Source organism: Pelobates fuscus, chromosome 2, assembly GCF_036172605.1.
Source record: "Pelobates fuscus isolate aPelFus1 chromosome 2, aPelFus1.pri, whole genome shotgun sequence".
NCBI lineage: Eukaryota > Metazoa > Chordata > Amphibia > Anura > Pelobatidae > Pelobates > Pelobates fuscus.
The window spans coordinates 49,173,555-49,245,643 of record NC_086318.1 but is presented as its reverse complement, the minus strand read 5'-3'; positions in this window follow the sequence as shown (position 1 = coordinate 49,245,643).

Here is a 72,089-nt window from a genome sequence, read left to right as displayed (position 1 = left end):
TGACACGGCAGGGATAAACCTACAAGAATATGGCATTCAGACTGCACTTTATTGAAACAAAGTGATCTGGATGCATATAGTGTCGAACGCCAGCTATCTGAAAAAAATTCCATCTACGCCTTTCACCCAGTAACCACTAACTCATTTTTGTTTTGTATAAACGTCCCACAAATTCAAGAGCACCGATTCAGAACACAATGCAACCATGGTCTTGAGATCTTCCAGTTGGATTAAACAAGCATCGGTAAACAAGAAAGTAACTATATTCAGAAGAAATATGTAATTTGCTGTAGGCTTTAGGGTTACTGCAATGAAGTCTTTATAATCTAGGCCTACGATTTACTAGTTTAATGATCACAATTGTGTGTTTCCCAATGTAATTCCCTTCTGTTTTCATTATTATCTATATCATCATGCTTCACTGCTGCTCTTTCCTATGACAGTCTGGGTATTTTCAGAGTGCTTTGCATTATTTAATGCTTCTAACTTACTGAACCTTGTCATTAGAGTTTAGAAAATATCAATTCATTGAGTTTAGGCCCACAGAGAGGAAACAACACATCTCAATTCAGTCACACAGAGAATATTTTCATTTTCTGTGCCGGCAGACTGGGCACATACAGAATAAAAATAAGACAGTTTAATGTAATCATATTTTTAGATAAATAAACTTAGAAACCAAAGTACTCTCTTTCTATGCTGGCATTCACACACAAATAAATAAATATATAAAATCATCTCTTATATTTGCAGTTATGTCATCTCGGCAAAATAATGATGGTCATTAAGGACGATGAAAGAGAACAACACCAGCTAACTACCGACCAAATCAACTGCCTCCCCTCAACATGAAAGGTCCTGTCAGGTATCATAGCCTTTAAGATCAATGGGCATGTGAGTCAGTACATGAGCAATATTTAGAAGGGGATTGGAAACAACACCAGAGGCTCAAAACACCAGCTGCTGGTAGATTACACTGCTGGTAGTCACGGGGTTTCCAAGACCAGACAGATCAATCTGTGCATATGGATTGACTGCAAGAGAGCATATGACACAATACCCAATACCCAGAGTCCCATCTATTGTTACCATCCGTGCATGGTTGTAATTGTGAGTAGCGTTTGTACATTTACATGTAAGCATGTTTTTGCATAGAGTATGTGTGTGCATGTAGGGTGGTATTTGTATGTACTGTTACCATTGGAAACCAGTAGTGTGCTTGTGTGTAGTATTTGCATTTGAAAGTATGGTTGTGTTTGTATGTAGTGTTAGCTTTTACATGTAGATGTGCTTTTGTGTGTAGTGTTGGTGTTTCAACAAAGGGGTGTTTGTACACAATTGTAGCGTTTTAATACAGGGATTTGTTTGTATGTAATGTTTGCGTGCATGATGAGTTGGTGTTTGATTGCTGGGATGTATACATGTACACACTTATACTGCCACATACATACATACCCAGATTACATGCACATTAACACACACATAGATACACATATATAAACCTCGTAATGATAAATATACAATTGAAAACAGACCAATTGGTCTAGGTGATAATTAGTCTCACTAAAATAACAGTGTAGTTCTCAGGATAAAAATATTTGTATAAAAAGTCTCACAATATAACAGGATAACAGGATTAAATAGGGGTTCCTCAGGAGTTGATCCGTCTGGATGGTTAAAATATCTGTATATGTGAAGAGACAAGGGGAGACACGACAGACTGATAGTGTAATATGTCAAAATCCAAGGATAAAATGAATAAAAGCAGGTAGTTAACTCACATTTAAAAGAGCTTTAAACCAGCTCTGAGGTGAAGGGCGTTAAGCGGTGGAGAGGTATGTCCGTCAATCTGGTCTGGATATCCAAAGCTCCGAGATATATAAAAGAAAACAATAGTGCTCCTAATTTGTAAAAAATGTGGTATAAAATATATAAAATATTACTCACAAGTGTAGAGCTGAAGATACTGCTCTATTGTAGTAGCGTTGGTGGAATGATCCCCACCTAGGATTTCTTTGAGTACAGGATACGTTAAAATGCCAGCGATAAAAAGTAAGGAGGGTGTATATAAATTACAATAAAAAGAGAATTGGTATAACTAAAAGTAACCAAAAAACTTTAATTGTTAAGATACACAAGTAAAAAACATTACCGCGTTTTGCCAACACAGGGCTTCATCAAAATGGGGTCAAAGAGCGATCCCAGCCAATCAGAAAGGTAAAACAGGTATAGAAACCTAGAGTTACTTTTCCTCATTGCCCTGTCGTGGTTTCCCTAGTGGTTGTCTGAGAGTGCGTTCCTTATTCAAGTTTATTCTGATTTTTGACTTTGGCTTTGATTTTGACTTGCCTGTATTCTGGTATCCCTGACCTCTGGCTTTCTTTTATCGTTATGTCCCTTTCTGTGTTCCCTGACCTCAGCTATTATTCGTACTATTCTTTGGTACGTTAGTCCGACCATTCTAAGGCCCGGTAACACGTTACCTATTAGTCACCTGCGTTACACACTTCTATGTGCTGGATCATACAGTAATCCTGACACTCTCCTGTCAGCCTAAGCCCATGGGAGTTGCGGTGGGGCCACTAGCTCATGGTGCTACCAGGCAACTGAGACGGATCTGTTCAATCCCCTTAGCTAAATCATCATGAAGAGTAGAAATGGATACAGGTTCAATAGTGGATGTACCATCAGCCACCTGCTCCAGATAGACAACATCAAGCTTTATGCCAAAAGTGAGCATGACATCGACTTATTGATCCTTCTTACTAGGCTTTACAGCAAGGACATCAGAATGTCATTCAGACTAAAGTGTGGGTGGATGATAGCAAAAAGAGGGAAGATGATCTGAATTTAGGCAGTTAAGGTACCAGAAGATCATTTAGGATACATAGAGGACAGCTATAAGTACCTGGGGATACCACACAAACATGGCAGCCATAAGGGAGAGGTAAAGAGAACAGCAACATCCAGTTACCTCCAGAGAGCCATACAGGCCACAGACATATGTCCCAGCTCAGTGGCAAGAACAAGATCCACAACATCACAACATCAACAAACATGTCCTACCTCTCATCAAGTACCTGGCTGAAATATTAACCTGGCCAAGAAGGAACATGAGAAGGTGGATAAATATCAAGATGAGCAAGAAACAATGTGGAAAGAGAAGTAGTTGTCCCAATTGTGATAGCAGCACTCGGGTCTGTAACACCCAAGCTGAGAGAGAAATGTCAGCAGATTTCTTCATGAAATACAGAACATGTTGAATCCGTTAAAAAAAGTTACATGTGGAACATCTGAAATTTCTGTTTAGAAGAGTGCAGTTCTAGGAATAGCTAAGAAACTGTGCAGAATCCTCAGACTGCTAGAGGATCTGAAAATAAGAAATACATTAAGTAACAGCCCGAGGAGTGAGAAAATCACCAGCCATTAACCATGTGATGGCTGTAAAATGTGAAAACTGTGCTGCAATAAAAATAAATAAATAAATAAATAAAATGGTAGGCTCGCAAATGAAGCAGCAGAATCTTTAAAGATCCCTAATAATTTTAAATAAATTTAAGAAAAATCATTAGGCCATTGAAATGAGATGTGTGTATTAATTATTGAGGATCAGAAGGGAGACATTGTAAAATATATTTTCCATGAGAAAATAAGAACATAGAGTGTGTTAAATCTTACAAGATTTCTTTCTTTTAGGAATTATACCAAGTAATAGGCAAAAAGAGCTTGGAACCAGATCTTAATATCAACTGATGGGCGATTATCTTAAGAGTTATTATGGAATAATCAGGTAGGGATCAGCATGGTTTTACAAAGATAGATATATGCAAAAATAGGGTAGTCTACAATATAAAAGATAAATCATTTATAGTGAAGTACTGTATACAAATGGTAGCACTCACAAGATGTAAATTCAAGAAGCACCGTAGTAGTCTCTCCACACTGGGTCAGGATGGATACTCAGTAGGCACAGGAACGTACGGAGTCAGGGATCAAGTAAAAAATTATATCTTTAATTGAGCTAAAAAAATTAGATAAAAATATAATCAACAAAAGTATAAAATATATCTAACGCGTTTCGTCCAGTTAGTATGATATAAATAAACAGCAATGAAAAGCATGCATGATCCAATCCCTCCCCAGGTCCCATTAAATAGTGCTGATTCAAAAAAGTTGATTGATGAATCCTCCAGGTGCATTTGATTGTGTGTTAATCTCATTGGTTGTAGAGATAGCAGGTTCTTCCCGTAGGTTGTCGTGGTTCTTTCTGCGGGTGATTTCAATAATGGTTTAAATTCCTTGTTTAGACGCCGGCTATAATAGGCTTGCATTCCAAATAACGGCATTTGCATTCCATGATGAATTTCCTGTTCCGGTCTGTAGGTCCGGATATCGTTTGCGTCCTATCTCCATGACGATATGCATTCCACATATATTAAAGCTGTATATACATCTGAGTGGACGAAACGATAAATCTTAAATATAAGGAAAGAAATATATATACAAGTATTTGCCAAGCTTTATGAGCATTGACATCATTATAAATAAATTCTTGACAAAGGTGTATCCTTATGCCGAAACGCGCGTTGAGCGCTTTTGTGCAGATGTTCTACATTTGATTTTAGTTTCTGGGATAGTTAGTCTGCAAGAGTTTGTTTTATTTGACGTGGAAGTGGGGTTTACTAGGCAGGCTGCCTTGAAGCAGCTACAGGAGATAGGGGCTTTGGGTATCGACCTAGCAGGTTGCCTTACAGTAGCATCAGGAGATAGGGTTTTTTGGAATCACCAACGGGTTAATGACAGCCAGCGACTGTGTGACCGGATATTGGTATTTAACAAACTCCTATAACTTTGGTAATTTAACGATTTGGCAGTTAGTACTTTGAAGCATTTGATGCTTACGTAACAGCTACAATATACAACAAGCTGGATAGTCACTTGTGTGTAGCGATCCTAACACTTCAGCCCATTTTGGAGGTACTGCCCCTAAATGCACCGTTTTTAGACAAGCCTCCCCCCCCTTTTTTTTCTCTACTTTGTTTGGAGCCGGGTACATCGTGTCTACGCCATAGTGAACCCTTTGATTAATATGGTCTAATTAAGGGTAGGAACAAGAATACCTATACTTTGTAAACTGTGTATAAAGTCCACTTAGGAACACTATCTAATTAGGACAACTATGTATCCATTAGTGTGCGGTGGCTAACAGACTCTGTTTTACTGGAAGTTAAGTATCAATTCAAACGTGATACAGTGTATATCACTTGTTATTGTTGATTTGTCTGTCTCACCATTCAGTTTATTCCTTAGTTTTGGTTCAATTTTTTACAACCTCTATACACTATAGCCACTAATTATTTGTACCTTGATACTCTGGAGGTATCGATCTACTGAACTATTCAATTACTCAAATTTGAGAAAACTTATAATAGCTATTAAAATCCTCTTACTACTTGAAGTGGCCTTTGAGACTACTCTACCCAGAATTTTAAAGGTGTATTATCACTCTGTTTATTCACAATGTCACATTTGTATGGGTTTTGGTTTTTCACATAGAACCTACTGTTCTAGTTAGGATCTTCATATTTTAATATCCTAATAGTTGGCTTTAATATAGGTTTATACCACTTATACAAATTTTTACTTTTTTTTTTTTTTGAATTCTTTATTTTTGCGTGCATGGAGGATAACAAACAGCTTACCTCGCCACAACAGCGTTTGGAAGCCGAAACATGACACAGTTATTATACAGTTATGGCTTTGAAACAGTGCACAATTTTTAAAGGAAAACAAGCTTATACATTGTGAGGCAATATAGGAACAGTATAATAGTAAAGACATGTAAGTTGCCGATTTTTTATGCTAAAAGTATGTAAAAGTAAACATGCTGAGCCTATGCTAGTCTTAGTCTAATGTTGGTACCGATCCCGCTGGGTATGGAGTCGAGATAGGGTAAGCTAAAATAAAGGGACAACACAGGTAGCCTACAGCTCTGCCCATATCACAGGAACTGTTAAATGGTAAAAGGCAAAAACAGGTGCCGAGTGGTTTCCATGCAGAGAGAAAGCAGACTGTAATATAAGTATGGTAGATCTAGTGCTAGCTTATGCCCACGCATTGAATACAAAAGATTTGCTGGTATCACATTATGCCAGAGCTGTAAAAAAAAAATTGAAAGCTTAATAAAACATGAACATTTTAGTGGGGCACATCATTACATCTTTTTTTTACTCTTTCCCCTGAGCCGAGAGAGGGACCTCCGTCCGCTTCTCCCGCGTGTGGTAGCGCCTTGCTTGGTAAAGGTGTTCAATGCCGCTGAGGGAGATGCCGTACGTGCTTGTCGGTAAGTCCCATTCTGATTCTGTCGGGTGTGAGTATTGGCGCCTATTAACTGTGGCGTTATCACCCTCCATGTGAGTCTCCGCTTTATGTTCCGCCTAAGGGCTGCTTTGGGGGTGCGAGGGAGAGTCCGGCCTATTTGACGCCGGGTTGCCGGGCGGATCCATGCCGCCACTTCTTTAATCGCCACCTTGAAAGCTTGTCTTCGGGCATAAAGTCGAGTCCACAGGTTGGCATAGAGCTTGTCATAAAGCTCCTCCGTGTTCTCGGGCGGAAGGTGGAGCGTGCGGTTCATCACAGGCCGTGTCTTTCCCTCTTGTCTGAGTGGTAGGGCTGAGGTGTGCTCATCCGCCATTTTGGAGGCCCCTACCCCCTTGCTGCTGGTGAGGGCCGCAGGCTTGTTCGGAGAGTGCCGGGTGCTGGGTTCTCCGACTGGCGGGGACCGGGATGTCCCCCACCGGTCCAAAGGGGGGGGGGAGGTATCGTTTCCAGCTTACTCATGTATGAGTGCGTCTGGCGGGAAAGCGGCCGCCTTTCTCCGCCTCCTCCTTCAGTAGGCCTCAATCCGCTGATGCGGTATCCGATTGTCCCTGACATCGTATTCAGCGTCTCCGGGTTCGGGTCAGCTGCCCCGGTCCAGTGAGCCCACTTACAGGAGGGTGAGCGCACTGTATCTCGATTTTTTATGCTTTTCAAGCTGATTTTCCAGGAGCTGTTGCAGAGCATGTCTGCTCTGCTCGCTGGTCAAGCTCCGCCCCCCAAATTTTTACTTTTAAAGGTACTTCTTTTGGTGGAGTGGGAGTCCGCACACTTTAAGTGGGCGGTCTTCCCATCCCGCTTTATTTTTCGTCTACACCAAAGGCTTATACCATATTTATGGATACTTAATTTGTTTAGAGGTTCTCGTTTATGGAGGAGGGACTCCCCCCCCCCCCCACATATTTGTGAGGAGTTATCCTGACTCCATTTAGTAGTTTCTGATAAATCAATTCTTAGATATCTCATAACAGGTTATATCGATCTCACATCATAAAACACCGGGATAATGCAATAACTAAATTAAATGAATTAGAAAAAAATAAAAAATGTATTATGTATATAAAAATTTAATATATACAAAATATGGAAAAAGGGGTACATATATGCGGTCATGTGTGAAATATAATGGAAGGTCAAGATCCCCTATCTCGAGAATGAACATACATAAACATATAATATGGGGGCTTCATATCTTAACGTGTATAAGACATAGTATCATTGGTTTTACAAAGGACAGATCCTGTTTATTAGCAGGATTGTCCAAAGAACAAATGTTATCCACCCAGACCTGAAAAAAATAAAGGTCACTTACAGGAGAAAAAAAAAAGCTTAGTAAGAGTAAGAACAGTAAACATGTGGGATTTTCTCTCTAAAGAGGAAGATTTATCGACCCTGTAGCGAATTTAACTAGATATATACTAACTTAGAAAGCCAGTTCATTTAGAACAAAAGGCTAATGTGCATGGTGACATCTTGTTTATCCAGGGATTATATTTCCCATTTTGTGGCTCACCCAGAAATAGCTTCACTCAGAGGTTTTTCACATTTGTTTTGCGCAACAGTAGATAGAGATATGTTTAACTTTGGTGGATGAACTTGATGGACCCGAGTCTTTTTGTAACCTAGATTAATATGTAGCTAAAGCAGAATATGGGCATTATATTTGAACATGCAGCTGAGAAAATAAATTAACCCCTTAAGGACACACGACATGTGTGACATGTCATGATTCCCTTTTATTCCAGAAGTTTGGTCCCTAAGGGGTTAAAGAATTTGACACATCTTCTTTTTATTTTTTTTTTATTTTTTTTTAAAGTTTGCCTTATAGACTTCTCCTATGTTTGCTATTGCTGCTCGATTTAAAAATATAGCCTAACTGGTTGCAATCCTTTAGATGTAAAAAGACTCTGTTCCTCTGTAGCAAATTTTAATTATAATTTGTTTTGCCTCCTATGTAACAACTATTGCTGAAATATTTAAAACAAAATAAGTAAAAAATGCAAGTTTCATTTATTATGTCTCCTGCAGATCAGCTATAAAATTGACTAAAGCATGACAGTTTCATTTTTGAACAAGTTGTTTTCTTAGGCACTACTTGGTGCAAACCCTAGCTGTAACAATAAACCTTGTTTAAAATATGCAATAGTCTTCCCTTTATCTCATAACTCAAGAAAAACAATCCAAGGAGAAAACTCTGCACAGTATATGATGGCAATAGTTGAGTTGGTTGTCCTTGTTGCCACAACGGATGTATGGTTTTTCAGCCACAAGTCTTCCATGAAGACCACTTCTGCTCAGACTTTTCCAGACAGTAGATGGGTGTGCCAGGCCCCCACTGATTTCTGCCTGGTGGCAATGCTGGAGGTCTGACTGAAAAGGGAAGTAAGCATGACGTATATTTCATCTACTGCACTAAGTTTACTTGGCTGACTGATGCGGCTATGGTCCTCAACGTTGCCTCAAAAGATGTGGACAGCACATCTGAGAATCCCTGTCTGCCTTGATATTTCTACCTGGGAGAGACTTTTGTGAAACATTATTGCTACCGTGTGTCTTCTTGCTTTGCTCAGTCTTACCATGGTGTATGACTTTTAAAGGGAATCTCCAGTGCCAGGAAAACAATCCATTTTCCTGGCACTAGAGGGTCACTCTCCCTCCAACCCACCAATCCCGGTTACTGAAGGGGTAAAAACTCCTTCAGTCACTTACCTGAGGCAGGGACGATGTCCCATGTCGCTGTCTCCTCCTCCGCACCGCTCCTCCTTTGCATTGCGTCGGCTGGTGGACGAGACTGATCCCGCCCACCTGCCGAGGAGACCTAATGCGCATTAGCGTTCCCCATAGGAAAGCATTGAAAAATAATTTCAATGCTTTCCTATGGGGAAATGAGCGACGCTGGAGGTCCTCACACAGCGTGAGGACGTCCAGCGACGCTCTAGCACAGGTTTCCCGTGCTAGGAACGAGGAAGTGCCCTCTAGTGGCTGTCTAGTAGACAGCCACTAGAGGTGGAGTTAACCCTGCAAAGTAATTATTGCTGTTTATAAAAAAACAATAATTACACTTGCAGGGTTAGGAGTAGTGGGAGTTGGCACCCAGACCACTCCAATGGGCAGAAGTGGTCTGGGTGCCTGGAGTGTCCCTTTAACATTAACCTGTCTTCCGAAATGTCATCTTGTTAGCAGAGACAGTTCCTCCCCCACTTGTATTCATCCTACACAACTCATTAGCGTTCACTTAATGATTGCGTTTCAACCTACAAATCGCATTGGTGATTATTTAGCACCTGTTTGGTATAATTTGTTTAATTGTGCACCTATCTTCATGCCTTCAAAATCCCAGACTCTATGTACGTATGCCTAGAAAAAAGTGATGCTGTTTTGAAGGCAAAGGGTGGACACACAGAATATTTATTTAATTTTGAGTTTAATTCTGTTCACTCACTTTGCATTTTGTTAACTGATAAAAAAAACAAAACCTTTTTTAGCATTCTTATTTTTAAAAGCAAATAGATTGTTTTAAAACAAATCTGGACTGAAGTTTGGAAAGTAAATGTGCTGGATATTTGTAGGAAAGCCTATAAAAGATCTGGCCTGAGGGCAAGTAGTTTGCAGATAAGGAAAAACTACAAATTGTGACATCTGGTCTTGCAGCTGCCAGTAAAATATTTACCCTTCACTACTGTGTCCCTCTGTTGCTCATTGAAATTTGATTTATATTTTAAGTTCTAGTTGATAATCAATCTAGTGTTGAATAACGTTATCAATGTTAGTAAAAATTGTACACAATACAAACCACTAGCAAGGAGCAAACTTAAAGTGCTGTGTTTTTTCTTCTGTTTTACAAAATGCAGACTTTAATAGAAATTGGCACTCTTATAAATTAACCTTGTTACACCCCCCCAGCTGTCAATAAGGCAAGTGGTTCTCTTACTTCCTGGTTCAGTTCAGTAGAGCTAAATGCTCAGAGCATCTGCCTTGCAAAGACTTCTCATCGAGCTACATTGGGAAGTATGTGATTGGACAACCACAGCAAGTCTGGGCTGGGGAAGAAGGGGAGGTCTTGCAACAGATTCAGACAAGAGATCTGCAGTTGTTGAAAACTGTTTTTAGATATATCTCCAATGAAAAAAATAATTTTTAAATGAATGCATGTTTTTTTCTATTGGGGCTATATCTACTAAACATTATTTTCTATTCTAATGTATTTGGGAAGTGGAGTGTCCCTTTAATATCCAACTATCCAACCTCGCAGCGTACAATCTTTTCCAGTTTTTATTTCATGTAATTTGACGTTCCGGGACTTTTTCTGGTTTACTGAGGAAGGCAAAAAAAAATTACATAAACAGGATATGTTATATCAAATGTAATTGAAACATTAGGAAATAGCTGTTAAACAGAAACAATTCCATCTGAGCTCCTAAACCGCATGGTATAGGAGCTCAGCTCTGGTTAGAATGAAGAACCCAATTCTTCCATCCCTTTCAGACAATCTCACCAGTAAGTGTATTTAGGCAAGACACTTAACAATATATACCTACCTGAAATCCTTTTAGACTGCAAGCTAAATTTAGCAGGGCCCTTTTCACCACGGGGCCGGACCGCCAAGCGGAGCAGTCGCATGGTACTATGGCTCCTGCTATTTTTCCTGCAATACGATTGAAAAACGCAATTTCTGGCGCTGGCACACAGCAGACAACCGCACTGTGAGGTGCTAAATCGGGAGATCGGTCAGCAACCTGATTCCGGGCCACTTTTGGTGAGAAAACGGAGCTCTGTGACCGAGGCCTAGTCAAGCCTAGCCGGGCGGTGAGTAGGGCGGGCGGCCGCCGCCCTTTTATCCTGCCTGACCGCAACATGGTGGTCCCCTAACGCAATGGGGTTATGGCCCCGCTTCCCCCCCTCTGGGCCAGTGGGGGTTATCCCGGCCTACCCTGGGGCTCTACCCCGGTCGGAGACCTCGCTTACCACCTAAGATGGCGTCGGAGTCTGACCGGCAAGCTGTGGAATGGCGCCCCCTATCCCCCTCGGGGCTCTTGCCGCTCATCACGGGAAACTCAGGGAGATAGCAAGCGAGACACTTACCTATCCCGAGACCCGACCGGGAGTGCTTCAATCGACACTGATGAGCTTGAGCAGTGGCAATCTGACCGACACAGCGGCTATAAAGGCAATCCGGCAGCGAGCTGGTGAGATCCCACGACGTTACACACAAGATGGCTGCGGATCAATCGGAGGACGCGGCACATACCAAGCTCCCAACCGCATACCCGTCACTGCCTGACAAGCCACACAACAGCATCGGAGAATCATTCGCTGATGGAACTGTGAAGCAAAACATCGTTGCCTGCCAGTGATGGGAGTCGCTCTCTGCACAGGGACTGGGGCTGCCTACTCTCTGCCACCTGAACAACAAACTTGGCATACTGTTCTCTAGACCTAACCTATGGGACTCATTTCTCACAGCCCCAAGTGGCAATCTCGTAATAATCATAGAATCTTAAACCTGTTTATCTAAAACAATGCGCAATGCCTAATCTTACACTGTTTTACTATATATAAACTTGTACCATACCTCTTATGATAAGCTAAATCTCTTGGAAAAGCGCAGTTAAACTAAATCTGTTGAGCATTGGTTTTACTCAATTGTATACTCACTAGTACTCTGAAGCATAATTATCTAAGTAAGCTTGTTGAACCTATAAATATGCTTGAATTTCCTGTAATTACCTATTTTGAGCGAGCTAACAATATATTGTGTTGAGACATACATGTCGCACAACATACAAGCTACATATCCTTAATCAAAAACATGACTAGCTTTGTTAAAGGCATTTTTATTGTAGCATGTTATATAAGCGTCAGCTACTAGCCTGTTAATTTTAAAATATAAAAATGTGCCGACTAAACTGCCACAATGTGAAATGCTTTGAATATGCTTGTGGATGCTGTTGTGGCTCTACTTGCCTGTTGTCATCATCTGCACAAGAAAAAATAAAGAATTAAAAAAAAAAATACATAAAACCATTGATTTTATTGTAATATGCAGAGATCAATGGGAAGTAAATTTCTAACACTACCCTCAATCCGCTACTATTAATAAGGGAATTTCTTGGGGATTAATTAAGACTAATCACCATTGCTCCAGCCCCAACCCTTAAAAAATAAAAATAAATAACTCATCGATCACTACATGATACAAGGACCCCCCCCCCCCCCCCAAATCTTACTTACTCAATGATTAAGAGTGACCAAGAGACTTAGGGTAAGTGTAACCACTCAACCTCACATCTCCACTGCTCTTAATAATCATAGCGAAATGCAACCGCTTGATTCCCAAAGCAGATTATTTTTTTTCCTCTGAACATATATCACTTCTGCATGTTATCTGATTGGCGTATGAACAATACTTCCTAGCAATATACAGAATTTATATGCTGCATTAGTAATAAGTATTACATTCTCAAGGGACTTTTCAAAGGATCTGCTATTACCAAACTGCTAGTTTCATTATCATATATATGAATGTACAATGTACTGAAAGCACTATGCAATGCTCTTGGCCAGACAGGGTATGGAAATCTCCCAACTGATCCAGCACTGCGCCCATCAGAAACATACTGCCATGTTGCTCACATACATTTACAATATTTCCTGGGCTCTGACGTTTGTTAGGTATGTCCAGTGCTGAGGCAGAATGGAACACATGATTATGTAGTGAAATCATCTTCTAGATTTAGATTTCCTAAGAACAAAAAGGAGCTTTTGCTAATTATTGCTTCTATTTTATAACTATGCATTATTCTTCATGTTTGAAATACAGATACATTATTTATGGAAGTGAATCATCTCAGTAGTAATGCTAGGAGCTTAATTTAACTTCAACCAGTTCTTGGTTCCGTGTGGAACACATTTCTAAGAAGGCATGCAGAAGTATACACCAAGCTTTATTATTTATTTATGAATATATAAAAACAGCAAACAATAACGATATGTTATGCAATACCTGGCTTGAAATCAGATTTGGGATATAAATATATCCTTTCCCCTTTCCAATTTTATGTCCTTTCAAAACATGACATAACCATTCAAATTAACAGCAAAATCGACTTTCAGTTGAACCAGTTATAGAACTCAGTAGATAGTAAGCTATTCATTATTAGCCAATAGGTATGAGTCCGCCATTTTATTATCTGTGCTTCTGCATTTGCAAGCAGTTACCCAAAAACACCTCCAAGACGACCTTGCTAAAGAAGCTGAAGGTAAAGGTGATGGACTAGCCAAGCATGTATCCAGACCTAAACCCTATTCATTAAATAGAGTATACCAAGTTGCATCTGTGGGGCATCCTCAAACAGAAGGTGCGGGCGCACAAGGTCTCTAACATCCACCAGCTCTGTGATTTTGTCATGGAGGAGTGGAAGAGGACTCCAGTGCACTCCATGCCCATGAGGGTTAAGGCAGTGCTGGAAAATAATGGTGGCCACACAAAATATTGGCACTTTAGGCCCAATTTTGACATTTTCACTTAGGGGTGTACTCACTTTTGTTGCCAACGGTTTAGACATTAATGGCTGTGTGTTGAGTTATTTTGAGAGGGCAGCAAATTTACACTATTATACAGGCTGTACACTTACTACTTTACATTGTGGCAGAGTGTCATTTCTTCAGTGTTGTCACATAAAAAGATATAATAAAAATGTGAGGGGTGTACTCACTTTTGTGAGATACTGTATATCGTTACATCTGCCCATAGGCTTCATTCCTACTCCAAGACTTCAACCACACCTTCCCAGCAAGTGCCAGAGACTGTATTCCAAAACATACTACCCTTGAGCATGTCCTTATTTTGCATTACTTTACTTCATTAAATAGAGTATACCAAGTTGAATCCAAAGGATTAAGTGAAATTAACACAGAAATTATTATTATTTTTTTGCTTGTGTGGTTATATGTATCTATATGTATTATATGTATCTCTTTCTGATAATTAACACATGGAATATTAATAAAATTGCTCTATACTACTCTAAATTATCGAGGTGCTACACCCCACCACCTGCTCCCTAGATCCAATTCCCTCGCATCTCATCTGTACTCTGTCTTCTTCTCTTTCTCCACCTCTCACTAAAATTCTCAATCTCTCTCTCTCCTCTGGTATATTTCCATCACCCTTCAAACATGCAACTGTAACCCCAATTCTAAAGAAGCCCAATCTTGACCCTAACTCCCCATCCAACTATCGTCCTATCTCTCTACTGCCTTTTGCATCCAAGATCCTTGAAAGAATTGTGTATGCGAGATTGACAGACTTCCTCGAATCAAACTCTCTACTAGACCCAGCTTCTTCTCATCCTTAGCAATATCGGTCTACAAGATATTGCTCTCTCCTGGTGCTCCTCCTACCTCTCCCAGCGCTCTTTCAGTGTTTCTTTCTCTGGCTCTGCTTCTTCTCCCCAACTCCTCTCTTTTGGTGTCCCTCAAGGTTCAGTCCTTGGTCCCTTACTGTTCTCCATCTATACTGCCTCCCTTGGTAAACTCATTAGCTCCTTTGGCACCCAATATCATTTCTATGCAGATGACACACAAATCTACCTGTCCTCTCCTGATCTCTCCCCGTCCCTCTTGACTAGTGTCTCTGACTGCCTCTCTGCTGTTTCTAACTGGATGGCTGCCCACTTCCTTAAACTAAACTTGACCAAAACTGAAATTCTGGTCTTTCCTCCCTCAAGTGTTGTTACTCCTGTGTCTGTCTCCCTCCAAGTCAATGGTGCTACCATCAGCTCCACCACGAAGGCTCGTTGCCTAGGTGTTCTCTTTGACTCCGACCTCTCCTTCAAGCCTCATGTTCACTCTATCGCCAAATCCTGTCATTTCCATTTCAAAAACATTGCGCGCATCCGCCCCTACTTAACGCCAGATGCGACTAAGGTGTTGGTCCATTCCACTTTACTTTCTCGCCTTGACTACTGTAATCCGCTTCTCAGTGGTCTTACGTGCTCCCAACTTGCGCCGTTACAGTCCATAATGAATGCGGCGGCGAGGCTCATCTTCCTGTCCGCCTGCACCTCCCATGCCTCACCCTTCTGTCAGTCCCTACATTGGCTTCCTATAAAATATAGAGCTCAATTTAAAATTCTGGTTCTTGCTTTCAAATGTCTACATGCTGCTCCCAACTATCTATCCTCCCTTATACACAAGTATGTCCCGTCTAGGCCCTTACGATCTGCTGAAGACTTACGTCTATCTTCTGTCCGTACTCCCACCTCTGATGCTCGCCTTCAAGACTTCTCGAGGGCTGCACCGTTCCTGTGGACTCTAATAAATTTCATTTTTTAGCACTAAACCTTTTGTTGGTGTATAGTGTATATTGCAAATATAGGATCTACTAACTAAATTTGTTTCTGTTATTTCTTTTCCATGAATTGGAGCTATACTATGGCATAACAGCATTCAGGGAGATCTCCTGGATCTAACCAACAATACAGACTTATTACTGGACTTTATTTGCTTTAAAGTCTGTTTCATTCAGTTTTTATATTCCATTTTTTTTGTATGACCATTTTATTTTTTTCTCATTTACATACATATGCATACTGTCTCCTAATTAGAGTATATTCCACTATGTGATATGATCTTCTAGATAGATATTTTGTATATTGACAGAGATTAAGGGTATTTTTCTATATCTTTTATGTATTCCATTTAATAGGTGGTTAGGTTTCCTATTTGTCTTACCCTTTCTCTCATCTGCTATATATAGAGCAGTTTTATTTGGTGCTCCACTTACACAGATTTTATGTGAGAACTTTAGCACTACAGTTATTCATGAACTACATGCAGACGGGGGTAAAATATGCAAGCATAGTGAAATGTAGCATGCTGGTGTAAATGGTGAAGTACATAACGTTGGCAATTAACTATTTCGAGGCCATGTTACTTAGGAGTTAACATGTATCATAGTAGCTCCAGGTATTTAAAATAATATGCTGGCTACGTGATACAAATATTTAAGAAATGGCATTAAAGTAAAACTCTTATAAGACTTTGATCAAAACTCAGGAACTATCCCGAGGGCACTTTATCTGGAACACAATGTTATCAGAAAATGGCTTTATAAGATATGGATATATTTTGGATTAAGCTGGGGGTATTTCAGTTCTCCACCCGGGAGGTATTTTCCCAAGACAGATAAATGACAGGCCTTGTGCCACTGTTCACGGGAGCTGCCTATATTAATATTTGAAATATTCTGCTGCTATATTTTAACATAAATCACTATGGATTTATAAATGAGCTCTGGGTTGTACAACTCTGTAAATCTTTGCAATAGATTTATGTAAAAACGGTATTAGTATCAAAATGAAACTCATCACAGATAACCTGCATATCTAGCTATTTCAAATAGGCACTAATATGCCAATCTACTTACTTTGGCATACATAATGATAAATTCAATCTAAATAGCTAATGATTTATATTGTGTTTTATTTTTGTTGTTAAGCATTTCATTAAGCTGTGTCCCCAATCTATCTTCTAGCGCTTCAAAATTATTACAAAATTGAATTCATTGTAATTCATAAATTATTACATTACAATTTATTTATATTACAAACAGAAGACACTGGAATATTTGAAGAAGACAATATTTAATACTAACCATGGATTTAATTTTACAGAAATAAAGGTAAATATTACATATTACTTGCATTTGCATGCCCTACTACTTTTCAGATATACACTTATTAGCCACAGCAGTAGCTCTTCTGTGTGATCGGACCAGATGGGCCAGTCTTCGATCCCCACATGCATCATTGAGCCTTGGGTGCCCATGACCCTGACGCTGATTTACCACTTTTGGTAGGTACTACAGGGAACACCCCACAAGAATTACATTTTTGGAAATGACCAGACCTAGTTATCCTGCCATCAGTATATGGCCCTTATCAAATACACTCAGATCTTTTCACTTACCCATTTTCCCTGCTTCCAACACATTAAATTCAAGAACTGATTGTTCATTTGCTGCCCAAAATATCCTGCCCCTTGCGGTGCCAATGTAACGATATCATAATTGTTACTCACATCACCTGTCAGTGGTTTTAATGTTGTGGCTGATCAGTGTATGTCTTCCACATAAAACTCTTAAAGGATCACTATAGGTTCAGGAACACAAACATGTATTCCTGACCCTATAGTGTTAAAACCACAATCTAGCCCCCCTGGGCCTCTCATGCCTCCATAAATATAGCAACATCTAACTGTATTCAAGCCAGAAGCTGTAGATCTGCATGCTATTTGCCTAAAAAAAAAAAAAAAAGCAGTCTGCTGACATCATCAGAAGTGGTAGCCTGATCCAATCACAATGCTTCCCCATAGGACTGGCTGAGACTGACAAAGAGGCAGATCGGGGGCAGAGCCAGCATGATTCAAACACAGTCCTGGCCAATCAGCATCTCCTCATAGAGATGAATTGAATCAATGAATCTCTATGAGGAAAGTTCGGTGTCTGCATGCAGAGGGAGGAGATACTGAATGTTTGGATGCATTTTAGGCAGCCATGACCCAGGAAGGATCTCTAACAGCCATCTGAGGAGTGGCCAGGGAAGTTATCACTAGGCTGTAATGTAAACACTGCATTTTCTCTGAAAAGACAGTGTTTACAGCAAAAAGCCCAAAAGTAATGATTCTACTCACCAGAACAAATTCAATAAGCTGTAGTTCTGGTGACTATAGTGTCCCTTTAAACTAAATTGTAAAATTGAGGCTATAATAGCCAGGCTGTGACTATGGCTGAATTTTTCCAGATTACCTAATGTTGCCAATACTTGGCTATTTGGATTTGAATTCTTTTGAATGAATACATGAATAAATCCATGGATGTAGCATTACAATAAATCTTTCACATATGTAAAATTATAATAAATATTTCACATGTGCAGTTATCCCACCTTCCTAACTTCCAGGCTTTTTCACTAAAGTCTGAATGTCCCTATATTGAATAGGGCAAAACCATCCAGTTGCATATAGGCCCATTCGGTCTGCAAAATTGTTCACACTTTTTAACAATATTTTGCAAATAGCCCTCACCTAACTGCATCAGGTGTGGCAGAGGGTGGACAGTAATCTGTGCACTCAACATTACTTATATAAAAGTTCCCTCATCTGATACCCACAGGTGGGGACACAGGGGTAATATGCCCCCCCCCCCCTCTTTAATTCACAATGGCTGCCCAGTCTATAGTTTTAAAACTTTAGTAGATTTTCCTGGCCGGTGGGGGCATAGGGAGGCGTTAAACCTACCTTACAGTAATATTTTTATTACGCTGTAATAAAAATAGTTTTTTATTTATTATTTCAACTATCTAATGTGGAGGCTGCAGTGGTGGAACTACCTGTTAAACTCCAATATTATACACAAAAACACCCCTAAATTCAAGCTCTAATACATCACAGAAAAGTTGAGACGCTTCAATACCAAAAACGAGTATGAAACTTTTTGTTTTCATATATTTTGCAGTACAAAATATAGTCCATAAAGCCTCACTTACCCTCATTCGTACTCTACCATCCTATAGACAAACTAAATTGCAACTGTATTTGGCTTTAGTAAAAATGTAATTTACTGTTGCATTTCGGTAATTTTATCACATGACAGGAGGCTTCGTATTTTGCATAATCTTTCTTTACTAACTCCATAGCAGCAAAGAAAAGAGTGACAAAACTTAGAACCAATCACAATGTAGTATAGGGTATAAGAGGTGTGACATATGACATCATTGCCTCTTTCTTTGCTGCTCCATCACAAGCTAAGTACAAATTTTGACTTCTCAGTATTCAGCTTATATATTTCAATATTCTCTTTAATTTCTATAACTGTGTCTTTGTATACTTACTCTGGTACTTCTCTTTCCCCTATCTGTATACCCCTGGGACTTTGCCTCTGGCTTCCAAGGTGTTTTTCACGGCTCCCCGCCGTCTGAACTCCCTCTCCATACCTCTCTGTCTTCTGTCATGTATGACACGTTTTTTTCTACCGAACGCTTTTCGTTCGGTAGTTTGGCGCGATCGCCTTTGGGCGTGAATGCCCGCGGTCGTTTTCTGTGCGACCGCACATAGACTATTCGGTTTTTCTACCGAACGCTTCTCATTCGGCAGTTGGGCCCGATCGCCTAAAACGCCTTTTAGGCGTTCGCGACCATTTTTACTATACGCACGTTCGGCAGTTTTAATTACACGAACGGCAGGCGTCTATTTTTGCCACCCAAACTGGGGGGAGGTACTATCCTCCCCATACTAACGGCTGTCAGTCCGGCAGCCATCTTAAAGAGATAAACACTGTCAATTATCTGCTCCAGCTATTCCACTGCAATCAACTGGAAACCCTTCTTTCATCCTGCCTTTTCACTCAGTGGGACCAAGTCAGGTAAGTGCCTTGCACTTGGGGTTGGTTTTAGCCAGTTGGTCTGTACCTTATTCTGGCCGGGGTGAGACCCTTATTTTGTGCTGCTAAGCGGACCTGTTCATGCAGGATTCTGATTACCTGGGTGAGCCCCAGTGACACAGCCCTCCTCATCCTACAACGACTTACCGGTCTCTAGTCTCAGGTTAATCATTCCTGATACCATACCACCCCTGGTCCCCAGGCCTCTCCACTAATTGTGCCTAAGTGCCCTCACGCAATTTATCGGGTGAGCCCCGAATACCTATTCCAGATCATGGAGGAATCACAAACCTCCTCAGACCTCCAGGCCATGATAACAGCAGCTGTGGCCGCTTCTAAGTCGCTCCCGACAGATTCTGAGGCCCCTAAACCCATCTCTAAACGGGTTCACTATAGAGCGGTCAATATATTTACGTCCCTTAATAAGGCACAAACTTCGATGCGGAAAGTCTTCCGTGGTTCTCACACCCGAGGTGTTTTTGGAAGGGCTGAACGGCAGAGGGGCCGTGCCGCCAGCCGCTTTTGGCCATCCGGCCCCCGTACAACAAGGACTCAACCGTTCTACCCAGATTCATCAACCCGACATAGATTCCACCAATTCAGGGGATCTGATCGTGGCCGAGGCAGCCGAGGACGCTTCCGGGCAAGATTCTCCAACGGTAAGTCGAAATCATACCCTGCCTCTAACCTCCTGTCATATCGCAGGTCGTGTTTCTCTTTTTTTCCAGAACTGGGCAGACCTATCTTCAGACGCGAGGATCCTCCAAACGGTGCGGGGCTATCGAAGAGAGTTCGACTCGACCCCGCTCCAGCAGGCCCCTCTACGTCCGATCCAGACTACACGGGCAGATGCCCGCCTCATAGATGCAGAGCTACGAGAACTGCACTGCAAGGGTGCCATCCAACCAGCTGCGGACTCCACCGGTTTCTACAGCAATATCTTCCTGGTCAGGAAGAAAACCGAATTTCGCCCCGTTATCAATCTCAGGGAGCTCAATTCTCACGTGGTATACCGACATTTCAAAATGGAAGGTATCCACCTTCTCCGGGACTTACTTCGACGCGACAACTGGTTCACTCGTCTGGACCTCAAAGACGCGTACCTTCCCATTCCGGTACACAGAAGCAGCCGTCCCTACCTCTGCTTCTTCTGGCACGGGACTCCCTGGCAATTCACCTGCCTCCCGTTTGGCCTCAGTTCGGCCCCATGGTGCTTCACCAAGATTATGAAGCCAGTAGTGGTGAACCTCAGGGCTCAAGGCATAAGATGCATCATCTACCTCGATGACATCCTGATCTTCGACGAGGATGCAGGGACTCTGCGGTTACACACGAATCACACAGTACACCTTTTGGAGTCTCTAGGTTTCGTTGTCAATTTTCCCAAGTCCGCAATGATCCCGGCTCAATCAATTCAATTCCTCGGATTCGTAATAGACTCCACATCATGCACTCTTCACCTCCCGGCTACCAAAATTACGGCCATCCGCAGGGAGATACGGAAAGTCCTTTGTCGGACAACCATACCCCTATGATTACTGGCACGGATTGTAGTTCTTCTCTCCGCATCCATCCAGGCCATTTTCCCCGGACCCCTGCACTACAGGGCCATGCAGTGCCTCAAGGCAAGATTCCTTCGCAGACAACCTACATACGACCAACCGGTTCCAATGTCGGCCGAAGTTCGGGAGGAGCTACACTGGTGGCTGAACTGCATGCAGGCTTGGAATGACAGGGCCATATTCAGGAACCAGCCAGACTTCGTGCTGGAATCGGATGCCAGTCGTTCAGGCTGGTGAGCAACGGACGGAACCACCTCCACAGAAGGAGTCTGGACTTCCGAAGAGCTCTCAATGCACATCAATTGCCTGGAACTCTTGGCTGGATCATTCGCCATTCGCTGCCTGGCAAAGGAGCGATCCAACTGCTGCATCTTACTCCGCATGGAAAACGTCTCCGCGGTAAGATACATCAACCGCCTTGGAGGCACTCGTTCTCAAGCACTGGTGGATCTCACAAAAGAGATCTTCGATTTCTGCCTACCACGCAACATCACCTTGCTGGCAGAGCACTTACCAGGAGACTCCAACACGACGGCGGATTGGTATTCACGCCATTGGCGGGACGCCAGCGATTGGCAACTAGACCCTTATATTTTCGCAATACTGGATGTACAGAGGGGACCTCTCTCCATAGATCTATTCGCGTCCCGCAACAATCGACAGACAGAGGTTTTCTTCAGCTGGCTCCCAGACCCGGAGAGCCTTGCAACGGATGCTTTCCTACAACAATGGCCACGAGACGGTGCTTACGCATTCCCACCTTTCGCAATGATAACGAGGGTCCTTCACCGGATCCGCCTACAGAGAGTGAGAATAATTCTCATCATGCCTCTCTGGCAGAGCCAGCCATGGTTCACGGACCTTCTGGAACTTTCAATCAGGGATCCCCTCCTCCTACCAGATGCCCCAACCATCCTCAGGAACCCGTTGGGTCTACCTCACCCGCTAGTCGTGCAGGAACGCCTGCCCCTTGTGGCCTGGACTCTTTCCGGGGCTCCTGGCGAACCGAGGACTTATCGCAGGAAACTAAGGACCTTCTATGAGACTCATGGGCACCAGGAACAAGGAGGTGCTACTTATCAGCATGGCACTCCTGGACAAGTTGTTGTGTGGGACGGGACCTCAATCCCTTTACTGCACCTCCTCACTCCATCATGAATTTCCTGACCTCACTTTTCACTGCTGGAAAGTCATATCCATGAACGTGGTACGGTCAGCCATCTCAGCGGCCCATACTCCGACCCAGGGGACACCTGTTGGTAAGGACCCGCTCATCTGCAGACTTCTCCGCGGCATGCGCCTGCGGTGACCCCCGGAACCCAAATACTCTAGACTTTGGGATGTTGGCGTGGTCCTACAATTCTTACGAAATTGGCCTCCTAACGATCATTTGTCACTCCGCCAACTTACCGCAAAATTCACCTTCCTGCTCTGTCTGGTTTCTTTTCGACGGGTATCGGACGTACGCGCCTTCGACGCCGACGCGTTTACCTTCTGCCCGGCGGGTGTTACCTTTTCGGGTCTCACGTCCAACTCTCACTCGGTCTTCTACCCTTTCTTCCCTTCTGACCCTCAACTCTGCGTGGTCTCTACTCTCCGTCAATACGTGGAAGCCACCGCGACGTTGCGGCAATCTTTCACTCATCAACTTCTCATCTCTTACATCCGCCCTTACGGTCCAGTTTCGGTTACTACGCTGGCCACATGGGTTAGATGGCTAATATCCCTTGCTGGTATTGACCAAACGTATGGAGCACATTCCGTACGTGGGACATCTTACGAGCGGCCGACTGGACCAGAGAATCCACTTTTAGGACATTCTACTTTCGTCCTCTTGATAATCCGGCGTTTTCTCTGCTTCCCCAGCGTTGAAATTGCAAAATACGAAGCCTCCTGTCATGTGATAAAATTGAAGATTATGCTAGCTTTAGTGTACAGATAATCTTAATTTTAATAATGACAGGAGGCGAGTATTTTCCCTCCCTGCTCTCTTTCGTTCTTCCCTCCCTATTAATTTCATATCTATCTATGGCATTTTGTTTTCTCATATTATTGTATAAATACCTAACTTGGTAGCACTTGTTTTAATACCTTATTTACATTCATTTGAAGATTTATACATATACTCCATATGGGTGGGATATTTATTTAACACCGTTAGTCGGGAGGATGTTTAGTTATTATTATTATTATTATACCAGATGATATTAAGTTAAATTAAGGGATAGACATTCATTGTTTTACACAATCATTTCTGGAATCTAATACACTTTATACTCTCGTTTCAGCTTAATCAGAAACCACAGTGAATCATTAAGGTCTCCATGCAAGGTGTCGTCATCATCACATCATGGAACCTTATCATCAAGTCTCGGGAGATCATCGTTTGAAAGCAGGATGCCTTCGTCTGCATTCTACCTGTTCCTGTTCAATTTATTCAGATTAGTTTTCCATTATCTTGTTCTATGGACTTTTTTCAAGTTGTTCTGTTATTTTTCTGCATTTATGATGTCGCAATTTTAAAGAGGAAATGATGTCATATGTCACACCTCTTATGCCCTATACTACATTGTGATTGGTTCTAAGTTTTGTCACTCTTTTCTTTGCTGCTATGGAGTTAGTAAAGAAAGATTATGCAAAATACTCGCCTCCTGTCATTATTAAAATTAAGATTATCTGTACACTAAAGCTAGCATAATCTTCAATTTTTGGATTTTGTCCATCTTGACAAATATCGGTCTTTAATCAATAACCGTGATAACATTTAAATGACAAATTAATGGATCAGGTTTTATGCAAATGTTTTGTTACTGTACCAGTTCTGACATATTAAGTGCAGGAATTAAACATTCAGCTACCTAGGTTAGTATTATTATTAAATGAAGTTAATAAAATTAAAAATAAACAGAATGCTAACATTCTGTGACTGTCCCCAGTGTACAAGTGTTAAACCACAGCACTTTTCTTGCTCCAATTATTGATCGCACCACTTCAAAGTTCTATGACTACTAATAGTAAATACTGCTTACAACACTAATAGTGACTTCTGTTATTAATGACTTAATTCCAAGGTCATTAGTAAACTCTGCTTTACAAACCTTTAGTTTGATGTATAGGTAAACTTCAGCTTAATAGAACATTGTCTTGCCCTTAACATATAACAAACTAGATAAGGCAAACCGGAAGAAGCTCAGTTAGGAACTTAATATATAAAAATCTAAATAGAAACAATATTGTTCTCTGACATACACCATCAATATATTTAAATCATGTGTGCATACAACTTAAATAGCATGGTATTCTTTTTTTTTTTTTTAATTCTTTATTTTATTTTTTTTTAATTCTTTATTTTTGTTCGTGCATAAGGTTAACATGTGAATTTGCACTGCCACAATAGCTGGTGCACTCAATTTTGCAAACACGCTTAGATACATGGCATTAATAACATTGCACTTTTAGTAGGTATATAAAACAGGATAATTTCTTCCGCTTGTAAAGATAAGTTAAAGTAGTAGTTTGGTTCACAGATATGTGTCGCTTTATCGTCACGTTAAGACTAGCGGTCAAGCTGAGACATTGCAGTACATAGCATATTTTTATACTGTTAGCTTTGCGGTGGCTTATACCGTGTTACGCCCCGCTATACAGAAAACGTTTTAAACACAAAGAGCTGACTCATACGGTCAGTAGCACTAGGTTGAGAAATGCCTATTGAGGGATCAAGGGCTTAGAGTCAATCAGTGGAACTGACTGGGCGATTGACAGCTGGAGGCAGGCCTGCTAGATGGTCTGACGGCACACCCGAGGGCTATGTTAGCCGTGTAATTTGAGTGTCGTACTATACTTGACAGTGGGCCAGCTGGGGTAGGCTACATTCAGCCTGACCGGCGCAAGCATAAATCCTCCCTGCATCTATGGTAGGGACACCTAAGGTCCTGATGAATATTTGATTGGGGGTTAATAGCCTGCCTGGCTTAAGTTGATAGAGTAGAAGTTGTAATTACACCACATATGGGACACAATATATAATCAAATTTTAAAGAAGCAAGGGCTGCATAATATGTAACATTGCTTTCCTGCCAGATAGGGTGAATATGCTAGACGAAACAGTGAACCATTAGTATGGTGCCCTGTATGGTCTGAGTCGAGATGCTATCTCAAGCTATGCTGGTCACACATAAAATAAAAGCAAAGGCAAAGCTCTGTACGAAATAATAACAGGTTAAAGTCCAAAACTGTGCTCAGTCCTAGCCTGTAAAATGCAGGTCTCATGACATGAGGTATGGTGAGGGAGTCCACTTATAGCGAGGTGTGCGCCTGGCAGGCTCCGGTCGTGTGCAGCTGCTCAGCCGTACCCCTCCGAGTGCCTAGTACAGTCCCAGAAGATATTGGTAAGAGGGGCCCAATGCAGGGGCACAGTTCAGCCTGGTCTCGAGTGTTGCAGCGTGGCGATGGCAGTGGGCTCAGGTATCCCGGGAGCTTGCTGCAGGTGTCCTCTGCTAGTTAGCTGTGGCATAGAGAGTTCTTGGGTACTGTTGCCTCTCGTGGTTGGGCTGAAATACCTTATTAGAGTGTTGCCTCTTGCTGGGTCGACCCGCAGGTAGGTTCTCGTGCAGGGGGAGCTGTGTGTGATACTGCAGCGCCACTTTGCCTGTTGTGATGAATGGCCTGTGGCGGATCTGTTTTTGGCGCCTTCACGTTTAGCCTCCGCCATCTTGTCTGCTGTGTCTGGGTGTCGGAGCTGGTCGGCCCTGTTGCTGCGCTCTGGATGATCGGGGGCGTGCGGGGGTGTGGACCGGGATCACCCCCCCGGTCCAGAGGGGGGGGGAACGGGGCCATTCCCGACGGGTCTGGCCTTGGTTAAGCACCGATGGGCAGGGTAGTGGGGCAGCGGCCGTCTGCCCCACTCACCGCCGGAGTAGGCCTCGTTTGCGCCAGTGAGGATTCTTCCTCCAGGGGACTGAAACCAGTCAGGCCAGCCTCACCCTGGGTCTGGTGCTCTCCACCCGATGGGGTCCACCTCAGCTGGTCGTTTTTCCTGCTTAAAGTCCGGTTTCCAGGCTTATTTCTTTCAAGGTTGCAGGAGCTGGTCATACATGCGACCATCTTGCTTGGCGGCCTGGCCCCGCCCCCCCTAAATTCTTTATTTTTGATGTGCATGTATAACATTCGCTTGACTGTAATGCCACAACAGCATTCTTAGGTAATATAAACATACAAGAGTTCGAACAGTTGTTAAGCATTTAGAAGGTGCGCACATGTTTTTTTTAAACAATAAATGATAAAACAGGTTGGGTACATGCTGGCTGTCTAAAATGAATTACACACACGTTTGGTAACGGTAGTTTAAGGGTATTAAGTGCATTAATCGTTGTCTCTTTAGCTTCGGCCCTATATATATCACGCTGAAACAGGCTATCTAACTAGTCATAACTTAGTCTATTAGCAGTTAGATATCATATCTTAAGCTAGATTACTCAGCTTACACAGGTGAGAGATTTGCGTTGCTCTATTCAATAATTGTTATAAGAGATAAGAGAGTACCGGAGGAGAGCAGGGAGTGAGAAAGAGAGACAAGAGACAAAAGTACAAAGGTTATGATAGCATTATGATACTAACGGTTAAATTCTGTGGCTAGAATTCCGGTTATCTTGACCAAAGTAAAGCAAAGGGTTAACAAAGTTAACAGAAACAGGAAACTCGTGCCCTTAGCCATATCACAGTACTGACATTTCTTGCTAAATCGAGTGAGCATTATGTGGGCGACGCCGTCTAGGCTAGGATCACTTGATTGAAGCATAAATTGTACGCTTACAGTGTTGTAGTCTGCAACTGGTGAAATCTATGCTGCAAATAGTAATGTCAGTATGAGTCTATCTTGCGGTGCCCTACTGATGTGAGGTAAAGTCCGTTGCAGCTGCAGGGACGTGGTGGCGTGGCACTAGGCCATCCAGCAATGGGGTATTAAAAGTCATCCTATGCCTCTAGTTGGCAGGGGTGAGGTTTCAGCCGGTGCGTTCCGTAGGCCTCTGCACCAGGGCGCCGAGAGTCCATCCCCAACTCTGTAAGGCGTGGAGGCCTCCTGTACCGTCGCTTGGTGTGCTGCTCCTGTCCCAGGTAGCCGCATAGTGGTCATCCGGTCGGAGGTGTGCTGGGGTACGTTGCTGGGGCTTTGGGGTTGTCCGGCGTTCACCTTGCCGCTTGTGTGTAGGTAGGTGCGTGTGCTCAAGTTGGTGCGGTCTGTCTCTCTCCTGTTCGCTTGTCGGTGCTTGTTTGGACGGGCGCCCGCTTGGAATGCCTGCAGTGGGGCACCATAATGGCGGCGGCGGGTCAGTGGTCGGATCCACATGGCCACCGCTCGTGCTGCTTGTAGGTTGGGCATACCCCTGCTGCACTGCAGCTCATAGAAGGCCGAGCAGAGCCTGTCGAGGGCCTCCAGGGAGGAAGGCTGTATACGGGTGCTCGTGGCTCCCCTTTGTGAACTGTGACGGGCGGCCATCTTGGACGCTCTCCTCCTGACTCGTGCTTCTCCCGTTTATGTGTGCCCTAGGGCTGGTCAGCTTGCCTGGTCTGTCCGTCCAGGAGGACCGGGATATCCCCCACCGGTCCAAAGGGGGGGGGGGGAATTGGAGACCCCTTCGTTGCTGAGGGGATCCGGTGTCGGAGCGGCCGCCTCTCCTCAGCTCCGGCTTCTGTAGGCCGCGTTTGCTGTTCCGCTTTTTTAGCTCCTACGGGCTTCAGAAAAGTCTCGTTGTATTCAGAGGTGCACCCCCGACTTGGGTAATGCACCCCGGTGGGTCCTTGGGCTGTTTATCCCTTGATAATGCCGTTTTTCCTGCCCGTTGAGCAGGAGCTCGTGTCCCCTGCTTCTGCTTAGATCGACGGCCAGGCTCCGCCCCCCTAGCATGGTATTCTTAACCAGGGTTTCCGAATAGTCAGACCCTAATACTACAAAACAATGGGTGATACTGGAAGCCTCAGCATTCCGGGTACCAGTATACACTATTCCCTGGCATAAATCGGGCAGGGCATTCATGCCTCCACAACACGCCACTTACCCGACTATCATCTCTACTCTGAGGGGCTGTATGGGCGCAAGGCATTTAAGTTCGATATCACCACACCCATCTCCCTTATACCCATTAACCTAGAATCCTCTATTGTTTAAAATGGGACCTATGACCACAAAACGTGCGTGTGCATCGAAAACGTGACGCCGCACGCACATTTACGTCACTTATGATGTTTTTGGGGGCAGCACTATTTAGTAGCGCAGGACTGAATAACATTAGACCCGGCTGATACACTAGATGCCGCTCGGAGGGGAGGCGCTGTGGATTGGGTAAGTAACCTCTTCCTCCTGCAGCATGGTGAACCGATCGGGCGCTACCACACGGTGGGCTAATTGGGCACCGTGTGAGTGCACCGATCAAGTGCAGCCACGCAGGGCCAACTGGGCATCGTGGCACCATATCCCACTTGACCGAAAACCTCTACTGTTCTATTTATTTTAAATGCCACTGCCTAAACACACACCAATGCTGCTTACGCACCCACTGACAGTCACTAACCTCCTAATTTCCTTGCTCTGGAAAAAATCCACAGCGCCCACGATTCAGGAATGGATCAAAAAAGTGGACTCCATCTGAGTCATGGAAGAGCTCAGCTTCTCCATTTCACACAGGTACCCCCTCCATCATAACTGCACTTCTTCCAGGTCTTGTGTCTCTATATTGTCCCATCTCACTCTACACCCCACTACCCCCTCTTCGTTGTTTTTCTCTTCAAGGGCTCGCAGTATTTTTAAATGAGTTACTAGATTTTCTAAGAACTACTACCAAATGAATTAGATCAATAAGTTATATTTATTCATTCATATGATGGGATAAAATAGGAGCACTTATAGGGCCTTAAGTTCTGTTTTCGTTGCTTATCCGCTCCTCACACACATATATACGACCTTATGTACATGTATGCTTTCTTTGTCTCCTACCTACCTTTGAACTATTATCCTGACAAATATTTCACATGCCACTCTCAGCCCAGTGCTATATGCATCTTAGTCTTTCCTAAAACATGATTATATAACCTCTATCAATCGTTAATCAGCCCATTGGAGACCATGGTCACTCCATGGGCACACTGTATTATGTTTCCATGCACCAATTGCTATTTTACATGTCTTCTCATGGTTTGATAAGTTACCTTTCACGTTACAATTAACAATGTATACAGACAGATATATATATTTTTTCCTTCTGTAACTGTACTTCTTTATCAGAATATAGTTTAAAAAAACAACAACCCCAAAACAACTTAAATAGCATATTCTGTTGTGAGGGTTATAGCCCAAAATATATTTTCCCAATGGAGTCACACTCACTTTTTCAGAGCAAATACTGGGCAACTTCATGAATAGTGAATTGTTTTGTTTTTTTCAAACTTAAAGCTTATTCAACGTTTTGCACAATACAAAAAAGAAAACAATTGGGGTACAGAAAGTGAAAAAGGTTTGAATAAAATACATACAGAAACAATTGCAGTTTAGCCAGCATTCGTGGTATCACTGGGTACAGTGCCGTTGACCGATCAAGCATGCCAGATAATATCGCCATAGTAAAATAGACCACCTTATAGCAGAGAAGAATTCAAATCCTACGGGTATATTGCACTATGCTTTGTTTTATTCATTTACTTTAGTGATATGGATTGCATGGATTGCAGGATAAAACTTACCAGGAAAGGTTAAAGGATCTTAACATGTATAGCTTGGAGGAAAGACGAGACAGGGGGGATATGATGGAAACATTTAAATACATAAAGGGAATCAGCACAGTAAAGGAGGAGACTATATTTAAAAGAAGAAAAACTACCACAACAAGAGGACATAGTCTTAAATTAGAGGGACAAAGGTTTAAAAATAAGATCAGGAAGTATTACTTTACTGAGAGGGTTGTGGATGCATGGAATAGCCTTCCAGCTGAAGTGGTAGAGGTTAACACAGTAAAGGAGTTTAAGCATGCGTGGGATAGGCATAAGGCTATCCTAACTATAAGATAAGGCCAGGGACTAATGAAAGTATTTAGAAAATTGGGCAGACTAGATGGGCCGAATGGTTCTTATCTGCCGTCACCTTCTATATCAGCTGGATCCCTGAATTCTGTATTTTGTTTGTATCCTGTGATTGGTTACCATAGTAGGAGGTAACCCGGAGGTATGCAGTATATCCAAAGTTAAGTTATAATTATTTGTTATTTCCACTAAGCACAGAGGAAAAGGTGGAAGTTTATATTCTAATTAAATGCAAGTAAGTATTAATTTGGGATATATCTACCGAACAGTGATTTTTATTTTATTTTCCTATTTGGGAAGTGGAGTGTCCCTTTAAATAGTTGAAGGCTACCTTTCTAGAGCCATAAACACAACCACAATCTGTGCTATTAGGGGGTAATTAGGATATTGAAATGGAGAAGATATTAAATACATAATTGTATATGGAATATGCTAGTGCCTGAGCATTGGTTATTCATTCATTTTATTGATTACTGGGGGGATTTAAAACTTCATATAGCAAGATCTCGGGACGGCATGACGTGAACATGTGACCACGCAACGTCAGGAGGTGGAGCTTATGAAGCCGCCGATGCAGAGCAAGTGAGACTGCACAGCATAGACCAGGGGTTCTCAACCCAGTCCTCAGGACCCCCTACCAGTACAGGATTTGGGAATTACCTGGGTGTGTCTAAGGTGTTTAGAAAAAGGGAAAAAAAAAACTCCTTAGACTCTTAGGTGTTTTTTTTTCTTTTTCTAAACACCGTAGACACAACCAGGTAATCGCTAAACCCTGGACTGGTAGGGGGTCCTTGAGGATAAGGTTGATAACCCCTGGCATAGACCAAGAGCCGGACACTGGGGGGAATCTAAACTAAACGCCACTCAATTTGCGGGCAGAAAACAACAACGGCTTTTGGGTCGATTCCCCTGCACGCATCAGTGGACAAATGAGAAGGAGATCGGGCAAGTTTGGCTATTGTATCAGAGGGAGAAGAGAGTGGGTTGCTGAGAGAAGAAGCATACCACGAGATATAAAGCCGGATTTACAGGCACACAGCCTGACATAGCTTGATATAGAGACTGCTGATTAATTAAACCACACAATATAACTCCACTTCAAGAAATTTACAATTTTGAACAAAAATGAACATTGGTCTATGGTACCAAAGGGAGGAGGATGTGGGTTGCTGAAAAAGGAAGCATACCACAAGGCATATTGCCTAATATAGAGTCACATAGCTTGACACAGCCTGATATAGAGACTGGTGCTAAATTAAAGCATATAATCTAACCCCACTTCAACAAATGTTTCATTTTGAATAAAAATTAATAAAAGTGAACAAAAGAGGTAAAAATATACTAATTTTATAACATGACAGGAGGCTTCATATTTTGCTTAAATCTTTCTTTACTTAAGCTCCACATCAGCACTTTTTAACATAGTAACAGGATAACCAATCAGAAAAAAGTAACAGGTTATAAAACTCCCTCCCACTTATATAACTTCCTCTTTCTTTGCTGCTCCGCACCAGTACAGGTCAGAGTGCCAATGTCTCCTATTCTCTGTGGGTTGCTGTGGTTTATTCCTTTATTTCTTTAATTCTTTTTCTTACTACATGTTGATTTCATTATTGTGTTACCTTTATGTTGGGGTTTAGCATTATTGCATATATTTTCACATATATTTCTCTTCAGCTTCCATGTATTTCCTACCTTTCTGTACCTTAGATATCTTATTTTACCCCCTTTTTTCCCTTACTTTAATATTGTTTTTTCTATTTCTAAACTACTATTGTGTTTTTACTTTCCGTTTTCTTTTCTTCCTATAACCCGGGTCGCGGCTGGCCCTTTCTATGGCTTTTTGAGGCCGTGGGGAACGCCTCCGATGGCTCCTTAGAGCGCACAAGGGCCATCTTGGATCTTGCGCAGTAATGTGAGATCCAGGCAGCCATTACTTATCTCGTGCGCATGCGGCCATTTTTTGGGAGCCGCAATCTGCGCACATACTGGCCGTGAGGCAGCCATCTTGGTGTGCTGCGCAACATCGCGGCACCATATACATTTTTTTATTCATTAATAAATTTTGCACCTGTTTGCCAGCGGTTCACCTGGGCTCCATATACACCATCCAGTGGACCCCAAACTTCCTGTGGGTTCCACAGTTTTCTCGTTTGTAGGGGATGCGTCATGGTAGTTTGCTATTACAGTAGTGGATTCTCTGCTCCCTTGTGGTGATCTTAGGGAACTACATGGTAGTTTTCATTATACAATTCTGTTTTACAAACTGTTTATAACAGGCTGTTTAATGTTGGGGTGAGCCCCCATTTCACTCTATACCTACATTGGGGTGACCCCCCTTTTTTTATATACTTTGTCACTCACCCTAATTACACTCCGTCACACTCAGCGGTGAATTTATAAGGGGTGAACCCCTAAGTGTCATTTAAGATTGCTGTTTTTAATACAGCCCATGATTGGCCCGCGTTTTCTGTGCCACCATACCTCCCCACGGGTATATATATATATATATATATATATATGTATACACACCCAGAGGTTTTTATGCTGGGTGAGCCCCAGTTTCAGCTTGCATATTGGATTTATACATATATTTGATATATATATATATATATATATATATATATATATAAATAAAAGGCCTTGACATACATATTTTAATACTGGCCTGTTCTGCCCCTTAGGTACTGCTTGCTATTACTATGGATGCTACAAACCAGGATCAAAATCGGCAAGCTCTCATTAACGCAGCTGCCGCCGCCTCACTTGAGAAGGCCCTGGCTCGGGTGCTGCCCTTAGAGCCAAAGGAACACAAATCCTCTGATCCCCCCGCTTTCTTCTGAAGAATCAGAGGATTCTGATATCTCAAGACGGGATCTAACCAGATCCAACAAACAATATTGGAAAGGGGACGGACCAGAACCCCTCAAGCGCAAAGGAAAGGAGCCGGCAAAATGCCCCAAACAAGCGGACACTAGGGAGAAACCCACTGTTCAGCCTACCCTGTCTGAAGAAGAGAAGGACTCCTTTGCCCTTCACCCCATAGCTATTCTGTACAAATGGCAAGCGGGCCACTCGTCGGACAACAAAATCAACTGGCCTGAGGCATCCTTCGGAGGGGTACCTTTTCCTCGAGAAACTACAACTGACCCCACACTAGAAGTTACAGTCTCTGGACCAGCACCTTCGGGGGAGGCAGAAAGCTTCCTGGACACACTAGGTCAACCACTATTTGACCCACAACACATTAGATACCCCCGATCATCAGAGTGATCTCTTCCAGACCATCTCACCCAGTACATCCACTTCTGGATTAGAAGGCCCTTGGATCGGGAGGTACGCAAGTGTTTGGAAGCAGAATGTCCCAGGCCTACCCTGCCGGACAAGGTCGCAATGACCCCGGAATTCGATATGCTGCTTTATATGTACTTGGCCAGGACTGGCCGTGACCCGAGAAAGGGTATTGAACGCAGCTTACGTCTCACCTAAGACAAGCTGCTGGACGTTCTTGGACCCCTAGCAAAAATCCTATTGTTGGCTGACGAGGCCCTCTCTCAGGAGGAACCATTGGACCCATCCGTAATCAGAGAATGGGCGCTATGCTCCATATGCCTGCTGGGCAATGCAAACACATCCCTTTGTACGGAGCGAAGGAAAGCAGTACTCGTGCGCATGGATGCCAAACTCTCCGATTTGGGGTCCAAGGAATTAGGGCCCAAGGCCAAGGGTCTTCTGTTCGAAGAACCCTATATCAAAGAACTCCACAAACACGTAAATTTGTGTGCCACACTGAACAAGGCGCAGACATCTATGAGAAGAGTGTTCCATCAACAACCCACTCGGGTTTTTGGCAGGGATGGCCGTACAAGGGGTCGCACAGCCAGCCGTTTCTGGTCAGCAGGCCAACGCCAACGATCCCACACATCATAATTCTTCCCGAATTACCAAACAAGGGGCTTCTACAACCAAAGATTGGATAGAGGCAGAGGAAGCAGAGCTCGAGGAAGCAACAGATATCCGACAGGTGAGATTTCTCCCCTTTTACCTTTCTACCTTATGTCATGCGGGCAGGTTGTTGCATTGTTTAGACATGTGGAAGACTGTCTTCAGATAACTGGATTCTGGACACGGTTCAGGGTTACTCCATACAGTTCTATTCCCCCCCATTCAGATAGGTCATGTCAAAATTAGATACATGAATGAGAAACGAAAAGTAAAGCAAGGATTAGTTAGATTAAAAACAAAAGAAGGAAGGTATGTAGAATAGGATAAAGGTCTAGCTGACTGCCTCAATGAATATCTTTGTTCGGTATTTACAGATGAAAATGAAGGAGAGGGACCTCAGTTAAGAAAAAGGATAAATTAGTTATTTATTACACGTGAGTTTACAGAGGAAGAGGTTCTATTTCAACTGTCAAAAGTAAAGACAAATAAGTCAATGGGACCTGATGGAATACACCCAAAGCTATTAAAAGAGCTTAGTGGTGTACTAGCAAAACCATTAACAGATTTATTTAACCAATCATTGATAACAGGAGTAGTCCCAGAAGATTGGAAGTTGGCGAATGTTGTGCCCATTCACAAGAAAGGTAATAGGGAGGAGTCGGGCAAATATAGGCCAGTAAGCCTTACTTCAGTAGTGGGGAAAGTGATGGAAACCACGTTAAAGGATAGGATTGTTGAACATCTAAAAACACATGGATTTCAAGATCAGAGACAACATGGATTTACTTCAGGGAGATCATGCCAAACTAATCTTATTGATTTTTTTTATTGGGTAACTAAAATGATAGATCAGTGTGGTGCAGTATACATTGCTTACCTAGATTTCAGTAAGGCTTTTGACACTGTTTCACATAGAAGGCTTATCAATAAACTGCAATATTTAAGTTTGGATTCCAAAATTGTTGAATGGGTGAGGCAGTGGCTGAGTGACAGGCAACAGAGGGTTGTAGTCAATGGAGTATATTCGAAGCTTGGGCTTGTCACCAGTGGGTTACCTCAGGGATCTGTACTTGGACCCATTCTCTTTAATATTTTTCTTAGTGATATTTCAGAAGGTCTTGATGGTAAGGTAGGTCTTTTTGCTGATGATGCTAAGATATGTAACAGGGTTGATGTTCCAGGAGGGATAAGCCAAATGGCTAATGATTTAGGTAAACTAGAAAAATGGTCAGAGTTGTGGCAACTGATATTTAATGTGGATAAGTGCAACATAATGCATCTTGGACGTAAAAACCCAAGGGCAGAGTACAACATATTTGATAGAGTCCTAACCTCAACATCTGAGGAAAGGGATTTAGGGGTGATTATTTATGATGACTTAAAGGTAGGCAGACAATGTAATAGAGCTGCAGGAAATGCTAGCAGAATGCTTGGTTGTATAGGGAGAGGTATTATCAGTAGAAAGAGGGAAGTGCTCATGACATTGTACAGAACACTGGTGAGACCTCACTTGGAGTATTGTACGCAGTACTGGAGACCGTATCTTCAGAAGGATATTGATACCTTAGAGAGAGTTCAGGGAAGGGCTACTAAACTTGTTCATGGATTGCAGGATAAAACTTACCAGGAAAGGTTAAAGGATCTTAACATGTATAGCTTGGAGGAAAGACGAGACAGGGGGGATATGATAGAAACATTTAAATACATAAAGGGAATCAACACAGTAAAGGAGGAGACTATATTCAAAAGAAGAAAAACTACCACAACAAGAGGACATAGTCTTAAATTAGAGGGACAAAGGTTTAAAAATAATATCAGGAAGTATTACTTTACTGAGAGGGTAGTGGATGTATGGAATAGCCTTCCAGCTGAAGTGGTAGAGGATAACACAGTAAAGGAGTTTAAGCATGCGTGGGATAGGCATAAGACTATCCTAACTATAAGATAAGGCCAGAGACTAATGAAAGTATTTAGAAAATTGGGCAGACTAGATGGTCCGAATGGTTCTTATCTGCCATCACATTCTATGTTTCTATGTTTCTATGTTAATCACAACGGACTCTGCTCGACATGGAACTACGATCCCTCCTCACAAAAGGAGCGATCCAACTCGCCCAAGACACCAAGGGCTTTTTCAGTTCTATCTTCCTGGTATGGAAGAAATCAGGGGAACACCACCCGGTCATCAATCTCCATCAACTGAATGCCTTCGTGGTGTACAGACATACATCTTCTCCAAGACATACTTCATCCAGGCGATTGGTTCACCTGACGCGACCTCAAGGATGCATGCCTGTCTGTGCTGGTGCACCTGACCAGCCTCCGCTTCCTCTGGAAACACCAGGCCTTCCAATTCACCTGACTACCATTCGGCCTAAGTTCCGCACCAAACTGCTCAAGCCGGTCACCTCACATCTTCGCGCCAGGGGCATACGCTGCCTAATCTACCTTGACGACCTCTTACTGTTTTGCGAGGACGCCTCCAGACTGCGATTTCAGACGAGCTACACAATCTCATTGTTTGAATGCTTAGGTTTCGTTATCATCCAGGAAAAGTCGGCACTTCTCCCATCCCATGTGATTCAGTTCCTCGGCTTGTGTTCTCCGCCTACCACAATCCAAATTATCAGCAATCCAGAAGGAGCTTCGCAAGACTCAACGGGAGGATATACCTCTCCGAGGTTTAGCTCGGATCGTGGGCCTCCTCTCCGCCTCCATTCAGGCAATTTATCCAGGACCTCTACACTATCGGGCTATGCAACGCCTGAAGGCTCATTTTCTCCAAGCCCACCCATCTTATGACCAGAGGGTCCCAATTAGCACGAAAGTGAAGGAGGAACTGCGTTGGTGGCTCCTCCACATGTCGGCCTGGACGGCAAGGCAATTTTCGGCCCCACTCCGGACTTCATCGTAGAATCGAATGCAAGCCTTCGGGGCTGGGTGTAATTTGTCAGACGGCCTCCACTGGGGGGACCCTGGACAGCCACAGAGCATTCATTACACATCAATTGTCTGGAATTGATCGCAGGCTCCTTCGCGATCCGCAGTCTGGCCAACCACCTCTTGGACTGTTGCATCCTATTACAGATGGACAATATTTCAGCCGTCCAATAAATCAACAGGTTGGGCGAAGCCAGGTCGCCATCTCGGCAGCCCATGTCCCGCTACACGGAGCTCCGGTAGGCCAGGATCCGCTGGTCTGCAGACTCTTGCGGGGCATTAAACTTGTTCGCCCTCCAACACCGAAGTACTCACACCTCTGGGACGTTAATTTAAAGATTCGATTCCTACAAGCTTGGCCGAATATCGAGGACCTCTCTTTCCACCAACTCTCGGCGAAGTTCACCCTGCTGCTTTGCTTGGTGTCTTTCCGCTGAGTGTCCAACATTCGGGCATTTGACCATGACACCATCACATTCTCTCCAGAAGGTGTTACTTTTTCCCTATCTAGACGTACTAAATCGGACACCTCCTCAATATTCTATCCTTACTTCCCTAACCATCCTAAACTATGTGTGGTTTCGGTTCTTTCTTGTTATTTATCTCTCACCTCCACCCTCCTTTCCTCTTCCTCCAGTCAACTCTTGGTCTCATACGTTCGCCCACATAACCCAGTTTCAACCACCACCCTTGCCCGGTGGATTCGATGGTTACTTTCCCTGGCAGGGATAGAAGCCTCCTGAGGAGCCCACTCTATCTGAGGTGCGGCCCCGTCAGGAGCGTTCAGGGCTGGAGCTTCCCTACAGGACATTCTTCAATCAGCAGATTGGTCCCGGGAAGAGACGGTTCGCAATTTCTATTTTCGTCCGGCTGTGTGCGCTTCCTTAGCCTTACTTGGGGAGCGTTAAAACAGCAAAAAACAAAGCCTCCTGTCATGTTATAAAATTGTATATTATGCTAGCTTTAGTGTACCTATAATCTTAATGTTAATGACAGGAGGCGAGTATTTTCCCACCCTTTATTTTCTCCCCCCCTAGTTTGTCGCCTCCTTAGGCAAGTCTACTAGCTAGAGGGGTGAGTAAGTTCTGACTTACTGAAAGTATCTTACTATAGGATATACTATATGTGGTGGGGGATATATATGATGTTCCAGGCATCTTTCAGAATATAGATTAAATACAGTTTGGTGGCATGCCTTTAGAAGTTCAATTTGTGGATTAATCCTCTGTTTCCACTCTGTTCTCTGGTTTCAGTTTAAAGCTTCCTCAAGAGGTCAAACATAGTTCCTGTTCCTCTCAAGCATGAACTCTCCTCGTCTGGTATGCTGAGATCCTCATCTACTTCGTCTGCGGTTTTCCTGTTTTCGTTTGTTTCACAGCCAGAAAGAGGAAGTGACATCAGTGGGAGGGAGTTTTATATCCTGTTACTTTTTTTCTGATTGGTTATCCTGTTACTATGTTATAAAGTGCTGCTGTGGAGCTTAGTAAAGAAAGACTTAAGCAAAATACTCGCCTCCTGTCATTAATAAAATTAAGATTATAGGTACACTAAAGCTAGCATAATCTACAATTATAACTAGAAAAGACAATATTCCTAATTTATCTTAAATCACTTTTTTAAAGAAACTAAATATACAAGTGAAGAAAGGGAAGAGAAGGGGAAACCTACCCTGAAGGGTTAAGATTTTTTGCAATTCCTCCTATACAAGTCATGCAAGAAGAGAAGTCCTGCGCTTAAGCAGCAAGGACTACAACACACATCAGCCCCAATATATAGTAAAAACCAAAGAAAAGAAAATGTTACTTGCGCTTTCTCCTTAATCCCTATGTATATTTAGACAAATGGAGGTCATTTAGTTGCTCCAATGGCCATTGGAGGGATGCCCGCCTGCCAACGTCAAGGCAGACCCCCCTAAGCGGGTCCTAACACTGACCCTTCAGCCTGCTTCCTTGAGCTTCTGGCAAAGATATCTCTAATGAGACAGAAAGGGGTATTTTTTATATACACCCCTTTACTTATTAACCCTTAATAGGGAACACATGGGATGGGTAGCAGCATTGTAACCAGGCTGTGTGATACAAAGTAAATACAAATACAAAAAGAGAAGTCCTGCGCTTAAGCAGCAAGGACTACAACACACATCAGCCCCAATATATAGTAAAAACCAAAGAAAAGAACATGTTACTTGCGCTTTCTCCTTAATCCCTATGTATATTTAGACAAATGGAGGTCATTTAGTTGCTCCAATGGCCATTGGAGGGATGCCCGCCTGCCAACGTCAAGGCAGACCCCCCTAAGCGGGTCCTAACACTGACCCTTCAGCCTGCTTCCTTGAGCTTCTGGCAAAGATATCTCTAATGAGACAGAAAGGGGTATTTTTTATATACACCCCTTTACTTATTAACCCTTAATAGGGAACACATGGGATGGGTAGCAGCATTGTAACCAGGCTGTGTGATACAAAGTAAATACAAATACAAAAAGAGAAGTCCTGCGCTTAAGCAGCAAGGACTACAACACACATCAGCCCCAATATATAGTAAAAACCAAAGAAAAGAAAATGTTACTTGCGCTTTCTCCTTAATCCCTATGTATATTTAGACAAATGGAGGTCATTTAGTTGCTCCAATGGCCATTGGAGGGATGCCCGCCTGCCAACGTCAAGGCAGACCCCCCTAAGCGGGTCCTAACACTGACCCTTCAGCCTGCTTCCTTGAGCTTCTGGCAAAGATATCTCTAATGAGACAGAAAGGGGTATTTTTTATATACACCCCTTTACTTATTAACCCTTAATAGGGAACACATGGGATGGGTAGCAGCATTGTAACCAGGCTGTGTGATACAAAGTAAATACAAATACAAAAAGAGAAGTCCTGCGCTTAAGCAGCAAGGACTACAACACACATCAGCCCCAATATATAGTAAAAACCAAAGAAAAGAAAATGTTACTTGCGCTTTCTCCTTAATCCCTATGTATATTTAGACAAATGGAGGTCATTTAGTTGCTCCAATGGCCATTGGAGGGATGCCCGCCTGCCAACGTCAAGGCAGACCCCCCTAAGCGGGTCCTAACACTGACCCTTCAGCCTGCTTCCTTGAGCTTCTGGCAAAGATATCTCTAATGAGACAGAAAGGGGTATTTTTTATATACACCCCTTTACTTATTAACCCTTAATAGGGAACACATGGGATGGGTAGCAGCATTGTAACCAGGCTGTGTGATACAAAGTAAATACAAATACAAAAAGAGAAGTCCTGCGCTTAAGCAGCAAGGACTACAACACACATCAGCCCCAATATATAGTAAAAACCAAAGAAAAGAAAATGTTACTTGCGCTTTCTCCTTAATCCCTATGTATATTTAGACAAATGGAGGTCATTTAGTTGCTCCAATGGCCATTGGAGGGATGCCCGCCTGCCAACGTCAAGGCAGACCCCCCTAAGCGGGTCCTAACACTGACCCTTCAGCCTGCTTCCTTGAGCTTCTGGCAAAGATATCTCTAATGAGACAGAAAGGGGTATTTTTTATATACACCCCTTTACTTATTAACCCTTAATAGGGAACACATGGGATGGGTAGCAGCATTGTAACCAGGCTGTGTGATACAAAGTAAATACAAATACAAAAAGAGAAGTCCTGCGCTTAAGCAGCAAGGACTACAACACACATCAGCCCCAATATATAGTAAAAACCAAAGAAAAGAAAATGTTACTTGCGCTTTCTCCTTAATCCCTATGTATATTTAGACAAATGGAGGTCATTTAGTTGCTCCAATGGCCATTGGAGGGATGCCCGCCTGCCAACGTCAAGGCAGACCCCCCTAAGCGGGTCCTAACACTGACCCTTCAGCCTGCTTCCTTGAGCTTCTGGCAAAGATATCTCTAATGAGACAGAAAGGGGTATTTTTTATATACACCCCTTTACTTATTAACCCTTAATAGGGAACACATGGGATGGGTAGCAGCATTGTAACCAGGCTGTGTGATACAAAGTAAATACAAATACAAAAAGAGAAGTCCTGCGCTTAAGCAGCAAGGACTACAACACACATCAGCCCCAATATATAGTAAAAACCAAAGAAAAGAAAATGTTACTTGCGCTTTCTCCTTAATCCCTATGTATATTTAGACAAATGGAGGTCATTTAGTTGCTCCAATGGCCATTGGAGGGATGCCCGCCTGCCAACGTCAAGGCAGACCCCTCTAAGCGGGTCCTAACACTGACCCTTCAGCCTGCTTCCTTGAGCTTCTGGCAAAGATATCTCTAATGAGACAGAAAGGGGTATTTTTTATATACACCCCTTTACTTATTAACCCTTAATAGGGAACACATAGGATGGGTAGCAGCATTGTAACCAGGCTGTGTGATACAAAGTAAATACAAATACAAAAAGAGAAGTCCTGCGCTTAAGCAGCAAGGACTACAACACACATCAGCCCCAATATATAGTAAAAACCAAAGAAAAGAAAATGTTACTTGCGCTTTCTCCTTAATCCCTATGTATATTTAGACAAATGGAGGTCATTTAGTTGCTCCAATGGCCATTGGAGGGATGCCCGCCTGCCAACGTCAAGGCAGACCCCCCTAAGCGGGTCCTAACACTGACCCTTCAGCCTGCTTCCTTGAGCTTCTGGCAAAGATATCTCTAATGAGACAGAAAGGGGTATTTTTTATATACACCCCTTTACTTATTAACCCTTAATAGGGAACACATGGGATGGGTAGCAGCATTGTAACCAGGCTGTGTGATACAAAGTAAATACAAATACAAAAAGAGAAGTCCTGCGCTTAAGCAGCAAGGACTACAACACACATCAGCCCCAATATATAGTAAAAAACAAAGAAAAGAAAATGTTACTTGCGCTTTCTCCTTAATCCCTATGTATATTTAGACAAATGGAGGTCATTTAGTTGCTCCAATGGCCATTGGAGGGATGCCCGCCTGCCAACGTCAAGGCAGACCCCCCTAAGCGGGTCCTAACACTGACCCTTCAGCCTGCTTCCTTGAGCTTCTGGCAAAGATATCTCTAATGAGACAGAAAGGGGTATTTTTTATATACACCCCTTTACTTATTAACCCTTAATAGGGAACACATGGGATGGGTAGCAGCATTGTAACCAGGCTGTGTGATACAAAGTAAATACAAATACAAAAAGAGAAGTCCTGCGCTTAAGCAGCAAGGACTACAACACACATCAGCCCCAATATATAGTAAAAAACAAAGAAAAGAAAATGTTACTTGCGCTTTCTCCTTAATCCCTATGTATATTTAGACAAATGGAGGTCATTTAGTTGCTCCAATGGCCATTGGAGGGATGCCCGCCTGCCAACGTCAAGGCAGACCCCCCTAAGCGGGTCCTAACACTGACCCTTCAGCCTGCTTCCTTGAGCTTCTGGCAAAGATATCTCTAATGAGACAGAAAGGGGTATTTTTTATATACACCCCTTTACTTATTAACCCTTAATAGGGAACACATGGGATGGGTAGCAGCATTGTAACCAGGCTGTGTGATACAAAGTAAATACAAATACAAAAAGAGAAGTCCTGCGCTTAAGCAGCAAGGACTACAACACACATCAGCCCCAATATATAGTAAAAACCAAAGAAAAGAAAATGTTACTTGCGCTTTCTCCTTAATCCCTATGTATATTTAGACAAATGGAGGTCATTTAGTTGCTCCAATGGCCATTGGAGGGATGCCCGCCTGCCAACGTCAAGGCAGACCCCCCTAAGCGGGTCCTAACACTGACCCTTCAGCCTGCTTCCTTGAGCTTCTGGCAAAGATATCTCTAATGAGACAGAAAGGGGTATTTTTTATATACACCCCTTTACTTATTAACCCTTAATAGGGAACACATGGGATGGGTAGCAGCATTGTAACCAGGCTGTGTGATACAAAGTAAATACAAATACAAAAAGAGAAGTCCTGCGCTTAAGCAGCAAGGACTACAACACACATCAGCCCCAATATATAGTAAAAACCAAAGAAAAGAAAATGTTACTTGCGCTTTCTCCTTAATCCCTATGTATATTTAGACAAATGGAGGTCATTTAGTTGCTCCAATGGCCATTGGAGGGATGCCCGCCTGCCAACGTCAAGGCAGACCCCCCTAAGCGGGTCCTAACACTGACCCTTCAGCCTGCTTCCTTGAGCTTCTGGCAAAGATATCTCTAATGAGACAGAAAGGGGTATTTTTTATATACACCCCTTTACTTATTAACCCTTAATAGGGAACACATGGGATGGGTAGCAGCATTGTAACCAGGCTGTGTGATACAAAGTAAATACAAATACAAAAAGAGAAGTCCTGCGCTTAAGCAGCAAGGACTACAACACACATCAGCCCCAATATATAGTAAAAACCAAAGAAAAGAACATGTTACTTGCGCTTTCTCCTTAATCCCTATGTATATTTAGACAAATGGAGGTCATTTAGTTGCTCCAATGGCCATTGGAGGGATGCCCGCCTGCCAACGTCAAGGCAGACCCCCCTAAGCGGGTCCTAACACTGACCCTTCAGCCTGCTTCCTTGAGCTTCTGGCAAAGATATCTCTAATGAGACAGAAAGGGGTATTTTTTATATACACCCCTTTACTTATTAACCCTTAATAGGGAACACATGGGATGGGTAGCAGCATTGTAACCAGGCTGTGTGATACAAAGTAAATACAAATACAAAAAGAGAAGTCCTGCGCTTAAGCAGCAAGGACTACAACACACATCAGCCCCAATATATAGTAAAAACCAAAGAAAAGAAAATGTTACTTGCGCTTTCTCCTTAATCCCTATGTATATTTAGACAAATGGAGGTCATTTAGTTGCTCCAATGGCCATTGGAGGGATGCCCGCCTGCCAACGTCAAGGCAGACCCCCCTAAGCGGGTCCTAACACTGACCCTTCAGCCTGCTTCCTTGAGCTTCTGGCAAAGATATCTCTAATGAGACAGAAAGGGGTATTTTTTATATACACCCCTTTACTTATTAACCCTTAATAGGGAACACATGGGATGGGTAGCAGCATTGTAACCAGGCTGTGTGATACAAAGTAAATACAAATACAAAAAGAGAAGTCCTGCGCTTAAGCAGCAAGGACTACAACACACATCAGCCCCAATATATAGTAAAAACCAAAGAAAAGAAAATGTTACTTGCGCTTTCTCCTTAATCCCTATGTATATTTAGACAAATGGAGGTCATTTAGTTGCTCCAATGGCCATTGGAGGGATGCCCGCCTGCCAACGTCAAGGCAGACCCCCCTAAGCGGGTCCTAACACTGACCCTTCAGCCTGCTTCCTTGAGCTTCTGGCAAAGATATCTCTAATGAGACAGAAAGGGGTATTTTTTATATACACCCCTTTACTTATTAACCCTTAATAGGGAACACATGGGATGGGTAGCAGCATTGTAACCAGGCTGTGTGATACAAAGTAAATACAAATACAAAAAGAGAAGTCCTGCGCTTAAGCAGCAAGGACTACAACACACATCAGCCCCAATATATAGTAAAAACCAAAGAAAAGAACATGTTACTTGCGCTTTCTCCTTAATCCCTATGTATATTTAGACAAATGGAGGTCATTTAGTTGCTCCAATGGCCATTGGAGGGATGCCCGCCTGCCAACGTCAAGGCAGACCCCCCTAAGCGGGTCCTAACACTGACCCTTCAGCCTGCTTCCTTGAGCTTCTGGCAAAGATATCTCTAATGAGACAGAAAGGGGTATTTTTTATATACACCCCTTTACTTATTAACCCTTAATAGGGAACACATGGGATGGGTAGCAGCATTGTAACCAGGCTGTGTGATACAAAGTAAATACAAATACAAAAAGAGAAGTCCTGCGCTTAAGCAGCAAGGACTACAACACACATCAGCCCCAATATATAGTAAAAACCAAAGAAAAGAAAATGTTACTTGCGCTTTCTCCTTAATCCCTATGTATATTTAGACAAATGGAGGTCATTTAGTTGCTCCAATGGCCATTGGAGGGATGCCCGCCTGCCAACGTCAAGGCAGACCCCCCTAAGCGGGTCCTAACACTGACCCTTCAGCCTGCTTCCTTGAGCTTCTGGCAAAGATATCTCTAATGAGACAGAAAGGGGTATTTTTTATATACACCCCTTTACTTATTAACCCTTAATAGGGAACACATGGGATGGCTGGCAGCATTGTAACCAGGCTGTGTGATACAAAGTAAATACAAATACAAAAAGAGAAGTCCTGCGCTTAAGCAGCAAGGACTACAACACACATCAGCCCCAATATAGTAAAAACCAAAGAAAAGAACATGTTACTTGCGCTTTCTCCTTAATCCCTATGTATATTTAGACAAATGGAGGTCATTTAGTTGCTCCAATGGCCATTGGAGGGATGCCCGCCTGCCAACGTCAAGGCAGACCCCCCTAAGCGGGTCCTAACACTGACCCTTCAGCCTGCTTCCTTGAGCTTCTGGCAAAGATATCTCTAATGAGACAGAAAGGGGTATTTTTTATATACACCCCTTTACTTATTAACCCTTAATAGGGAACACATGGGATGGGTAGCAGCATTGTAACCAGGCTGTGTGATACAAAGTAAATACAAATACAAAAAGAGAAGTCCTGCGCTTAAGCAGCAAGGACTACAACACACATCAGCCCCAATATATAGTAAAAACCAAAGAAAAGAAAATGTTACTTGCGCTTTCTCCTTAATCCCTATGTATATTTAGACAAATGGAGGTCATTTAGTTGCTCCAATGGCCATTGGAGGGATGCCCGCCTGCCAACGTCAAGGCAGACCCCCCTAAGCGGGTCCTAACACTGACCCTTCAGCCTGCTTCCTTGAGCTTCTGGCAAAGATATCTCTAATGAGACAGAAAGGGGTATTTTTTATATACACCCCTTTACTTATTAACCCTTAATAGGGAACACACTAAATGACCTCCATTTGTCTAAATATACATAGGGATTAAGGAGAAAGCGCAAGTAACATTTTCTTTTCTTTGGTTTTTACTATATATTGGGGCTGATGTGTGTTGTAGTCCTTGCTGCTTAAGCGCAGGACTTCTCTTTTTGTATTTGTATTTACTTTGTATCACACAGCCTGGTTACAATGCTGCTACCCATCCCATGTGTTCCCTATTAAGGGTTAATAAGTAAAGGGGTGTATATAAAAAATACCCCTTTCTGTCTCATTAGAGATATCTTTGCCAGAAGCTCAAGGAAGCAGGCTGAAGGGTCAGTGTTACGACCCGCTTAGGGGGGTCTGCCTTGACGTTGGCAGGCGGGCATCCCTCCAATGGCCATTGGAGCAACTAAATGACCTCCATTTGTCTAAATATACATAGGGATTAAGGAGAAAGCGCAAGTAACATTTTCTTTTCTTTGGTTTTTACTATATATTGGGGCTGATGTGTGTTGTAGTCCTTGCTGCTTAAGCGCAGGACTTCTCTTTTTGTATTTGTATTTACTTTGTATCACACAGCCTGGTTACAATGCTGCTACCCATCCCATGTGTTCCCTATTAAGGGTTAATTAGTAAAGGGGTGTATATAAAAAATACCCCTTTCTGTCTCATTAGAGATATCTTTGCCAGAAGCTCAAGGAAGCAGGCTGAAGGGTCAGTGTTAGGACCCGCTTAGGGGGGTCTGCCTTGACGTTGGCAGGCGGGCATCCCTCCAATGGCCATTGGAGCAACTAAATGACCTCCATTTGTCTAAATATACATAGGGATTAAGGAGAAAGCGCAAGTAACATTTTCTTTTCTTAAGTCATGCAAGAAGGCACAGAGAAAGGCTAAGGAGCAGAAAGAAGGGGAAATAAAGAAAAAGGAGAGAGAAAAAAAAATCTCTTAAAGCAATATACAACGTTTTTTTTTCTTTTTCCTTTAAGTTAATCAATTTTGTATCTTTTTTTTTTTTGTACTTAGTATTTCTCTAATTTCAACCAAAATATCATTTTCTCAATATGGCAACAAAAAAATCCAAAAATGAAGAAAGACAAAGACAAATTAAAGGAGCCAGGGAAAAAAAGCCTGATGGCTATAGAATACTTCCAGGAAGGACTTTTAATGGTAGGAGGGGACCTAAACATATCTCTAGACACCGATGTGGACACAACTTCCAACCCTACATCTTACAAATCACCCGCTCGGAAACAAATCAACTCCCTTTTAGACAGCTCTTCAAAAGCTGGTGCATTACTCATCGACACGAGAAGGATTTTTCCTTTTTCTCCCCCTCCACAGGGACATATACTAGAATCGATTTGCTTTTCCTTTCCCACCACTTCCTCCAGCTTGATTTCATAACACACCTCTAATTAGCCGAGGGATTTCTACAAAACCTGTGATTTGGGGACCGGTGTTCCTATCATACTCATAAATCTGACAATCCTCACTCGATACCTCACTCTAGTGAACCATTAACTCCTCCAATGTACCTGTATATTGTAAATTACATACGTTATATGTATATCACTGAAAACCGATTGTACGCCAAGAAAAATGTGCTGATTTTGCCTTTCTTTACCTATGTAAACAACTTAAACTGTATTCAATGCAAGTGCACTTGTTAACTCTCATTTAAGAAACTGTTTCCTTTATTGGCTGTGATACATCTGTTTTGTACGCACAAATAAAAAATGGTTTTGAAAAAAATCAAATCTGTTAAATTCACACGAAAAAAATTCAATATGAAAGGAATGGCTAAAAAGAATTGTTCCAAAATAAATATTATTAAGATATTTAATTGGACCAAAGGGATGTTTTACTTTCAATCAAACAAACCCCCTCCATCCCCTCCCCAGACAACCCATATGAAATGGACGGTAGGAAGAGAGAGGGAGGGCATATCCACCCTATCTCTCTCCCCTCCCTTAGTCATTACCAAGTATTTATCTGTTTGTTATATTTGTAGTTTGAATTGTGGTTTTTCTCCCTTTTTTTTTGTGTATCTTTTTTTTTTTACTCATATGTTAAAAGATTATATGAACAGTCAAGAGAGACAATACATATGTTCGCTGGTCTGTTGGTATATATTTGTAAAAGAAAAACCTTTCTAATAAACATTAACATAATAATAATAAAAAACTTTATATATCAGAAATAGATATTTTTTTTTGATAATTTGTAGGCTAGTAAGCTTGGTATGTGCAGGTAGCTTATGTTATCCCGTGTCTACACTATGTTCTATGGGGAAGCCACTCTAGAACAGATACAACTTTTAGAGATATTGTTCCATTATAACTAGATGTGGCCACATCCAATTTTTCGATTTAGCAGAATTTATATTATTTACTTTTTAAGCAAAAATAGTTTAACTATTTTGATTGTGTATGGCAGAGAGTATATGAGTATATATATATATATATATATATATATATATATATATATATAAAAGGTTGGAAATGACCGCACTCCAAGGACTTCATTAAAGTAGTAATAAAATATAACTTTTCATTTATGACATTAAAAAATATTGAAATTTCAGCCCCAATACATGGGCTTTCATCAGGATGGCAATAAAACACACAAGTACACATAAAGCACACTTACATAGCTAAACATAAAAGTATTCACCGACTTCATGTGTGAGAGGGCCGTGTTCTATGTTCAGGGTGCACGTGGGAATACCGATCTGAGGTTCTGACTGAAGTTGCTAGGCACATGCGTTCCACTGTGTTGCAGAGAGACCAGTGGAACACAAGCTCTCAACAGAAAGAAACATCATACAATTACTTGTTAAGGATAAAACACTTATTAGACCCACGGACAAGGGAGGTAGAATTGTATTACTGAACTACACCTACTATAGAGAAGAAATACTCTCCCAACTGGGTGATGTTAATACCTATGTGAGACTTCCGTCAGATCCGACTGCTACTATCATGCAGAAAGTGGCAACGATCCTCAACCGTGGGTTGGAGGCTGATTACATCAACTCAGATCTTTTGAAATATCTGAGTCAACAATCTACGAGGGCGCCGGTACTATACACTCTACCTAAGATCCACAAGGATTCTACTCACACCCCAGGAAGACCCATAGTGTCAGCAATAGGTGGGGTTATTGAACCCATTGCCAAATGGCTGGATTTTTTTTATTCAAAAGCAGCATTGAAGCTATACCGACATGAATTAGAGATACAGTAGACCTACTGAGACAACTAAACCAAATTACTCTCCCAGATGGCCCAGTAACACTCTCCACCTGTGACGTCAAAAGTTTCTACACCATAATACCACACAAAGACAGTGTTTCTGTAGTGTATAACAGCCCTCCCATTGAATTTGTATTAGAACTATTGGAACTGGTACTAACTCTGAACTACTTTAGATTTAAACATGTTTGGTTTCAACAAATCTCGGGAACTTCAATGGGTGTGGCAATGACGCCCAATTATGCCAATAGCATTATGTACAGCTTTGAAAAAGACAACATCCTGCAACCATATTCTGACAATATCATCTTCTATAGACGCTTTATTGATGACCTGTTTTTTGTGTGGAAAGGTGATCCACAATCAATGTCGGCGATGGTCCAAGAGATCAATGACATGAACACACCGGTGAAAATAACGCTCACAGCAAGTACAGAGGGTGTTGATTTCCTTGATGTCCATATATACAGATGAAACCACCAACTAGCATATAGTCTGTACACGAAACCCACTGACAGAAATACAATACTGCATGCGGCTAGCTTCCATCCGAAACATTTAAAGCCTCACTACCATACTCACAGTTCCTAAGGGTACTCAGAAACACAGATGGCACAACAACAAATTATTGAAATGTGAAACAAATTTAAGGAAAGAGGCTACAGTGATCAGAAGTTACAGCAAGCATGGGACAAGTGCCAAGTCAGTAATGTAAGAAACAACTCTTACAGCTCTAGATTGGTATTTCCAAGCACCTTCACTACAATGTCATCAAAACTAAAAGGATCAGTGGACACCTATTGGCGCATTTTGGCCAATGATCCTATGCTACCAGCAGAATTTCAACAGCCACCGATGATGAGCTATCGACGTGGCAAAAATCTTCGTGATCTCTTAGTCAAAACAGATCCTACACATTGTTATATGAAATAACAACAAATTAACTTAGGCTGCTACAGATGCTTTGGATGCGTCACGTGTAGCCATATGATCCTTAGTAAAATCTTTACTCATCCGCATGCAGGAAAACAATACAAAATACGGCACAGACTTACCTGTACGACTGACTTTGTCATATATAAACTCCAGTGCCCATGAGGATTATCCTACATAGGGAAAACTGACCTACCTCTTCGAGAAAGAATCAGAAACCACCGCTCTAACATCGGAGTTGATTATAGGGATAAAAAAGCAGAACTCCCAGTAGCCAAGCATTTCCTAGCAATGGTACACCAGCTTCCTGCCCTTAAATTTACAGCTATCGCCATGTGCCTCTCTTGCTACACGGTGGTGATCGGAAAAAACTCCTACTACAATGCAAGACATTCTGGATTGGGACATTGGACACAGTATGGCCTAAAGGACTCAACGAAAAGGTGTAATTTCCCATGATCTTGTAGATTTACATCAGTGCATATGTTGTCGTACTCACAAATATCAAATTTGGACTTTGAAATATATTGTGGTGTATAATTTTTCTTTTTCTCCCTCTTTTCTCAATACAAAACTCTGGACAGTATCCCCATCTACTAATCTACTATGTAGGATTTGTGGATTTTCTTTGATTTCTCTCGGAATCTGCTAGTATCATGAGAACATGTTCAATAATAAATTCAAGAATGTATTCCTGTGTGCCAGGCGAAATGTGAATTTACTACGTTCACAACAGTATATTTTCATGCTTATTCTCTATACCTGTGACATCATTAGTGAAACTGTTTCTTATTATGTTGATACATTGTTATATTATATCAGACTTTATAACAGTAACTATCTTCCATCAATATAATTTATTGGTGTTGTGTAGAAATGTTTTCCCCTTAGGTTTAATGCTTTGGCTGTTTTGACCTCTATTAGTATTTTTTCAACACTGTTTTTAAATTTCTCATCCGACTTTATGTGTTTGAGAGACCTCGTCGCTGTTGCACTTATGGACAGAGGCTATATTTTGTTCCTTAGCGAATCAGCCTATTTCTTCTCGGGCTGGACTCTAATTGTGGAATATTTACATAGGTTATGTGTTTATCCATACACTTTCCACTTCTGTGGGAGGGATATCTAGCCCAAGTATTAAGAAAGAAGCCAAATATACAGTAGTAATCAAGTAGACACACATATGGCCATTATGAAGAGCTGCTGAAGTCCAACTGAGGCTATAGACCCTGCATTTTAAAAAATGATTTTGTCTACAATATACTCCTCATAAAGAGGAAATGACAGAATCTTCCTTTAATTTACAAGGTTGGGAGATGTGATATGACTGAGTGTGATGGGAGTAGCTGTTCCCCGTTAATCGGGATCTTATTTAGAGATGCTACTTTAACAGTGCGATAGTGCACTGATGGAGGGTGCAGTTTCAATCCATATATGAAGCTCTTTATTAATCAGCCTTAATGTGTAGAACCTGATTTTTGGTAATGTCATAAATTAAAAGATATATTTTAAAGCTGGCAGAGTGCAATGAGAGTAGCCACACTCTGCCATAGTGCATACCATACAAGTATGCTATTCTAGCGGTGCGGCAGTGCACTGATTTGGGGTACTAACTCAAACTATGTACAGCTTCATGTGAGACAGTAAGAAAGTGTAACAAGCACATAAAGTGTAGGCTGGGAGATGCGATCCCGCAGAGTGTGATGTGAGTAACGATGCTCCGTCAATCCTGATCTTATTTGAACATGTAATTTTGACAGTGTGATAGTGCACTGTTGTAATATGCCGTTGTAATTAACATATGATGTTTTCTCCTAATTAGCATCAATATGCAGCTCCGAGCTGGCAGAGCTTGGTGAGAGTAGTCACGCTCTGTCAAATCGGATTCTATAGAAGTATGTGTCCCAGGCAATGGGGCAGTACATTAGTATGTGACATTGATTCAAAATATGTATAGTTTTATGTGAAGCAACTTTAAAGTGTAGCAATTTGATTGCCCCACTATCGGCACACACAGCCCGATCAGCCCTAAGCTTGCCAATCAAATACCCTAGTAACTTGCCTACAGCTTGCGTTCCACTGGTCTTTCGTCAACACAGTGGAATGCATGTGCCTAGCAACTTCGGTCAGAACCTCAGATCGGTATTCCCACGTGCACCTTGAACGCCGACCACGGCCCTCTCACACATGAAGTTAGTGAGTACTTTTATGTTTAGCTATATAAGTGTGCTTTATGTGTACTTGTGTGTTTTATTGCCATCCTGATGAAAGCCCATGTATTGGGGCTGAAACATCGATATTTTTTAATGTCATAAATGAAAAGTTATATTTTATTACTACTTTAATGAACTTGGAGTGCGGTCATTATCAACCTTTTTTGTATGTTGTTCCTGACCAGGAGTGCAAGCATCTCGAATTTATATATATATAGTGTTCAAGTAGAGATTGTAGCCGTATTAGTCCAGTGATGTAGATGTAAAAAACTGATAAAATTTGTATCTTGTCATACCTTTTCTATTAGACTAATAATTTTTTAATGACAAGCTCGCTCGTCTGGTGTTTGCCTATCCCATTCACTTAATTGGCATTTTTCAGCATTGAGGTTTGCTCTATTACGTCTCTAACATACTCGCTGGTATACTCTTGTTACTGGGTCTCTGTCCCTTTACCTGGATCGCCGGAAGGTTCTGAACCTTTTTGTCTTTTCTGGGTTGGTCACGGTTTTGTACTTATTTTTGCCATGATTCTATATCCTCCTCGGTTTCACTCCTCTATAGTTTAGGTTCAGGTTTTGCTTATCTGGGTGGCACGCTTCGGCCAACCGTTGTCCTGCCGTGGAGCTTGTCCTACCTGGCAGCGTTTGCCTTTCTTGTCACGTGTCCACCTGTGGGGTAGGTCACTTTCACTTATTCAGGTCCTCGATCCGGTACACGCTGTAACACCTTCTCAGTCATCATTTCAAATGGGTCCACAATCGGGCCCTCACAGAGGCATACGTTCTCAGTCGCTATTCTAAACGGATCCATTATCTGGCCTCACAGAGGCATACGTTCTCAGACTCCAGTCTAATTGGGTCCACTACCCAGCCGAACAGAGGCATACGTTCTCTGACTCCATTCTACATGGGTCCACAATCTGGCTGGGTCCCCTATTAGCAGATAGTACTGGTTGTTAGGGATCTAGGTGCCCACTATGGTAGGTTTCTGGCCTCTATGCCATAGTATAGTGGTCCCACAAGGCCAACTCCCATCCTCATACTCTGAGGTACCATCGGCCCAACGCATAGTTATTCGCCTTGCATTGTTGCATAGGGAGGGCCTCACCTGTCACTCCCATTCTATCTTATGCTTTAGTAGTCACCGAGAGGCCATCACCCCGCCAACCACGTATTCGGTGGCCTCTATGTCCCCTGGGGCCAATGCATAGATACAGCCTCTCATGCCACTTGGAAATTAGCAGGGTCTCACCTGTCACCCTCATTAGTTGAATTCTTCAGCACTTGGCAATAGCTAGCCTGCTGGTATGTTATATGGATCAGACTAATGCTGGCTTTGTATAGTCATATGTCTCGAATTCCCAAGTTACTGGGGTACTGTCTCTACCCAACACCTCATCCACTTATACATTACATATACCAGAACCGGTTAGAGATTTGTCAAGCATTCGTGACTTATCCAAGTAATTTTGAGGTATTGTAGAATGAATATATTTTGTATGGTACACTTCTTTTTTGTCCTCTTTATTACAGGCCTTCTGCCTTGTCGGCACACCACAACCGACTGGTGTTATTAACTATGATGTGTATTACTAATTATATGTTATCTAACCATTACGGCAATATTGCCCCAACCACAAATATATATATATATATATATATATATATATATATATGATTATTTGGTGGTTTAAAATTACATAACAATATATCACTGCTCTTGCAATCATGCATTACCCTAATCTAAAACTTTAGAATACTGAATGCTGTTGTTATATTTTACTCATATATCTTTAAAACAAATTTCAAGTCCAAAGCAGAGAAAATATAAGTTTGTTTTGAGTGCATTCATTATAACAATCATTTTCTTGAAAATAAAAGCCATAAGCCATGCTCTGGTGCTTTTGCAAAGACAAATAAATCACTTTCTCTAAAGCTGTAGTACGGACATAGCATTTTGAAAGTCTGACTGAGCTTTTAGCCCTTTTCTTTTTATATTAATGTACGTGAAGCACTGAGCTCTCAGAGGACTTAGTTCCTTTCTGCAGCAATTACTTATCTTCATACAGTATTGCTTGAGATGCCCTCGGTGGCAATGACTGTGTGCTGGGAAGACTCTCATGTAACTTAAACGCAGTTAATATTTCAAACCTATTCACACCAGGTTCTAACCGATTATCAACAGTTCCCAAGAGAAAGAATGAAGATGTAGTTATTCTTTGATAAAATGCCATAATTATCACATAATAATGTGTTCCACAAAAATGGGTTTTCACTTGGGCATGTGTACTGATCACTTTTATTCCCACAAGACAAAGCCTGAACATCACAGGGTCATAGATCGAGCAACATGAAAACGAAGAATAAGACTACAAAGGTGCACATGATGCAATGCTGCAAAGCATGTAATTAAACCAGGTTTTAAAAAAAATAGTTACCATCTAGAACACAACTCAGGTTCAGACTGTCTTTGTCTCTAGCCTGGTGGATGGGTACCCTTTGCTTTTGTCTCTTCCCATCTTCTTGTAGGAAAAAATAAACATTTAAACTTCAATAATCCCCTAGAGATATTGAGAAACAGGAGAATGTATGGAGACAAAAGTCAGAATACACATTGGGCAGGAATCTTGTTACTATAATTGTATAAACTGTTGTGCTCAACATGCGTTTTAAGCACTGGAGAGACGATGACAGAACATCTTAACTGCCCTCCTGGATCTCTTTGAAGAAAACTTGCAGCAGGAAAAAATTAAATGCTGGTTACATTCATTGCACCTGTCCAAGATGAAGACACTGATTGTTTAACATATAACAAAGTGTTAGTATCTTAAGCTTGATTTACTCTTTATATGACAGAATTTGTATGTTATTCATACAGGGGAGCAAAGTTAAGCAATGACAATACAATCTAAAAAGTGGTGCAATCACACTTGAAACCAATTGAACATTCATGCTTATTGTACCATTTTAGAACTTTGACCTTTCAATATATGTTAATTTTTTGTTTTTTTTATTATTAAAGGGTTACTCCAACCACCATGATCACGTCAGTGATTTAAAGTGGCCATGGTGGTAGGAGTATATATGTGCAGTGTTGCAGCATGAAAAAGAGCAGCATTTTCCAATAAGTGTTCCGCGGAACCCTAGGGAGAACAAAATTGGGGGTCATCTAAAACCACGACCGGACCCCTGTAGTATTGCATGCTGGGAGGAAGTGACAACACTTCCTCCCAAGCAGAGCGCGCCGCCTAGAGGGGTAGCGGAAGCAGCAGGGACTGAGCAGCACACCAACCTCAGCCAGCAGCACTGAAGATCCTCCTGCAGAAAAAAGGTAAGTGAACAGTAAATTAAAACATGTGTGTGTGTGTGTGTGTACCTGTGTCAGTGTGTGTATCTAACATGTGTGTGAATCTGTGTGTGTATGTGCCAGTTTGTGTATCTGTTTGTCAATGATATGTGTATGTGTCACTGTGTGTATATATGTGTGTCAGTGTCTGTGTATCTGTCAGTGTGTGTGTATATGTGCCAGTGTGTGTGTGTATATGTGTGTCAAGGTGTGTGTATTTGTCAGTATGTTTATCTGTGTCAGTGTGTGTATCTGTGTTCCACTATGTGCCAGTGTATGCGTGTGTATCTGTGTGTCAAATCAGCACATACAAACACAGATACACACACTTTGACACATATATACACACCTTGACACACACATACATACACACAGATACATTGTGTGTCAAGGTGTGTGTATCTGTGTGTCAAGGTGTGTGTATCTTTATGTCAGTGTGTGTATCGGTGTGCAACTATGTGCCACTGTTGTAGAATTATTAGGCCCCTTATAAAATATGCCTTTACTGGGCCCCTTTAATACTATACTCTTATATTCATTTCTCAGGCCTCATAGTTTAAATCTTACAAGAATGCTTTGTTCATAGAAATAGCGTGTCAGCAGGAAATGCTAGGATCCTGTTAAGTGAAACACTGTAGCAGATAGTCTTAATAGAATGTATAATTGCTAAAAAGGCCTTGAAGAAACTAACCTTGAAAGACTAACGTGCCAGCTACTCAAAATGGATAGCTGCCAAAGCCCCCCTCCCATCGAGTGAGCTCCCTCGTGCCAGCAAGATGGTGCTGAAACCTGTAGGAGCTCGTCATGACGTCAACTATGACATAAGATGTAACACCCAACAGGGAGGGCATTTAATTAACCACTTTACACCTAAGCCAATTGACAATGTTTTCTTGCTCATATCTTGATTTCTTTCAATGATGTAATTTTGCCTTTAAAAGGGTCTGCGTGCCCACTTTTTAACAGATGCCATTAAATTTTCTTGAAGTTCTTTCATCAAGCTGAACCCTGTGTCTCAGTGTGAATTTACTTCTGCGTATACGCAATTTAATCATCGCTAATTTGGACAGGAACAGATAGTCATTCAAACTTATTTGTTTGCTTAAAAGAATCTATATCAATTTGGCGCATCAACGTGGGGCTCTGGGTTATGACCTATCTGGCAGCCGTCCAAGAAGACGCTGGGTGGATGAATCCTGGGGGAAGGAAGGAGATTGATCACCTCTGAATACACGGTAGAGTTTGCTACAGCACCTGGCCGGTATGTTCCTTTTCCCTGTGATTTACCTGTCCCAGTGTCTGTGACTGCTACCGAGAGGACATCAAAGTCAGGTAATAACTTGCCCAGAGTCCTTGTATTGTTACTGTTACCCACTTTTTTACCTGCATATTTTTGACTATCTGTTGCCTGGGTGTGTTTGCATTGTTTCGTTTTTTGGCTTAGTGCCCGGGTAGAGTGCTTGCCTGTTTACCCCTTTTAGGAGCCACGTGGCTGTGGCTGTAAGGAAAAAGGGGGGTGGACCTGTGGAAGTTTTCCTGGGGGTCTTTTCTTGCCTGTTTACCCCTTTTAGGAGCCACGTGGCTGTGGCTGTAAGGAAAAAGGGGGGTGGACCTGTGGAAGTTTTCCTGGGGGTCTTCTTTTGCCTGTTTACCTCTTTTAGGTGCCGGGTAGCTGCGGCAGTAAGGAAAAAGAGGAGGGGGGATCTGTGGAAGTCGGTGTAGACTCACTGCTTCCTGGGGATTCCCCATAGTGTTGCTTTGACAGCTTAGCTAGCCTCATTGGACACTTATTTTCTCTGCTTGCAGAGGACAAGACACTTCAGCCTCGAGCGCTGATGCTGGTAGTGTTCCAGTCTTTATTTTCGTGGCGGGTGGATTCAAGCAGGCATTGCTGTCTCCAGCACCACGTGGTAGTGGGACTTACGGGTGGGTCCGTAGGGGCACTACGGGAGTGAGGGAAGAGGTGGTTGCGGACCACTGTAACTAAGGAGGCTACACAGGATTCGGGTCGGAGTTGGTTGCTGTTTCCTGTGGCCGCTGGTAGTGAGATTTACGAAAATCGTTCTCCGAGCAGGGACACTACGAGGTTGAGGGAGGTGGCTTTGCCCACATGAGTAAAGGAAAGGGATTACTGTTGAATTTAATTTGAACTGTGATGCATGCACTGTATTTTAAATTGCAAATTGTCTTTGTTGACTGTCACACAAATCTCTGTGTCTACTCTTGCTTTCACTTTTACTCTATTTTCTGTGTTATTTACACTTTCCCCTCCTATTTCTCTTTGTGAGAGAAGTGATTGGTCACACACTTCTCACCTCGCTCCAATCCGTGGCTACCTCGGGTAGGCGGAATAAGTGACTAGTCTACGTTTTGGGAAGACGTACGTATGAACCCACTCTTACGTAGCAGTCGAGCACTGTAGACCTTCTTTTCCCTCTTACTCTATATCTGGGACGCCTTATATAGGGAGGATGGGTCAGAAGTTAGATAAACCCAGTAAGGGTTGGTTAGCATGTGATCTGGTGGAAGATAGAGAGGGTGAAGAAATGATTAAGAAAGTTGAAAATATTGCTAAGGTATGTGGTATTGCCGTACCTTCATGTGGCAGATTGCAGCCAGAGAGCTGGCGTAGGTTATTGACAGAAAAGAAAGGCAAGCTGTTAGACCATGATTTGCTCCGTACAGCAGAAGCTTGGTACAGAGTAGCAAGAGCTATTCAGCAGGAGGGATGGGTTGAGGAAGAAATTGATCACAAAGGTTTAAGATTGTATGTTTATCATAATAATTGTGTCCCAGCCAGCGCCCTGTCATGGCGTCCAGGAGGTGACCACTCCCATCATCCCGTCAGTAATGACCGAAATGTAGCTGACCTCGGTCACCATCCCTGGTCCCCACCCTACCCCAATCTTAAATGCTGTGGGGTTTTTGTATTTTGTGTTAGCCATTAGATGGCAGAGGACCACCCTAGTAGAGGGTTGGGGTTTTGTATTGAGTTTCACTGAGATTATTACTGTGTTATGATTGACCTGACTGGATCAGGAGTTATTTGCTGTGTTTTACTGTTTATATGCGCATTATTCTAATGTGTACATGGCCATTTTACTTTCTGCTATAGTATGGGTAAATGTTGTGTTTTTGTGTCTCTTTGCTTGCAATAGCTGTAAAGTAACTGTCCTTCCAGCGCTGACATGGTTAAAAATTCATGCTTGCAGTCTCTCTCTTGTTCCTCTCCCCCTCTTCCCCCCACCCCTCCCTCCTTGCCTTCTGTGAGACGCGAGGGGGGAGGAGGGAGGGGTGACATGCTTGCGATTCAGATGGAATTTTTTTTGCTAGAAAATATTCTAATTGTGTATTTTGTTATTTCAATAGAAGTTGATAGGATGGTTAAGGAGTGAATCTGATGCAAGAATAGAGGATTATTTGGACGGGTTAAGTGTAAAGGCAAGTGTGATTTGTTGCAATACTATGCAATGTGGATAGAGGGAATATGCAAAGTTGTTAAGTTAGTATGTGAGGTGATTAATGGCTGGTGGATGATAAGGGAAATTGGTTGAATTCCGTGAGTTTATTTTGCATCATGTTATCTAAAAGTACATGATTCTAGAGACAGCTTTACGGGCTGTTAAATGTATAATATTCACAACTGTCTTATTTAATCCGTCAAGTCTGTCCATAGTTTAGTATTTCATTTTGCTGAACAGAATGTTGCTTCTCTGATTTATTTTATTAGCTATAATATAGTGTAATGTTGAAACACCCTAAAAGAAAATGGCCCCTAGTACAAAAGAAGGTTGGCCCTAAGGTGACCTCACTTCTGCCCTTACTTCCGCCCTTACCTTGTCATCATTTCCTTCCCTGCCCCTGTCATGGCTGCCTCCATCATGAGACCTACCCCTATCATGCTAATCCTGTCTTATGATATGTTGTTTTCCTTGTACTCTACATATTATGAACAACAAAGTTACAATTACTAAAATAATCCTGCTATTTGTTTCCCTATATCATAAATGTGTCTGTGATAAGTGATGGTTAATAATGGAGAAAATATATAGATAGAATATATATATATCGATTCACGTGTAAGTAACAAATGTGTTTTAACTTTGTGTACAAAAATTGATAACATGCTGGAAAAAGGGTTATCTTAAAGAATATTTACTTAAATAAATTTCTAATAAACAAAGATTTCTTGAATAAATGGTAATACAGTTAAAGGTTTGGTCTGAAGAAAAAAAAAAATTTTTTTGATCTAATTGAAAAGAAACCAGAATACATTATAAGCCTAACCATTTACAAATGGAATAAGGATTTAGGTACTAGCATAAACAATGAAGAATGGATAAGGTGGGAGTGTGCTCCAATCTGTCTTTATTGGTTAATGATAGCCTCCAAGATTAAAGACTAATTAATATAAATTTTGATGTAAGCCCAGATATTTTATTATTGCATATACATATGAGTCGAGACTTTGGCCATTATAATGTATTGATTCCAGATCTGTTACTAGCAAGTACATTAACAGCCAGAAACTGGAAACGAAAAAAGGTAGATTAACGTATAGCTATTTATAAAGCTTAACAAAAAATCTCCATTATCTTTTTAGTTTATCTCGCAGAAAACAATGTTATTTGTCTATTTTGTATGTTTTTAATACATTATCAGCAAAGAGTAAAATAAGTTTATCCCTTTTGCAAGACATAAAATTGTGATAATGTATATTTGTGATGTATGTAGGCATTATATTTTGAGCTATGCTATATATAAAAATGAATAGGGGAAAAAGAAGAGAGTCAGGGATAGCGTTAGAGGCCTGCTCGGACAGATGTGCATGTTAGCCTTTTATTATTTTTCTATAGGGAAAGCATTGGGTCAGTTTATAGTTGTTGTAAATGGGCTATTTGCAGCCTCCATAGCGGAAGAGAATCTTACCTGCCTCCTCATTTCTACCTGGTATTGAATGCTGATGGATCCTTATTTCCCCCCCATCAGTCCTATAGATCTCCTCACCCTCATCCTCTCCTTTACCACCCTCCCCCTGCATTCCATTTCTCCTGTCCACTCTTCCTCCCTTCCGCCCATCCACCACCCTGCCCACCTCCACTGCTACATCACCTGTCTGCTCCCTTACCTGCCCACCTCCTCTTACTCCTTCCACTGATCCCTCCCCTTCGTCTGTCTCCCATCCTACTGCTCCTTCTTCTCCTCCTCCCTAATACCTACCCATCTCCTCCGCCCTTCTCCTACCCTTACCCCGCAACTCCGCCCTATTCAGCCACTTCCCATGTACCTTCCATTGCCACACCCCCTACCCCGATCTCGCCTACCCTGCCTCAACCTGCTCAAGTCATGCCCACATCCAATATGGCAGCCCCCAGTTGTGTGGCACCTCTAGTGCCGGTCCTAATAATTCTTACTCCTCATGATTTTAATTCTATTCTCTATTGTATCCAGCCAAAGCACCTTACTTCTCTAAGACATTTCCGCCCACAGACAACTCTGCCCCTACCTGACATCATATTTTGAAGAAAAGTTGCTCCGGCCACTCTTCTGCCACTCCCTGAGGGGGGGTAGCTATTATGGATTCATCATGGATGAAAGATATGTCCTACTCCTTACACACACCCTTACAAAACTGCTCCCCAATTTACCTCTACCTCCTGTGACGGGCCCGAATATGCCTTCTGCACCATGTGGTACAAACCAACCATCAACCCTGACCCTCATTATGAAGATGAACTTTTTCAATTGGTTGAGGTAACATTCACCTTACAAGACTTCCACTACGATACTGAAGGTAACAGCATGGCTTTGATCCAACTGCCACATGGACTTGAACATCTGTACCATCATTGGGACACAGCTATTCCACATGTCCCTGTACCCAAGTCAAAGACTAAGTCATGGGGTGATCTTGGGCCTATGGCAAAATTATGGGCTACCATGGATGATTCACAACTTCAAGAAATAGGTGTTGCCAGGTATGCATCAACTGAACGTGAACATATAAGAGCATGGCCACGTTATTTTCTGGAAGAAGAATTTGAAGACCTAGTCATACAGCACGACTATGATCCAGAAATCCCCCATGACTGCTTCGAACAGATGAAAATGGAAACAACGCACCTACCAACCGTGTATGAGGATCCACTAGCAGATCCTGACATTACCCTGTTTGTGGACGGTTCCAGGTATGCTGATGAAGAAGGAAAATATCATACAGGATATGCCGTCACCACAACAGATGAAATTATTGAGTCATCATCTCTACCATCAACAAAGTCTGCACAAGAAGCTGAATTACAAGCTCTAACTTCAGCATGCAAGATCTCTGAAGGAAAACGCGCCAATATCTACATAGATTCAAGATATGCACTGGGCGTGGCTCATGACTTCGGATTGATTTGGAAAACAAGAGGATTTCTTACCACTGCCGGTACACCAGTTAAGCACAGTTTTGCAATCAAGGAGCTGATGGACGCCCTCCTACTTCCAGAAGAAGTGGCTGTTTTGAAGATAAAAGCACATGGGAAGTTGGACTCGGATGAAGCAAAGGGCAACCATCTAGCTGATCAAGCTGAAAAGCAAGCTGCAAGAAAACCACAGGAAGTGGAAAGAAGAGTGTCCGGAAATGAAGAAACTCCAATATTCACTTTGCAGACTCTTCCCACCGATCTAAAGATCTTACGAGAACAACAGGCTACAGTAGCCCCCGAAGAAATACAAAAATGGAAACAGAAAAGGGGCTGTCCTAAAGAATGGAGTGTATTACAACAACCTCAGATTCCGTCTCCCCACTGTCTCCCCAAGAGTTTATACCCAGCAGTTGTTCAATGGGCACATGGTCCTGCACACTTATCAAAAGATCTGATGAATGCCCTTGTACAGAAGTACTATGAAGCTCTTGGAATTACTACACTAATCAGTAATTACTGCAAGGCGGGTGCCATCTGTGCTAAATGCAATCCTGGGAAAACAGCTAAAGTCCCCTTGAAACACCTGGCTAAACCCATGTATCCATTCCAAAGAATCCAGATAGATCATATCCAGATGCCAAAGAGTGGCAACTATGAATATGCACTAGTAATAGTGGACATGTTCTCAGGCTGGCCAGAAGCCTACCCAGTGGTTAACATTACCGCCAAAACGACAGCACGACGTCTACTTACAGAAATTGTGTGTAGATTTGGATTGCCGGAAGTTATTGAAAGTGACCAAGGTCCGGCCTTCACAGCATCAGTTAACAAAGAATATTTGGACTGCTCTAGGAGTGACTCTTGCTTTTCATACCCCTTACCACCCACAGAATAGTGATCCTGATTCTGATACAGGCAACCACAGTCTGCTTCCCGGTGAGTGGGTCCTAGTCAAGAAATTTGTGCGAAAACACACTCTGGAAAGAAGATTTGAGGGACCATTCCAGGTTCTCCTGATCATCATTATCTTTGTCAAGCTAGCTGGTAGGCCACATTGGATTCACGCCTCCCATTGCAAAAAGACACCTGCTCCAGAGGAAGCTGATTCTGCACAACCATGTACTTCTGGTACCTAGTCTCCTTGATTGGCCTCCTTAAAGCCCAGCAAGTGGCCATTACTAAAGAGCGGGTACACCTTCTGGTATAATTCATCATGTACCCGTGTAGCCACCTTTACTTTTGATTACTGTGATATTGTAGATTGTCCATTCCCCAAATCACAGATCCAAGCCATTTATAAAGATATACCACAAGCAAAAGACCCCTATGTTTGTGTAGTTGACAAACAGTGGGGGCACAACTGTAACCATTGGGGGGGCGGCGGGATGGAATGCCGGGCCTGCCTGGGGTTACAAACCAAAAAGTGCCTTATCAAAGGTAGATGGCCATGGTAGATCCCTCCTTCAAAGAATGACTTTGAGAAAGCCTGGAGGAGGTACACCTATGAAATTAATGTTAAATATTGAACATCCTGGCCCAGAGGATGCTGATCAATATGTGATGGGAATGTATTGGAGAAGAGGTTCCTATAATAAATTAGGCCATTTCTACCTCAAAGACATGTGTCACTCTCCAGAGTGGCAAGGGGCTGAACATATGGTCCCAAATCCGCTAAAACCACATATCCAGTCTTTTAGGGACATGATGGCCATTGCTAACCCTACTTTTGAAGATACTATGGCCGCTGAAACAGGCTTTAATGATATAAATTTGTGGTTAGAATGGATGAGATATAATGCCAATAAGAACAATAAAACCGCCTGTTATGTATGTGGAGGTGCCCGACCCCATCTTGGCACCGTCCCTTTAACTATCCCTTTAGAAATAGAAACCTGTTTTCTAAGTCTTTTTGCCTTTAATTATGGTTCCAACCAGTCCCTCTGCAAAGCATGGACAGCAGAATACCCTCTCTTAGTTGGAAATGTCAAACCCCCAGACGGAGTTACAATTTACAAAGGTAATTATACTTGCTATACCAACTATGACGGAACTGGTAAATTTGTGGGTAACTTTTCAAAAGGTTATTGTGCCACTTACAGAACTGTCCCCAAACACCTGCTACAGCATCATACCAGGTCACTGGGGGATATTTACTGGTTATGTGGGGATCTACTGATAAGATCTAGACTGGAGATTGAATGGTGGGGTGAGTGTGCCCTAGCTAAAGTCATTATGCCCATACACATTATTTCCGATAATCATACTGACACACCCGGCCCACCACATATATCGGCCAGAGCCAAACGAGACACCCCAGTAAAAGGCAGTTTTGACCCACATGTTTACATAGATGCCATTGGGGTACTTAGGGGGGTACCTAATGAGTTTAAAGCTAGAGATGAAGTTGCGGTGGGTTTTGAATCACTGTTCACTATAGTCACTGCCAATAAGAACCTTAACTGGATAAATTATATCTATTACAACCAACAGCGCTTTGTTAACTATACCAGGGATGCCCTCCAGGGTTTAGCCGAACAACTGCAAGCCACATCCCAGATGACCTTCCAGAACAGACTGGCCTTAGACATGATTCTAGCCGAGAAGGGGGGTGTATGTAAAATACTACCCGACACCATGACTTGTTGCACTTACATTCCAGAAAACACAGGCCCTAATAAGTAAGGTCACCCTGGCCATAGAAAAATTAAATAAACTGCAGCCTGTTAGGGTCAGATTAGGGATAGACTTGCACTTTGCATTAACACCAAATTAGCGGTCATGGGGTTTATGTGTCTTTGGGCTAACAAATCTTCTGATATTAACAAATAAAGTTTATCCTTTTAGTAATTAACATTCTATAGGGGGGACTGTTGTAGAATTATTAGGCCCCTTATAAAATATGCCTTTACTGGGCCCCTTTAATACTATACTCTTATATTCATTTCTCAGGCCTCATAGTTTAAATCTTACAAGAATGCTTTGTTCATAGAAATAGCGTGTCAGCAGGAAATGCTAGGATCCTGTTAAGTGAAACACTGTAGCAGATAGTCTTAATAGAATGTATAATTGCTAAAAAGGCCTTGAAGAAACTAACCTTGAAAGACTAACGTGCCAGCTACTCAAAATGGATAGCTGCCAAAGCCCCCCTCCCATCGAGTGAGCTCCCTCGTGCCAGCAAGATGGTGCTGAAACCTGTAGGAGCTCGTCATGACGTCAACTATGACATAAGATGTAACACCCAACAGGGAGGGCATTTAATTAACCACTTTACACCTAAGCCAATTGACAATGTTTTCTTGCTCATATCTTGATTTCTTTCAATTATGTAATTTTGCCTTTAAAAGGGTCTGAGTGCCCACTTTTTAACAGATGCCATTACATTTTCTTGAAGTTCTTTCATCAAGCTGAACCCTGTGTCTCAGTGTGAATTTACTTCTGCGTATACGCAATTTAATCATCTCTAATTTGGACCGGAACAGATAGTCATTCAAACTTATTTGTTTGCTTAAAAGAATCTATATCACCAGTATGTATCTGTGTGTCAGATATACACACACACACAGATAAACACTGACACACAGATACACACAATCACAGATACACACACCGGCACATACAAACACAGATACACACCTTGACACACAGATACACACTGTGTGTCAAGGTGTGTGTATCTGTGTGTCAGATTCATACACACTGACACACAGATACACACACTGGCAAATACAAACACAGGTACACACACCTTGATACACAGACACACACAGCACATAAAAACACAGATACACTTTGACACACACCTTGACACACAGATAGATACATACATATACACACATACACACTGTGTCAATTAGTGTGTTTCTGTGTGCCACTATGTGCCAGTGTGTGTGTGTGTGTGTCAGATACATGCACACATATACACATTGACACACAGATACACGCAGTGGCACATCCAACACAGATGCACACACCTTGTCACACAGACACACACTAGCACATACAAAAAAAGTTTTTTTTTTATTAATTGGGAAACCCTGAAATAGAGATATTGTTAATTGTGTGCTGGAGGCTAGTTGCACCCCCAATACATGTGACATTGGTAGTCCGTCCAACATCACAGGAGCCTCACTCATAGAGTAGCCTGTTATTGGGCCAATTTATCAGCTCCTTATTGAAGGAGGAGGAGGGAGGGTTTTTTTTTACAAAACAGTGTGCAGTGGAGGAGGAGCACACCGTGGAAGTGAGGGGAAGCAATTCTCTATGCACATCTGAATTGCATTGGAAATGCAAGTTGGAATTCTTTAATTAGAAGCACATTCCGAAGATAAAATATGTTGAGGTGTTTTCTTCTATTTAGTTATATACAATTCTATATAACTCCTAAATGACAGTGAATTGAGCAGTGAAATTGCAGGGGAATGATCTATACACTAAAACTGCTTCATTTAGCTAAAGTAATTTAGGTGACTATAGTGTTCCTTTAAACTCCAGAAATGCTTGTTTCTTTTTGGTATTTGAACAGCACCAGGGTCGGTGCTAGGATTTTTAGCTACACAGGCGAAGATGCATTTTGGCACCCCCCACCCCTCTTAAAAAAAAGAATGCATCTTCACCTGTGTTTCTTGTTGTAATCGCCTCTTTTGAATGTCTTAACCCTTTTGTGCTCTAGTGTATTTTATTCCCCCTTTAGTGTGTCTTACAACCCCTTTTGTGTGTCTCTTTCCTTCAGCCCCTTTCTGTATCTCATTCTTACCCCAGCCCCTTTATGTGTCTCTTACCCCCAGTCCCTTTTTGTGTCCCATTCTTACCCCAGTCCCTTTCTGTGTCTCTTTCTTACCCCAACCCCTTTCTTTGTCTCATTCTCCACCACAGTCTCTCTGTGTGGTTCTTTTTCCCTCCGTTTTGTGGTCCCCTCACCTCCTGATCCCTTTCTTTGTTTTTCCTCTCAAGCCACAGGCACACAGGCATCATTTGTCAGGCACACAGTCAAAGTCATACAGGTACACTGTCATACAAACACATAAATAATCATACAGAGACATACAGCCAGAGAAATACAGACACACAGACATACAGACATACAGGCAGAGACATACACGCATACAGAGACATACAGGCATACAGAAACATACATACAGAGACATACAGGCAGACAGAAACATACATACAGAGACATACAGGCATACAGACACATACATACATGCATACAGAGACATACAGGCATACAGAGACATACATACAGAGGCATACCATCATACAGACACATACATACAGGCATACAGAAACATGCATACAAAGACATACAGGCATACAGAGACACACAGACACATACATACGTACATAGAGAGACATGCAGGCATACAGTTACATACATGCATACAGAGACATATACAGACATTCAGAGACAAACATACGTTCAGTTACATACATGCATACAGACACAAACATACATACATGCATGCATACATAGACATACATACATGATACAGAGACATACATACATACATGCATACATACAGAGACATACATACATACGTGTTACTGATTTTAAAAGGGTGGGTCATTTTTATGCTTCATCGTTAAATAAATGTTCAATCCTGGATTGTGACATTTTATGTTGCAATTTACAAGCCAATAATGATGAGGCGTTGTATACTTGCTTTAGTCTCCTCAACATCAGAGCAGTATGCTCCAACTCCAATGTATTAAGCTTCGCTTTAACTTCAGAAATCCTTCCACATAGGGACAAAGAAGGATTAAATTGTATTAGCCAGATTTAATTTGTATGATGAATTTTCTCTTTCAAATTTTTGGAATGCATTTTCTTCCGATATGATGCCCTCTGAATAAAATGTCCTCTTAATACCTCTTTATGGGCATTCCATATTGAAGTGATATTTAAATTTGGGGTCGAATTTTCCTTAAAATATTTTTTTTATTAATTCTTAGCAAGCACCTTTTTTTCTGGGTTATTAACCAGGAAATCACTAAGTCTCCATGATCGTTCTGGAGACGACTGAAAGGATTCTTCTAAATGTAACGTAATGGGGGCATGGTCTGACCACTTAACATTTAAAATGTCAGATGCTGTGACAGAAGGTATTGTTTGCTCACCTGTCAAGAACCTGTCTATGCGAAAATACATCTTATAAGTGGTGGAGTGGCAGGTGTAATCTCTCTCTCCTTCATATTGGGTCCACCAAATGTCGAATAAGAAATTTGGAGCATGAATTTTGCCAATTGTTCACTAATTAAATTCTTTGAGGATCTTTCAGTTTTTCTGATTATATCCTGTTTGCAATCCAACACGAATTCATATCCCCGCCAATAATCTGCCCTTGGTGTTTTTAAAGATACGGATGATCATTTTTCTCAGGTAATGATATTGCCCAGAGTTAGGGAAATAAACGTACGCCAATATGTATTCCACGCCACCACTTGTTCCTTGCCAAATTTCAAATGGCCACCAGAATCATCAATAACTTTCTCTGTTTTATAGGATACATTTTTATGGAACAGTATAGAAGCCCCTCTAGATTTGGATTTATATGCAGAATGAAATTGTGTTGGAAACTCTTTAGACATGAACTTAAGTATATTGTCTATTTTGAAAAAAAGTTTCCAGTATAAAAATGACCTTGGTATCCTTGTTAGGTTACTTATCCAGCATTTTGCATGTGATATCAGTTTACAGACGTGTAAGCCGATATCAGATTATGCTTTAAGATTTTCGCACACGCTAGTATTCCCTAGCAAGTATTGTGGACAGAATTATCTTGGACATTCTTTGAATGGCGCTACCTAGTGTGTATTAAATGTTGATACACACTGAGGGTGAACCATAGAATTCATATTACTATTTATCATGCCTACTTATTATATACTTGCAGTCATATCACTTATTTATGTACATGAGCACTTTGAGAACTCTCCAGTGCCAGTACCTTGAGTTCATTGTTGTTTTTCAATAAAATTCAATAAAACTTATTTCTTTTTTCTTTATTAGTATTTGTGGTTATGGTTAAGTATTCAGTCTTGAAGAGGACTGGCACCCTAAAAGCTATATTCTACCATATATATACCATACCATTATCCTTGTTTCCTTGTTTCCTTGGAGGTACACTATCTCTCTTTGTTCTATACTGTATAAAAATAACATCAAATTTTTGCTTTTTAACTTCCCCAAACAGCACATGTCTCTTATTTGGTGTTTTGAGGCCCCTCAGATTATGAGAGTAGTACTTCAGAACCATTTTCTAAGCTTTAATAACTCTAAAATAAGATTGGTAAAAAGCTACATATGAGGGGCCCCCAACACATATTTAAGTAAAATCAAGAGGCTAATTCTGGTTAGAGAACAGATAATATATATGACCCACCTGACCTTGATTGGAATTGTACCGGTAAAAAAATAAATAAAACAACGTGTCTTAATAGACCAATGTTTTCCATAAATATAGTCCACATAATGTAAATGTATAAATGTCCAATAACATCAAACAAACATAAGATGGGGGCAGAGCCGAGCAACCAAGCAGCCCAGACGTGTTCAGCATGAGCTCCTACGTCTGGGGACAAAAACTGGGGTGCTTTACCCGGAAAGGGGCGCAGCCCACGAAAACCGCTCTTGTACCCAGCGACTTCGGAACGACAAACCGAGAATTGCAGCCTACATGTGACTGAGTCACGGAGAGGCGACCTACATGTGACTGAGTCACGGAGAGGTGGTTTCCCTCCAGGCTCTTAAACAGACGCTGGGACCCCGGTGAATCAACTCCTCCCCCCCAGACCGGCAGTCCCCCCTGAGCAGCCCCACTCACCTTGCCGACAACAGGCAGCTGAGATCACAAGATGCTACACTCCAGCACTTCTTCTCAAAATGGCGGATGCGCCCTATCCAAGAGACGCGCAGCAGCAACCGACCAAACCAGATGGGTGCACCACGCTAGATCGCATATTAAAGCACCTAGATGAGATTTTTGCCCATTTCTGGGAGAGATTGGATGTACGTGCAGCAGCAACTCAGGGGGTCCAAAAGGAGCAGACGGAGGTGGGTGGGAGTTGGGTTACATGAGGCCAAGTCTCATACATTAAGCCCATCTGGGCAGAGAGCCAAAAGGGATCCCATCCCCAAGCATCCCTCACAGAGGCAGAAGCGCAGACCCCACAAGCGACGACCTAACACCCATAACTTCTGTCACCTCCCGGAGAGGAAGGACTTGGCCCTGAGAGAGAGATGCCTAGTCCGGGGAACGAAGATGCAGGCCCCCACCCTTCCCAGTGCTTGAGAGAGTTCACAGGTGACCCAGGCCCAGAAATGCCTTTGGGATACCTCTGGGATATCTCTCCAGTAGCCTCCAAAGACTTGCTATACAACAAAATTGTGCACGTCTACACTATTACCCCAATTGTAAAGCATAATATGACACTTAAGGAATGCAGTTGGGGTACCTCAGGCTGGTTTGTGCCTACCTTCTGCACTACAAAAGTATAAAATAAAATAAAAAACAAGGGACAAAAACTCAGGCAAAGGTCCCATGAGAAAATAAATAAATAAATAAAGTAAAAAAAAATTACAAATATATATATACAAACAGCTAGGCCTTGAGATGGGATGTAGAAAATATACCATATTAATAAATATACAGGCCTATTGGGGGAAAGTGAGAAGGGACACTGGGACACAATGAAACATTAAATAAAACAAGGCAAAATAAAATTGCTTATTAAATATGCAGAAAAAATAAGTGAAAAATAATTCATAATGGTAAAAATTACTAAAGTAGCAAGCAAAAAAGAGGAAAACAATAAAAAATAGAGATGATTTTAAAAAAGGATTTAAAAGAAAAAACACAAACACACACACTTCATCCACTACACAAACACACTCTGCATCTAATATACACCTCACACATTACACAAATGTACAATATGCATCCACAATAAACACTGCATCCATTACACACACACCGCATCCACTTTACACACGCACGCTGCATCCACTACACACATTCTACATCCATTATACACACACCAAAATCAGTACACACACTGCATCCCTGTGGGCGGACTTGGGGGCAGGCTCCGGGGGGCCCAGACCTTGAGCTGTGTCAGGGCCCCCAAAATTTCTGATGGCAGCCCTGTATAAATATATCAGAATATGCAATTTTTTTAAAACATAAACCGTCACTTCACACACCTTTTTTCCTTTCATTGTCTTTCTTTACTAACAGAGTTTGTTATTGTTCCTAATTGATCTGATTTGGTTTGGAGGTTTATAGTAGTGTACTGACTGTGATCATTTTTGTATTAGGTTGGATTCTTGGATTGCTATTGTCCCTGATACATTATACATGTACTAGTCGCTAAGTATCTAGGCATAACTCTAATTGCGTTCCAGCTATGAGTGACACATTTTCTAAACTAGTTCAATTCTAACATAACTTGTCAGTCCATCCCAGATTTGCCGAAGATGGACAGAGGAATGCACACTCCAACCTTTTAAGGCATCTGTAACTCCCCTAATAACAGGGCTGAAGTTATAAAAATATTTAAACTTTTAACTGGTCTACTTAGTGATACTCTCTATGTGTCTCTTTGTTGCAGCCATCATTTTAATACTATGCAATATATTAGATAAACTGAGGTTTGCGGACCTGAATATTAAAAAAAAATTAATGATAATAATTAAACATTTATTTTCA